Here is a 72089-nt window from a genome sequence, read left to right as displayed (position 1 = left end):
CTTTGTGAGTCTCAGGGTCACAGGGACGGCGATGGGAGAAACATCACTGTGACCCTGAGACACGTGGAGCCGAGCCTGTTTGGCTCCCCTTGTCTTGTACTCATGGCCTGTTCTTGCTCGGTGATGAAAAAAAGAAGATGAAGAATGAGGGGAAGGCGAAAAAGAAGACTCGCGAAGCCGTGCCTGTGCGGCTCCCCTTGTCGTGTACTCGAGCCTGTTCTTGCTTGGTGATGAGAAGAAGAAGAAGTAGAAGGAGGGGAAGGCGAAAAAGAAGACTATCGAGGCCGTGCCTGTGCGGCTCCCCTTGTCGTGTACTCGAGCCTGTTCTTGCTTGGTGATGAGAAGAAGAAGAAGTAGGAGGAGGAGAAGGAGAAAAAGAAGACTTGTGCAGTAATAATAATGAAAAAGAAACAAATGTGTATTATTTCTCTTACAGCTGAACGACACGTGCAAAGACGTAGGGTTGGTGTAATCTCAGAACCCCAGGCTCCAAGTTGCGTGCCGGTGTGACCCAGGACCCATGGGATGCCCGTGTTGGCGAGTCTCTACGGGTTCTGGGTCTCTGAAACCCAAGGGCCCGTGCCGAGAGGCTTGCTTGGTTGCTGGCGTTGAGGGCTGAGTACACGACGAGGGGAGCCGGACAGGCACGGCTTTGTGAGTCTCAGGGTCACAGGGACGGCGATGGGAGAAACATCACTGTGACCCTGAGACACGTGGAGCCGAGCCTGTTTGGCTCCCCTTGTCTTGTACTCATGGCCTGTTCTTGCTCGGTGATGAAAAAAAGAAGATGAAAAATGAGGAGAAGGCGAAAAAGAAGACTCGCGAAGCCGTGCCTGTGCGGCTCCCCTTGTCGTGTACTCGAGCCTGTTCTTGCTTGGTGATGAGAAGAAGAACAAGTAGAAGGAGGGGAAGGCGAAAAAGAAGACTTGCGAGGCCGTGCCTGTGCGGCTCCCCTTGTCGTGTACTCGAGCCTGTTCTTGCTTGGTGATGAGAAAAAGAAGAAGTAGAAGGAGGAGAAGGAGAAAAAGAAGACTTGTGCAGTAATAATAATGAAATAGAAACAAATGTGTATTATTTCTCATACAGCTGAACGACACGTGCAAAGACGAAGAGTCGGTGTAATCTCAGCACCCCAGGCTCCAAGTTGCGTGCCGGTGTGACCTAGGACCCATGGGATGCCCGCGTTGGCGAGTCTCTACGGGTCCTGGGTCTCTGAAACCCAAGGGCCCGGACCGAGAGGCTTGCTTGGTTGCTGGCGTTGAGGGCTGAGTACACACGAGGGGAGTCAGACAGGCATGGCTTTGCGAGTCTCAGGGTCACAGGGACGGCGATGGGAGAGACATCCCTGTGACCCCTGAGACACGCGGAGCCGAGCCTGTTTGGCTCCCCGCGTCGTGTCCTTCTGCCTGTTCTTGCTCGGTGATGAGAAAAAGAAGGTGAAGAATGAGGGGAAGGCGAAAAAGAAGACTCGCGAAGCCTTGCCTGTGCGGCTCCCCTTGTCGTGTACTCGAGCCTGTTCTTGCTCGGTGATGAAAAAAAGAAGATGAAAAATGAGGAGAAGGAGAAAAAGAAGACTCGCGAAGCCGTGCCTGTGCGGCTCCCCTTGTCGTGTACTCGAGCCTGTTCTTGCTCGGTGATGAGAAGAAGAAGAAGTAGAAGTAGGGGAAGGCGAAAAAGAAGACTCGCGAAGCCGTGCCTGTGCGGCTCCCCTTGACCTGTACTCGAGCCTGTTCTTGCTCGGTGATGAAAAAAAGAAGATGAAAAATGAGGAGAAGGCGAAAAAGAAGACTTGCGAAGCCGTGCCTGTGCGGCTCCCCTTGTCGTGTACTCGAGCCTGTTCTTGCTCGGTGATGAGAAGAAGAAGAAGTAGAAGGAGGGGAAGGCGAAAAAGAAGACTCGCGAGGCCGTGCCTGTGCGGCTCCCCTTGTCGTGTACCCGAGCCTGTTCTTGCTTGGTGATGAGAAGAAGAAGAAGTAGATGGAGGAGAAGGAGAAAAAGAAGACTCGTGCAGTAATAATAATGAAATAGAAACAAATGTGTATTATTTCTCTTACAGCTGAACGACACGTGCAAAGACGTAGGGTCGGTGTAATCTCAGCACCCAGTCTCCAAGTTGCGTGCCTGTGTGACCTAGGACCCATGGGATGCCCGCGTTGGCGAGTCTCTACGGGCTGGGTGTCTGAAACCCAGGGCCCGCGCCGAGAGGCTTGCTTGGTTGCTGGCGTTGAGGGCTGAGTACACGACGAGGGGGAGCCGGACAGGCACGGCTTCGCGAGTCTCAGGGTCACAGGGACGGCGATGGGAGAAACATCCCTGTGACCCTGAGACACGTGGAGCCGAGCCTGTTTGGCTCCCCGCGTCGTGTCCTCGAGCCTGTTCTTGCTCGGTGATGAGAAGAAGAAGAAGAAGAAGGAGAAGGAGGAGCAGGAGAAGAAAAGAAGACTCTCTGCGAGACTCTCTGGGAGCCTTCGGGTCCCAGAGAGTCTTCTTCATCGAGGCACGGACAAAGCACACGGATTACAGATTACAAAGCTCAAACCAGCAGTGCTGATGTAGTGTCTGCATGTCTCCCAGAGGACGACGTCCAGGCAGCGACTCTTTTTCCTCCGCAGGCTGCCGAGGCTCCACGTGGACTCCAGGATTCTCCAGGCAACTTACACTTACAGGTGCACCACAGAGAGCATCCAGACTGGCTGCATCACCGACCGGTGCGGCTGTTGCACCGCCCTGAGCCGTAAGGCTCTAGGGGGTGATGAAGTCCGCCCAGCACATCACCCCCTGTACGGTGCCACCATCCATAGAGGACTTCTAGATACAGACCCCTTTCACCCCAGCCGTAGACATTTTTGCTTGCTGCCATCTGGCCGACGGTACCGCAGCATCACGGCCCGCACCACCAGGCTCAGAGACAGTTTCATTCCCCAGGCCATGAAATTTTTTACTCCTCTGAACTGCAATGACTCCCGAAAAACCAGCACCGTGACATATTTGCATATTTGCATCATCGCACAAACTTACCACTATTGATGTTTTATTTTCTCTTCAGCTGTTAACAATATATATTATATATATAAATATATATATACTTTATTTTCTATTTTAAATTTTGATATTCTATTTCATTCTATTTCAAAATATTTCTATTTTATATTTTAGGTTGTAATTACGTGAGCATTGCTAGAAGAGAGCCTGTGACTCAAGCATTTCACTGCCAGCGACTGCGACAATGTGATTGTTGTACATTTGACAATACAAAATGTTGAACGTTGAATGTTGAATCTTGAAGAGACTCCCCGAGGCGGGCATCCCAAAGGCCCTAGGTCACACCGGCGCGCAACTTGGAGCGTGGTCTTTGCATGTGTCGTGCAGCTTAAGAGAAATAATGAAAATGAATTTCCTAAAAACATTACTTGAAAAAATGGACAATGACAAGTGTAGCATTGATAAAAACACACAAGCTATGTATCATCTTTTCAACCTAACCCATAAACTGCTGGAGGACCTGCCTTTCTTTTGGTGCAGGTACATCCTTATGAGTTCCTTATGAGTTATGGGGACCCCGACTTACAAGCGACCGGCATCATGTCACACCGGCCTACGTCTTTACATGTGTCGTGCAGCTGTTGGAGAAATAATTAAAATTTGCTTCTTTTTTTTTATTATTACTGCCCAAGAGTCGTCTTCGTCTTCTTCTTCTTCTTCTTCTTCTTCTTCTTCTTCTTCTTCTTCTTCTTCTTCTTCTTCTTCTTAGATAGATAGATGTGTACTTTATTAATCTCATGGGAAATTCATATCATCCAGTAGCTTGTACACTGAACACATCACTGACATACATACATATATCACATAAGGAGAACATATTTACAGATACAGGAATGGAATGCAATGATGTGATTGTGTCAGTGCCCAGTAGGAAAGTGTTCTTGTGCTGCTGGAGTGGATAGTACAATTAAAAATATAAACTGTATATATATAAAAACAGCAGAATAATATATATATATATATATAATTATCTAAATATATTTTGAATATGTAGTGGTAAAGGCTTTGCATGTGGCCTGTATAGCCAGTAAAGGGATGGACAGTGGGTTGGTATATAATAATGAGATGAGATGAGCAGAGAAGAGTAGAGAAGGGCAGGGCAGACTGAGGTAGACTCATGCAGGGAAGATCCCCAACACAAAGAGTGAGACATTTCTAGAAATTTTTCAGCACTCAATGTTGGGCTTTATAGTGGGTCACCGGGATTGTCTGGTGCTGGAGATTTTTTTCTCCCATGTATTTCATTTTTCCCTAACAAATATTTCGGACATTTCTAGGCATTCTTGCTATAATGCAAAGTGCCTACAAGTGTCCCATGTTATTTTTTGTTTTGTTTTTACCTAACACAAAGAGGGAGACATTTCTAGGCATTTCTCAGCACTCAAGGTGGGGCTTTAGAGTGGGTCCCTTGGCGTGTCTGGTGCTGGAAAAAAAATGACGTGGGACACTTGTAGGCACTTTACATTAGAGCAAGAATGCCTAGAAATGTCCCAAATGTTTTTTTTAGGGAAAAATACAAAACATGGTAGAAAAAAATCTCCAGCACCAGCCAAGCCCATGGACCCACTCTAAAGCCCCACCTTGAGTGCTGAAAAATGCCTAGAAATGTCTCACTTTATGTGTTAGATAAAAAAAATAAAAAATATATGGGACACTTGTAGGCACTTTACATTATAGCAAGAATGCATAGAAATGTCCGAAATGTTTTGTTAGGGAAAAATGAAATACAAGGGAGAAAAAAATTTCCAGCACCAGCCAAGCCTGAGGAGCCACTCTAAAGCCCAACCCTGAGTGCTGAAAAATGCCTTGAAATATCTCACTCTTTGTGTTAGTTAAAAAAATGACATGGGACACTTGTAGGCACTTTACATTATAGCAAGAATGCCTAGAAATGTCCCAAATGTTTTGTTACGGTAAAATGAAATACATGGGAGAAAAGATTCTCCAGCACCAGCCACTCCCAGGGACCCAATGTAAAGCCCCACCCTGAGTGCTGAGAAATGCCTAGAAATGTCTTGTTTTTTTAGGGAAAAACGCAAAACATGGTAGAAAAAAATCTCCAGCACCAGCCAAGCCCAGGGACCCACTCTAAAGCCCCACCTTGAGTGCTAAAAAATGCCTAGAAATGTCTCACTTCATGTGTTAGCTAAAAAAAATAAAAAAACATGGGACACTTGTAGGCACTTTACATTATAGCAAGAATTCCTAGAAATGTCTGAAATGTTTTGCTAGGGAAAAATGAAAAACATGGTAGAAAAAAATCTCCAGTACTAGCCAAGCCCAGGGACCCACCTTCCGTGCTGAAAAATTCCTAGAAATGTCTCACTTTATGTGTTAGGTAAAAAAAAAAAAAAATACATGGGACAGTTGTAGACACTTTACATTGTAGCAAGAATGCCTAGAAATGTCCCAAATGTTATGTTAGGGAAAATTACAATACATGGTAGAAAAAAGTCTCCAGCACCAGCCAAGCCCGGTGACCCACTCTAAAGCCCCAACCTTAGTGCTGAAAAATGCCTAGAAATGTGTCACTCTTTGTGTTAGGAAAAAAAAAAAAAAATACATGGGAAACTTGTAGGAGCTTTACATTATAGCAAGAATGTCTAGAAATGTCCCAAACGTTTTATTAGGGAAAAATGAAATACATGGTAGAAACAATTCTCCAGCACCAGTCAAGCCCGGGGACCCACTCTAACGCCCCACCTTGAATGCTGAAAAATGCCTAGAATTGTCTCACTCTTTTTGTTAGGTAAAAAAATGACATGGGACACTTGTAGGCACTTTACATTATAGCAAAAATGCCTACAAATGTGCCAAATGTTTAGTTAGGGAAAAATACAAAACATGGTAGAAAAAAATCTCCAGCACTAGCCAAGCCCAGGGACCCACTCTAAAGCCCAACCTTGAGTGATGAAAAATGCCCAGAAATGTCTCAATTTATGTGTTAGGTAAAAAAAAAAAAAAAACACATGGGACACTTGTAGGCACTTTACATGATAACAAGAATGCCTAGAAAAGTCCCAAATGTTTTGTTAGGGAAAAATTAAATAAATGGGAGAAAAAAATCTCCAGCACTAGCCACGCCCAGGGACCCACTCTTAAGCCCCATCTTGAGTGCTGAGAAATGCCTAAAAATCTCTCACTCTTTGTGTCAGGTAAAGAACTGACATGGGTTACTTTTAGACCTTTACATTAAAGCAAGAATGCCTAGAAATGTCCCAAATGTTTTGTTAGGGAAAAATACAAAACATGGTAGAAAAAAATCTCCAGCACCAGCCAAGCCCGGTGACCCACTCTAAAGCCCAACATTGAGTGCTGAAAAATTGTAGAAATGTGTCACTCTTTGTGTTAGGTAAAAAAATGACATAGGACACAAGTAGGCACTTTACATTATAGCAAGAATGCCTAGAAATGTCCCAAATGTTTTGTTAGGGAAAAATTTAATACATGGGAAAAAAAATTCTCCAGCACCAGCCACGCCCAGGGACCCACTCTAAAGCCCCACCTTGAGTGCTGAGAAATGCCTAGAAATGTCTCACTTTATGTGTTAGCTAAAAAAAATAAAAAGACATTGGACACTTGTAGGCACTTTACATTAAAGCAAGAATGCCTAGAAATGTCCCAAATGTTTTGATAGGGAAAAATTAAATACATGGGAGAAAAAATTCTCCAGCACCAGCCACGCCCAGGGACCCACTCTAAAGCCCCACCTTGAGTTCTGAAAAAGGCCTAGAAATGTCTCACTTTACATGTTAGCTAAAGAAAATAAAAATACATGGGACACTAGTAGGCACTTTACATTATAGCAAGAATGCCTAGAAATGTCCGAAATGTTTTGTTAGGGAAAAATTACAATACATGGTAGAAAAAATTCTCCAGCATCAGCCAAGCCCGGGGACCCACTCTAAAGTCCCACCCTGAGTGCTGAAAAATGCCTAGAAATGTCTCACTCTTTGTGTTAGGTAAAAACAAAACAAAAAATAACATGGGACACTTGTAGGCACTTTGCATTAAAGCAAGAATGCCTAGAAATGTCCCAAATGTTTTGTTAGGGAAAAATGAAATACATGGGAGAAAACAATCTCCAGCACCAGCCAAGCCCAGGGACCCACTCTAAAGCCCCACCTTGAATGCTGAAAAATGCCTAGTAATGTGTCACTCTTTGTGTTAGGTAAAAAAATGACTTGGGACACTAGTAGGCACTTTGCATTATAGCAAGAATGCCTAGAATGTCCCAAATGTTTTGTTAGGGAAAAATATAATACATGGGAGAAAACAATCTCCAGCACCAGCCAAGCCCAGGGACCCACTCTAAAGCCCCACCTTGAATGCTGAAAAATGATGCCTAGAAATGTGTCACTCTTTGTTTTATGTAAAAAAATAACATGGGACACTAGTAGGCACTTTACATTATGGCAAGAATGCCTAGAAATGTCCGAAATGTTTTGTTAAGAAAAAATGAAATACATTGGAGAAAAAAATCTCCAGCAACAGCCAAGCCTAGGGACCCACTCTAAAGCCCCACCTTGAGTGCTGAAATATGCCTAGAAATGTCTCACTCTTTGTGTTAGGTAAAAATAAAACAAAAATCTCATGGGACACTTGTAGGCACTGTACATTAAAGCTAGAATGCCTAGAAATGTCCCAAATGTTTTGTTAGGGAAAAATTACAATACATGGTAGAAAAAAATCTCCATTACCAGCTAAGCCCGGGGACCCACTCTAAAGCCCCACCCTGAGTGCTGAAAAATGTCTAGAAATGTCTCACTCTTTGTGTTAGGTAACAAATTTACATGGGACACTTGTAGGCACTTTACATTATAGCAAGAATGCCTAGAAATGTCCCAAATGTTTTGTTAGGGAAAAATGAAATACATGGGAGAAAAAATTCTCCAGCACTAGCCACGCCCAGGGACCCACTTTAAAGCCCCACCCTGAATGCTGAGAAATGCCTAGAAATGTCTCACTCTTTGTGTTAGGTAAAACAATGACATGGGACACTTGTAGGCACTTTACATTAAAGCAAGAATGCCTAGAAATATCCCAAATGTTTTGTTAGGGAAAAATGAAATACATGGGAGAAAAAAATCTCCAGCACCAGCAAAGGCCAGGGACCCTCTCTCAAGCCCCACCTTGAGTGCTGAAATATGCCCAGAAATGTCTCAATTTATGTGTTAGGTAAAAAAAAACAAATACATGGGACACTTGTAGGCACTTAACAGTATAGCAAAAATGCCTCAAAATGTCCCACAAGTTTTATCAGGGAAAAATACAATACATGGAAGAAATACATTTCCAGCACCAGCCAAGCCTGGGGAGCCACTCTAAAGCCCCACCCTGAGTGCTGAAAAATGTCTAGAAATGTCTCACTCTTTGTGTTAGGTAAAAAAATGACATGGGACACTTGTAGGCACTTTACATTATAGCAAGAATGCCTAGAGATGTCCCAAATGTTTTGTTAGGGAAAAATGAAATACATGGGAGAAAAAATTCTCCAGCACCAGCCACGCCCAGGGACCCACTCTAAAGCCCCACCCTGAGTGCTGAGAAATGCCTAGAAATGTCTCACTCTTTGTGTTAGGTAAAAAAATGACATGGGACACTTGTAGGCACTTTACATTATAGAAAGAATGCCTAGAAATGTCCCAAATGTTTTCTTGGGGAAAAATGAAATACATGGGAGAAAAAATGTTCCAGCACCAGTCAAGCCTGGGGAGCCACTCTAAAGCCCAACATTGAGTGCTGAAAAATGCCTAGAAATGTGTCACTCTTTGTGTTAGGTAAAAAAATGACATAGGACACAATTAGGCACTTTACATTATAGTAAGAATGCCTAGAAATGTCCCAAATGTTTTGTTAGAGAAAAATTAAATACTTGGGAGAAAAAATTCTCCAGCACCAGCAACGCTCAGGGACCCACTCAAAAAGCCCCACCTTGAGTGCTAAGAAATGCCTAGAAAAGTCTCACTCTTTGTGTTAGGTAAAAAAATGACATGCGACACTTGTAGGCACTTTACAAATAAAGCAAGAATGCCTAGAAATGTCCCAAATGTTTGTTAGGGAAAAATACAAAACATGGTAGAAAAAAATCTCCAGCACCAGCCAAGCCCAGGGACCCACTCTAAAGCCCCACCTTGAGTGCTGAAAAATGCCTAGAAATGTCTCACTCTTTGTGTTAGGTAAAAAAATGACATGGGACACTTGTAGGCACTTTACATTATAGCAAGAATGCCTAGAGATGTCCCAAATGTTTTGTTAGGGAAAAATGAAATACATGGGAGAAAAAATTCTCCAGCACTAGCCACGCCCAGGGACCCACTTTAAAGCCCCACCCTGAATGCTGAGAAATGCCTAGAAATGTCTCACTCTTTGTGTTAGGTAAAAAAAATTACATGGGACACTTGTAGCCACTTTACATCATAGCAAGAATGCCTAGAAATGTCCGAAATGTTTTGTTAGGGAAAAATGAAATACATGGGAGAAAAAAATCTCCAGCACCAGCCAAGCCTGAGGACCCACTCTAAAGCCCCACCCTGAGTGCTGAAAAATGCCTAGAAATGTCTCACTCTTTGTGTTAGGTAAACAAATGACATGGGACACTTGTAGGCACTTTACAACATAGCAAAAATGCCTAGAAATGTCCCAAATGTTTTGTTAGGGAAAAATGAAATAAATGGGAGAAAAAATTCTCCAGCACCAGCCACGCCCAGGGACCCACTGTAAAGCCCCACCCTGAGTGCTGAAAAATGACTAGAAATGTATGAATCTTGGTGTTAGGCAAAAAAATACATTGGACACTTGTAGGCACTTTACAGTATAGAAAAAATGCCTAGAAATGTCCCACAATTTTTGTTTGGAAAAATAAAATACATGGGGGAAAAAGATCTCCAACACCAGCTGAGCCCGGGGACCAACTCTAAAGCCCCACCCTGAGTCCTGACAAATTCCTAAAAATTTCTCACTCTTTGTGCTAGGTAAAAAAATATCTGGGACACTTGTAGGCACTTTACATTATAACGAAAATGCCTAGAAATGTCCCAAATGTCTGGTCAGGGAAAAAAACTATGCATGGAAGGAAAAAATCTCCAACACCAGCTGTGCCCGGAGACCCACTCTTAAGCCACACCCTGAGTGCTGTAAAAAGCCTAGAAATTTCTGACTCTTTGTGTTAGGGAAAAAAACAATACAATACATGGGGCACTTGTAGGCATTTTACAGTATAGCAAAAATGCCTAGAAATGTCCCACAATTTTTGTAAGGAAAAAATACAATACATGGGAGAAAAAATCTCCAACACCAGCCAAGCCTTTGGAGCCACTCTAAAGCCCCACCCTGAGTGCTGAAAAATGACTAGAAATGTCTAACTCTTGGTGTTAGGTAAAAAAATAAATGTGACACTTGTAGGCACTTTACAGTATAGCAAAAATGCCTAGAAATGTCCCACAATTTTTGTTCTGAAAAATATAATACATGGGGAAAACAAATCTCCAGCACCAGCTGAGCCCGGGGACCCACTCTAAAGCCCCAACCTGAGTGCTGAAAAATTCCAAGAAATGTCTCACTCTTTGTTTTATGTAAAAAAAATACATGGGACTTTTGTAGGCAATTTACAGTAAAGCAAAAATGCCTAGACATGTCCCACAGTAGTTGTTTGGGAAAAATATAATACTTGGGAGAAAAAAATCTCCAGCACCAGCTGTGCCCAGGGACCAACTCTACAGCCACACCCTGAGTGCTGAAAAATTCCTAGAAATGTCAAACTTTTTGTGTTAGGTAAAACAATTCATGGGACACTTTTAGGCACCTTACAGTATAGCAAAAATGCCGAGAAATGTCCCACAATTTTTGCAAGGAAAAAATACAATTCATGGGAGGAAAAATCTCCAGCACCAGCTGAGCCCGGGGTCCCACTCTAAAGCCCCACCCTGAGTGCTGAAAAATTACTAGAAATGTCTCACTCTTGGTGTTAGGTAAAAAAATACATGGGACACTTGTAGGCACTTTACAGTATAGCAAAAATGCCTAGAAATGTCCCACAATTTTTGTTCGGCAAAATATATTACATGGCAGAAAAAAATCTCCAGCACCAGCTGAGCCCGGTGACCCACTCTAAAGCCCCAACCTGAGTGCTGAAAAATTCAAAGAAATGTCTCACTCTTGGTGTTAGGTAAAAAAATACATGGGACACTTGTAGGCACTTTACAGTATAGCAAAAGTGCCTACAAGTGTCCCACAATTTTTGTTCGGGCAAAATATATTACATGGCAGAAAAAAATCTCCAGCACCAGCTGAGCCCGGTGACCCACTCTAAAGCCCCCACCTGAGTGCTGAAAAATTCAAAGAAATGTCTCACTCTGTGTGTTAGGTAAAAAAAATACATGGGACACTTGTAGGCACTTTACAGTATAGCAAAAATGCCTAGAAATGTCCCACAATTTTTGTTCTGAAAAATATTATACATTGGGGAAAAAAATCTCCAGCACCAGCTGAGCCCGGAGACCAACTCTAAAACCCCACCCTGAGTGCTGATAAATTCCTAAAAATGTCTCACTCTTTGTGCTAGGTAAAAAAATATCTGGGACACTTGTAGGCACTTTACAGTATAGCAAAAAAATCCTAGAAATGTCCCACAATTTTTGCAATGAAAAAATACAATACATGGGAGGAAAAAATCTCCAGCACCAGTTGAGCCCGCGGTCCCACTCTAAAGCCCCACCCTGAGTGCTGAAAAATAACTAGAAATGTCTCACTCTTGGTGTTAGGTAAAAAAATACATGGGACACTTGTAGGCACTTTACAGTATAGCAAAAATGCCTAGAAATCTCATCTCATCTCATTTTCATCCGCTTATCCGGGGTCAGGTCGCGGGGGGAGCAGCTCAAGCAGGGGGCCCCAGACTTCCCTTTCCCGGGCCACATTGACCAACTCTGACGGGGGGATCCCGAAGCGTTCCCAGGCCAGTGTTGAGATATAATCTCTCCACCTAGTCCTGGGTCTTCCCCGAGGTCTCCTCCCCACTGGACGTGCCTGAAACACCTCCCAAGGAAGGTGCCCAGTGGGCATCCTTACCAGATGCCCGAACCACCTCAGCTGACTCCTTTCTAAGTAAAGGAGCAGCGGCTCTAATCCGAGTTCCTCACGGATGGCTGAGCTTCTCACCCTATCCCTAAGGGAGACGCCAGCCACCCTTCTGAGAAAACTCATCTCGGCCACTTATACCCGTGATCTCGTCCTTTCGGTCATCACCCAGCCCTCATGACCATAGGTGAGGATAGGAACGAAGATCGACTGGTAGATCGAGAGCTTTGCCTTGCGGCTCAGCTCTCTTTTCGTTACAACGGTGAGGTAAAGCGAACGCAATACCGCCCCCGCTGCTCCGATTCTCCGGCCAATCTCACGCTCCATAGTACCCTCACTCGCGAACAAGACCCCAAGGTACTTGAACTCCTTCACTTGGGCTAAGGACTCATTTCCTACCCGGAGTAAGCAATCCATCGGTTTCCTGCTAAGAGTCATGGCCTCAGATTTAGCGGTGCTGATCCTCATCCCAGCCGCTTCACACTCGGCCGCCAGCCGATCCAGTGAGTGCTGAAGGTCACAGGCCGATGATCCAATGAGGACCACGTCATCTGAAAAAGCAGTGACGAGATCCTCAGACCACCGAACTGCAACCCCTCCCCACCACGACTACGCCTCGATATCCTGTCCATGTATATCACAAACAGGATTGGTGACAAGGCGCAGCCCTGGCGGAGACCAGCATCCACTGAGAACGAAACTGACTGGCTGCAGAGGACGCGAACACAGCTCTCGCTTTGGGAGTACAGGGATTGGATGGCCCTGAGGATAGACCCCCTTACCCCATACTCCCGCAGCACCTCCCACAGTTTCTCCCGGGGGACCCGGTCATACGCCTTCTTCAGATCCACAAATAACATGTAGACCGGATGGGCATACTCCCAGGCCCCCTCCAGGATCCTTGCGAGAGTGAAGAGCTGGTCCGTAGTTCCACGTCCGGGGCGAAAACCGCATTGTTCCTCTTCAATCTGACGTTCAACGATCGGCCGAACCCTCCTTTCCAGCACCTTGGAGTAGACTTTACCAGGGAGGCTGAGAAGTGTGATGCCCCGGTAATTGGCACACACTCTCTGGTCCCCCTTTTTGAACAGGGGAACCACCACCCCGGTTTGCCACTCCTTTGGCACTGTACCTGACTCCCACGCGATGTTGAATAGGCGTGTCAACCATGACAGCCCCTCAACACCCAGACCCTTTAGCCTTTCTGGCCGGATCTCATCAATCCCTGGGGCCTTGCCACTGCGGAGATGTTTGACAACCTCAGTGACCTCCACCAGGGAAATTGACGATGAGACACCATCAACCTCGCGCTCTGCCTCCAACATAGAGGGCGTGTTATTCGGATTCAGGAGTTCCTCAAAGTGTTCCTTCCAACGTCCGACAACCTCCTCAGTTGAGGTCAACAGAGTCCCATCCTTACTGTACACAGCTTGGATGGTTCCCCTTTTCCCCCTCCTGAGGTGCCGGATAGTCTTCCAGAAACACTTTGGTGCCGACCGAAAGTCCTTCTCCATGGCCTCTCCGAACTTCTCCCACACCCGCTGCTTAGCCTCCGACACGGCAGCAGCTGCAGCCCTTCGGGCCTGTCGGTACCCTGCAACCGAGTCAGGAGTCCTCCAGGATATCATATCCCGGAAGGCCTCCTTCTTCAATCGGACGGCTTCCCTGACCACCGGTGTCCACCACGGTGTCCGAGGGTTACCGCCCCTTGAGGAGCCTAAGACCCTGAGGCCACAGCTAGCCGCCGCAGCTTCAGCAATGGAGGCTTTGAACACCGCCCACTCCGGCTCAATGCCCCCAACCTCCACAGGAATGCCAGAAAAACTCCGCCGGAGTGTGAGTTGAAGATACCTAGGACGGGGGCCTCCTCCAGGCGTTCCCAGTTCACCCGCACTACTCGTTTGGGCTTACAAGGTCTATCCGGAAATTTCCCCCACTCCCTGATCCAACTCACAACCAGATGGTGGTCGGTTGACAGCTCCGCCCCTCTCTTTACCCGAGTGTCCAAAACATGCGGCCTAAGATCAGATGACACGATCACAAAATCGATCATTGATCTTCGGCCTAGGGTACTCTGGTACCAGGTACACTTATGAGCACCCTTATGTTCGAACATGGTGTTTGTTATGGATAATCCATGGCTAGCATAGAAGTCCAATAACAAGCGACCGCTCGGGTTCAGATCAGGGAGGCCATTCCTCCCCACCACGCCTCTCCAGGTGTCTCCATCGTTGCCCACGTGGGCGTTGAAGTCACCCAGCAGAAGTACGGAGTCCCCTACTGGAGCCCCATACAGGACTCCATTCAGGGTCTCCAAGAAGGCCGAGTACTCTGAACTGCTGTTTGGTGCATACGCACAAACAACAGTCAGAGTTTTCCCCCCTACAACCCGCCCGGCGCCTCACGCCCTTGGCAACTCCGGAGAAGAATAAAGTCCAACCCTAAAAATGTCTCACTCTTTGTGCTAGGTAAAAAAATATCTGGGACACTTGTAGGCACTATATATTATAACAAAAATGCCTAGAAATGTCCCAAACGTCTGGTCAGGGAAAAAAACAATACATGGGAGAAAAAAATCTCCAGCACCAATCAAGCCCGGAGACCCACTCTAAAGCCTCGACCTGAGTGCTGAAAAATTCCTAGAAATGTCTCACTCTTGTTGTTAGGTAAAAAAACTACAAGGGACACTTGTAGATACCTTACAGTATAGCAAAAATGCCTAGAAATGTCCCACAATTTTTGTTCGGGCAAAATATATTACATGGCAGAAAAAAATCTCCAGCACCAGCTGAGCCCGGGGACCCTCTCTAAAGCCCCAACCTGAGTGCTGAAAAATTCCAAGAAATGTCTCACTCTTTGTTTTAGGTAAAAAAAATACATGGGACTTTTGTAGGCAATTTACAGTAAAGCAAAAATGCCTAGAAATGTCCCACAATAGTTGTTTGGGAAAAATATAATACTTGGGAGAAAAAAATCTCCAGCACCAGCTGAGCCCGGGGACCAACTCTAAAGCCCCACCCTGAGTGCTGAAAAATTCCTAGAAATGTCAAACTTTTTGTGTTAGGTAAAAAAATACATGGGACACTTGTAGGCACTTTACAGTATAGCAAAAATGCCTAGAAATGTCCCACAATTTTTGTTCTGAAAAATATAATACATGGGGGAAAAAAATCTCCAGCACCAGATGAGCCCGGGGACCCACTCTAAAGCCCCAACCTGAGTGCTGAAAAATTCCAAGAAATGTCTCACTCTTTATGTTAGGGAAAAATACAATACATGGGACACTTGTAGGCACTCTACATAATAGCAAAAATGTCTAGAAATGTCCCAACCAATCAGAATGAGCCGGACATTTCTAAGCACGTATCTTTGAGGCAAAATGCCTAGAAATGTCCAACTCTTCTGGTTAGGGAAATACAATACATAGGACACTTATAGGCTCTTTACATGAAAGCAAAATGCCTAGAAAAGTCCCACACTAGTGGTTAAGGAAGTGCAATACTTGGGACATTTCTAGGCACTTAGCATAGTAGCAAATTTCCTAGAATTGTCCCGACCAATCAGAAGGAGCCGGACACTTCTAGGCATGTATCATTGAGGCAAATAGTAGAAATGTCCAACTCTTCTGGTTAGGGAAATACAATACATAGGACACTTTTAGGCTCTTTACATGAAAGCAAAATGCCTAGAAAAGTCCCACACCAGTGGTTAAGGAAGTGCAATACTTGGGACACTTCTAGGCACTTATCATAGTAGCAAATTTCCTAGAATTGTCCCGACCAATCAGAAGGAGCCAGACACTTCTAGGCACTTATCATTAAGGCAAAATGCCTAGAATTATCCAACTCTTTTGGTGAGGTATCTGCAATACTTGGGACACTTGTAGGAACTTATCATGACAGCAAAATGCCTTGAATTGTCCAACACTTGTGGTTAAGGATGTATAATACGTGAGACACTTGTAGGCCCTTATTATTACAGCAAAATGCCTTGAATTATCCCACACATATGGTAAGGGATTTACAATACGTGGGACACTTGTAGGCACTTAACATTATCGCACTAATGTCTAGAAATGTCCCGACCAATTCCAATGAGCCGGACCCTCTAGACATTTATCATTGAGGAAAAATGCCTAGAAATGTCCCATGCTTGTGGTTAGATTCAATAATTTCCATGACATTTTCCTTGCTTTTTGTCTTTTAAGAGAAATATAACACTAGCAACTATTAACTAAGCAAGCAGAACTTATTGAGCATTCAAGGTTTAAACTCGGAGCACGAAATCTGTGATATTAATTCATAAAGATTCAAAAGAACACTTCATTATCTTGTCATCATGGGAACCGTTCACATATTTGCAACATAAGGAACACTTGACATTTTGCTGATTTTACAAGCTTTTGCAGTTTATATGCAATCTTCAAGCTCATCATCCTCTTCATCATTATATGGAGCAATCCAAGGTGGTATAGGATACAGATCTGGAAAGTCTGTGCTCTTAACAGACACAAAAGTGTGTATTACCTTCCTAATGCAAACTTTGAAGACCGTTACAATCAGGATTATGAAAATCACTATCAGTATAATGCTTCCTATTATGCAAATTAGTCCCTTGAGAAAAGAAGCTCCCCAAAAACCTGGCATTGATTTCATTCCCCCAAAAGGATTCCAACCATGGTCTCCGTGCAGCTCCTTAACGCCTCGTTCGGTATCTGCTACAACATTGTGTACTGCAGAGAAAGCATCTGAGATATAAGTACAACTTTCTGAGACAATAACTTCGCAAACTCAACCTTGTGAGGCCAGAATCAGATCTTAAGCTATTCTATTTTGGACTAATACACATCTGATATTGTTCATTTCTCTCTGCATGGCAGATATGGCTGTGGTAGATATATTAAGGTGCCTTTCTAACACTTTTGAGAGTACCATTTGGTCCTCCTGAGTTCTATATATGCCGTACGAAGGTATTAAGACACTGAGGACTCTGGAGGATAGTGAAATGGCGCGTTTATGAAATACATGGTATGGCACGTGCTCATTGGAATCGGCTTGTCTAACTAACGGAACGAGCTAAATAACATCTACCTGTGACTGGCTTCCTGTGAATGTGTCCTATAGCTGGAAGACAGTTATAGGCAAGGTTGTCGCAAACTAAATAAGTTTGTTCTGGCAGCACAAAGGCTGTAGTATCGCTGTTAAAAGAAACATTTTGCAGGTACAGCTGCTTACGCCCATGGAGTATCCATCTTCCGCAAGAAATTCGATACAATGGCTAACATTCGTTAACGGATGTACAGGTATGGGGGCTATCGGTTTGAGACAGTTTCTATTCTTAGGGCTGACCGAAACTAGAGGTTTAGTACAATCATGTTTAGTCCAGGATGAATGTGTAACTTTAAAGGTTATGTCCAAGGAATGCTTTGTATACCTACTTCATATCGAATAGAAGCGGTGTTAGGTATGAGAGAACATGTCGATTTTAACCATTCATTCTCAGTTTTACAGTTAGTTTCTGCAAGAGTCATTTGCATTTGATGTCTTAATCCTTGTTGAACGTATTGTTTATAATAGGTTAATCCAGCTGGCATTTCTAGGTCTATTTTTATAATTGAACTTACTGCGAATGCACGACCTCTCCTTTGTCTCCTACGTAGTTGGGCGTAGTCTGCATGGATGATTCAGCATGCGATTGGGGAGTGTAACATCCCTCATTGCTGGCTGTAAACTAGATATGGCAGGCCATCTCATTTCGCTACAGTCTGCTTCTGTAAAGTGAACTAGTGCAAGCATAGGAGCTTTTGATGAAAGGGGCAGATGTTGACAAATCCAACAGTTTGAAAGATTTCTTTTTTGAGCAAATTCAGACATCATAGATAATGCAATATTTCTATCCTCATGAGGTGGTACATGGTTCGGGAGTTGTTCCAATATCTGGCTTATTCGACATGCATATGACCAGTCCAATTGAGTGGGGTAATCAGGATAAGCCTTGCAGTTGGTAGACTTACTACACCAGAAAGGATATTCCCAGCTATGGTCGTATTCCTCGCTTAGTCTCACTGAACAGGTGTCGTTTAAGTTGCATTCAGTCTGGATGACCTGTGGGGAAACTTTTGACCAGCGGCCAATAACGGGTTTGCTGAGACCTAATGTAAATATTTCACAGTTATTGGTAGGACACAATTCTATGGGACATTTAAACGCTATCACTCCTCGCCTCCAAACTGTCTGGTTAACAGGGATTGATGAAACTTGGCTTTTTGCTGTTGGTGGTGCTGCTAATACCAGTATGGTTGGCAACAGGAGCAGGCACATACCTTCTCTCAGGCCTGCACCATATCCCCTAGAGAGATGCCATGGGCGTGATTTTTCAATCTTTGGACAAAAGAGAAAGTCTCCTACGGCACCACAAACGCAGCCCCTTTCTTGGCAGTTTGTGAAGGTCCGGGTGCGGGCAGAGCCCGATCAGCACCCCCCCTCTTCCCCCGAGGAGTTGGCTTGGGGTGATGTGTTTGACTTACCCCTGCCGGTGTATAGGGTTAGGGTTAGGGTTAGGGTTAGGGTTAGGGTTAGGGTTAGGGTTACCCTAACCCTAACCCTATTTCACCCTTAGCCCTCAGTTAGCTCCCTCCTCTTGACCCGGAATCTGTTTGCAGTGGCTGGCGTGGATCCAAGGTACTCTCTCAGCCACCTTCACTGCTGTCTCTGTTGTCAGGAGGATCTGGAAAGGGCCTATGTAGCATCTTTGCTTTCAGTGCTTCCGTCTGTGATCTTTTATGAGCACCCAGTCCCCTGGTCTCAACCGATTCTGAAATGCAGTAGCTGGTGTCGGAAATGCTACTTTTACCTGTGCATGAAGAGTGGAGAGTGAAGCTGAGAGGTTAGCACAATATTCCAGCATACTATCCTCAAAGTTGCCGGTTATCAAAGCTGACCCCAAACACCTTAGAGATGCATTATCTAATGATATAGCTGCGCTAGACGACATTGCCCTTGCTTCCAATGAAACAGTCAGGAACTTGGGACTGATCTTCGATCCTGATTTATCCTTTAATAGTCACTTAAAACAAATTTCTAGGACCGCTTTTTTCCACTTGCGTAATATTTCAAAAATTAGACATGTCCTTTCACAAAAAGATGCAGAAAAACTAGTCCACGCCTTTGTTACATCGAGACTGGACTATTGTAATTCATTATTATCAGGCTCCAGCAGGAAGTCGTTAAAGACTCTACAGCTTGTCCAAAATGCTGCAGCACGTGTCCTGACGAGAACAAAGAGAAGAGAGCACATTTCTCCAATATTAGCATCGCTACACTGGCTTCCAGTTAAATCTAGAATAGAATTTAAAATTCTCCTCCTCACCTTCAAGGCCCTTAATAATATAGCGCCTTTATACCTTAAAGAGCTGTTAATACCTTATAAACCCACTAGAGCACTCCGCTCCCAGAATTCAAGCCTACTTGTCGTCCCTAAATTCTCTAAAAGTAGAGTAGGAGCCAGAGCTTTTAGCCATCAAGCCCCTCGGCTGTGGAATAATCTACCACTTTCAGTTCGGGAGGCAGTCACCATCTGTACGTTTAAAAGTAGCCTCAAAACCTTTCTTTTTGATAAAGCTTATAGTTAGAGCTAATTAGTGCGCCAGAACGTTACTTGTTCTATTTTATGACACATGACACACGGAGCTTCTCTTTCCAGCTTCTCCTTCCTCTTCTCCATCCCTATCCCCCTTCCCCGGAATCCCTTTGCTTTATCACCCGCAGATCCAGGGCCTCTGTGGCCGCACCATGGATTACGGTTTGTGGATCGCGCACCGGGGGTCGCGGTGTTGGATCCAGTGTGGCGGATTCTGAGTCATGTGGGCTGATCGTGGTGCTGGTGGCGGACCCTGTGTCGCGTTGGCATTGGGCACGGGCGGTGGACCAGGACCGCAGTGGTGGCTTGTGATGGGTCCTCCTGGTGGGCGGCGGTGGACGGTGACTGAGGACTGAAGTGGCGTCTGGTCTGGATGGTGGATCGTGGTCTAGATGGTTGCTGAGCATGGACTGTGCTTCATCAATGCTGCTAGAGACTTTGATTATTGATGATGTTCTCCTGCACGTGGCATCTATTGCACTTCTGTCCGTCCTGGGAGAGGGATCCCTCACATGTGGCTCTCTCTGAGGTTTCTACATATTTTTACCCTGTTAAAAGGGTTTTTTGTAGTTTTTCCTTACTCTTGCTGAGGGTTAAGGACAGAGGATGTCACACCCTGTTAAAGCCCTATGAGATGAATTGTAATTTGTGAATATGGGCTATACAAATAAAATTTGATTGATTGATTGATTGATTGATTTCACTGGACCCATACCAGTGCATGGAGGTCTTCCAAAAACTGTCCCAAAAGGACAGAGGCCATGTTTATTTCTAATTCGCATGCGCATGTGGAAAAGCACTAGCAGAAGTGCCTTCACCCAGGATAACCCTGTGTCTTCACAGCATTTCCTTAGCTTGGCTTTTATGGTACCATTCTCTCGTTTGACTGCACCCGCTGACTGGGGATGATGAGAACAATGATGTTAATTTCAAAGCCTAAGTATTGTGATATTTCTTCAAGGGATTGGTTTGTGAAACCAGGGCCATTGTCACTACTGATAAGTCTGGGTATTCCCCAGCGTGGAATGATTTCCCTCAGGATAATCTTTGCCACTGTTCCTGCATCCTGCTTAGAAGTAGGAAACACTTCAAACCATTTTCTGAACATGCACACTATTATCAGGCAGTATTTCTTTCCTTCTGACAGACTTAATTCTATAAAATCCATCATTAAATGCTCGAAAGGTCTGTCAGAAGGGGGGCGCCCTTGTTTTGGCACTTTTAATGCCGCCGAAGCATTAATTGCAGCACAAATAAAACATCTTTTACAGAAATAAGCCGCAAATGTTGAAAATCTTTTAGTATACCAATTTGCACTGATAGCGGCCCAGATCCCTCCTTTGCCCACGTGGTCTCTTCCATGACATAGCTTAGCATAGATCTGGAGGAGAGCATGTGGCAAGCAAGGCTTACTGTCAGGGCCTATCCAGACACCGCCTTGGAAAGTGGCATCGGAGCGTGCCCAAAGGGAACGCTTTTGGGCATCGGTGAGAGACTGGAGTGTGGATAGATCAGCACATGGGTCGAGGTCAACCGGTGTCAAGAGCAGGTGGGTGAACTGAGAGGGTGACTTGATTTAGATAAAAATTACAGAAACAGCACATCTATGTTCATTCCAGAACATGCAACTTAGCGTTAACTTCTCTCTCACACAACTTTCTATAAACCATCTTTTCTCAAATCCTGAATCTTTCCCTTCGTGTATGTGTACAATGCAGTGTAAGTCTTCTGGATGTATATAAGCGGTGTGTGTTCCTAGTGTGACTGAATGTGCCTTATCCACTAGATCAGTGTTGATTGAGGTGACAAAAGATGAGCAGAGCTTCCATTTATACGCATATAGCAGTAAGTCACCATTATACTTAATGCATGTGTAAATCTGTGGAGGATCCAGATAAGCTGTTAGGACAACTACGACACCTGATGGAGTGGAAATTAGAGAAATGCCCATAAGACACATTACATCGCTTCCCATCAAATTAATTGGACAACATGAGAATAGCAAAAATGAACACTTACATTTTCCTGTGTATTACTACATATTAAGGGAGTCGTGAATTTTTCAACCATGGTGCTTCCTGAAGCGCCCACAGATCTAACAAATTGTCCAGTCATTTTAGGAGGTGTTTCAAACAAATTGCTCTTGATGACTGAATTTGTTGCTCTGGAATCTACAAGGAATGTAATTTCTTTCCCTAGCACTGTGAGTGTGTGCCTTGGCATATGAGCATAAGCATCTGATTGATACGAATATTTAGTGTAAGTAATTTGTCTTTCTTTTATAAAAAATATTTTACTTCTGTGATAAGTGTTTGTGTTTGTGTGGTCCATTCACCCTATTGATGTGTGATGTGTTCCTCACGGTCTTGTTCTGTGTCCAAAGATGCTGGTTCCTCCGCCTCCTCCGTCCCTGCTCGGTTCAATCAGCATTGTACGGTTGCTGTCTCCCCTGACAATCTTTTGCCCAATGTCCCTTCTCTCCACAGAAAAACAGATGTCCGGATCATAATTCCGGATGCGGTCTCCCCTTTTTCCTTGAAATCCTCCTCTATTCCGTCCGCACCCCCTGCCTCTAGAATACCCGCGAGGTGTACCCGCGAACATGGTCAATGTGGCGTGATGCAGATCAGTCTGTCTTTTGTCCTTCTTCCTCTTGTCTCCATCTCTAATTTCTCAGCATGCACTTCATGTGCTTCTATCAAGCAGAGTTTTCCAGAGTCCCAGTGGATGCATGTGCGTTTGAACACGGCTGGCAACATCAAGTCTTAGCCGTTGATGAAACTTTTTCTCAGGTGGGCTTCCCATGGTGTTATTTCTGCTGCGTTTACATCAGGAGGTGGAGTCAACCCACTGTGAGTTTTGTGAGCTTCAGTTGTGAGCTGCTCAGTCAAGTAGTTGTGAACTGACTCATCTTCTTATTTACACACTGAAATCTTTGTCATGTCCATCCGCACTGGGAATGTGGCTTCAATTTGTCCACCTAGATTATTAATGGCATACATATACATATTATTTTTAATAATTATAACAATATAAGTGAAAGAGAAACTTACATTTCTCAATTGCACAAATCCTTCAATTGAACATTTGAATAACTCACTTAAGAGAATCAATGCACACAATTCTGCACAACACAGTATAAGTTACAACATAAAAGTGGTAATATATAATATAATTACATGTAAAAACACACTATAGAAAATCTAATTACTACACTATTGCATTAAGAACAAGAAACCTTGTTACGTCATGATCAACTTCAATTTTGAAAAGCTCCTCTCTGCTTGAGCCACAGTGACTGGCACAGTAAGTACAATCCTGAGAGCAGTGCAAAAGTTGGGGTTGATCTCCGATAGATCCTTGTCATGCATAAAAGTGATAAGCTCAAGGAGGCTCATGGTTTTTAATGGCAGGTCAGGGAAGTTCTTAATTTGTTGGGTCTCTTGGAGTTTTCAAACATTAAATGACACACTGGTCGATCATGTCCTACCACATTGACTGTGAACCAGAGAGCAAGACAGGCTTCATCGTACTTTCTTTTCAACTTGGTTTTTGAACACGTCTCTTGTTTGTCCCTGAACGGCTGATTCACGTGAACGAGCTCTGATCTCACTATGTGTGTCTCTGAGAGAGTGAGCGGGGCAGGGGGCGGAGCCCCGGGGCCTGTGTGTGCTATCTACAGTGAAGATACATTGACATTTACATCACGCTCTGTAAAGGCCGGTGCATGCTTCTGCAACTGTGTCTGCGGCTTTTCACACCGCTTTGGCGCAAGACTCATTGTCAATCATGCTTCCCCAACCGTTGCACGTGTACACCGCCAGAACACTAGGCGGAGTAACGTGTTTTGACAAAACCGCCAGTCAGTGACGGGTTACACAAGTGGTCATACTTTCAAATCTCTTCTACCAACCGCTCTTCTATTTGGTCCATATTTGTTCTTCTAAATCTTCAGTTGTTTCTGCCAGTATTATGGGGCATCAAACCGGAAATGCGACTCCGAAAAGGATGTAGTTAGCAGACCAATCAGTGCCTTGCGGTCTTGCGGAAGCTTGCAGAGCTTTGTCTATAGTTAGAAAAATTGGGCGACACACGTAAGCACGTAAGAAGGGATACATAAGCACATACGGGGCCCGGAAGGGCTCTTGCGCTTATGGGCCCGTGAAAACGCAGAAGCATACACCGGCCTTAAGACAGGCCAGGATCAGCGGTGGCTTTGCGCATGCGCGATTCATTTGCAGTCTGGAGGACGCCGAGCGTGGGTCTCCTCTCTGCTCTGACTGCAGCTGGACTGCAGTAAAGTGAGCCTGTAGTGCTGGACTGCAGTAAAGTGAGCCGTCATGTGGGAAGCCAGCCGCCACTCAGGTTTTTGTTGCGCGTCTACTAATGCATCATACGGTAAAGCGGTATAGATAGTCTGAGCGCCTAAAAAGAACGAAAACACAACTATATTTTAGTTATAGTCTCTCATTTGATTATTTTTATTTTTATCTTCATGGCGTATCTGTTAATGTAAATTATGTATTTTTAATTCAATAACTGAGAAAATTAAAGTGCAAATCTGTGAAAGTGGATACATTCATCCTTTTTAACAGATTTGCTCTTTAATTTCCTCAGTTATTCTACAGTAAAAATACACAAAAATGTGTATGAGCATAGTCAGAGACACCATGAACAGGAATCCACTCTAAGTCACTTATAACCTCTCAAGGAATATTTTTAATCAGCATCCAAATATGGCTACATTAGGAATACATTAGTCCTTTTTTACAGACTTGCCCTTCAATTTTCTCAGTAATTCTACAATAGAAGTACACAAAAATTTGTATGAGCATAGTCAGAGACACCATGAACAGGAATCCACTCAAAGTCACTTATAACCTCTCAAGGAATATTTTTAATCAGCATCCAAATATGGTCACATTATGTACACATCGTTGTTTTTTTACAGACTTGCCCTTTAATTTGCAGTAAAAATACATGAAGATTTACATGAGCAGATACGCCATGAAGATTTAAAAAATAAAAACAATAAAAATAAAGTTGGGTTTGTCGTAATTTTAGGCCGTTTCATCCAACAATGCTGTTTTACCGTAAAGCCACAAGTAGACGCGCAAAACAAAAACCAAAAAAAAAAAACGGTGGCGGCTTTTTTTCCACATGACGGTTCACTTTACTGCAGTAAAGTGACGTGCTTTCACGTGAGAGTCTCCAAAACACCAGAAAGTCTCCAATATCACCAGAAGAAGTCGCTAGATTTGCGGCTAGTGGCTTTTGCCAAAATAAGTTGCCATGAGGATTTGGAAAGTCGCCAAGTTGGCAACAGTGAGCCTTGGTGACAATTAGAAATGCAAGGTGCGAAACCTACGAGCTTTCAGAAGGGGTACCAGTGCTGTAATATTTAAGCGTAGTGATATGAAATGAACTGTAGTCTCCAACATAGCTTTCCTGTTGATTCGATGGTGACATGTAACCTTTATGGTGGTTTTGGTTATCTCACGTATCTCTTAAATACTGCAGTATTAACACTCACAAATCACATACTACCCTGTTTTACAAGTAGTGGTTTAGTCCACATTGGCGGGAAATGGACAAGCCCAGCCCGGGATAAAACTCACTTCCTCTTAAACGGACATGATTTTGATTTCAAAATAAGCGATTATAACGCCCTTTCCGGGCTATTCTAGACGGATGCCTTGGGCTAAGCAATCTTACTTTGAAGGCCGTTGTTCGACATACAATTGTTTGCTTAGGAAGATTGGTACCTACCTACCGTGGTTTTCTTATGCTTAGTTCTCTATATGTCTGCACAGATTGGGACATGGTGATATATTATAAGTCGATACATATCGTGTTACCTGCAGTCTTGCATTTTATTAACATCGTATCTTAGCTCGCTGGTTTGCTCACATTGTTGTCGTTTACCGAGTACCGACAATATCTTTGTTAGTAACTTATAAAGTTAACGTCATACGCTTTGTCTGCTTCGCTGCTGGAAACAATGAGCTGGTAAGTAAAATATATTTCGCACCACCAAGTTTTACGTTAGATATCATGACATGTTTGTAAGTGTAACAATAATCCCTGAGACACAAAAATCTCTTAAAGGGACCAGAATGTGTTGGAAGGATTGGTGTCATTATTTATGATTTAAAGTTTTTCCTTTCAGTAATTGTTCATCTTAGTTTCCTAACACGAGTGTATTTATTCTGTAAGCGTCTTCGAGATTGTTGGAAAGTAAATGTCTAGAGAATGAACTCTTGATCGTATTATTCATACTATAGCCATTATGCACGACATAGTAAAATATAGTGTCTGTAGATATCAAATATCCACCGAATGCATAAATGTAAATCTCTCCCGCAACAGCACAATGCGATTCGTCATGTGCTGGAAAGTACGGTGGCCCCCACGGTCAAAGTAAGACATTTGCTGAAAACATTTTTCTTCTGAAATACAACATTCAAGGGGTCTGGAGTTTGTACTACTCGTCGAGGTTACAGTTTTATCGTGTTTGAGAACTTTCAAACATACGCGAATGTTTCAGTAGCGAACCGTCGCCTTTCTGCCAATCGCCGTTTGTATCTCCGTAGTCATAAATATCGCCCCTTTCAGACCGTTACGGTACAAATTGAAGCATCTGACGAGAAATATTGTATTGGTCATTTCTCACTTTCTAAAAGAAGTGTTACACCAACAGGGATCTACCTGAAAAGAGGATATAAAATCTATATGGTCGCCGAACATGTACATGCAATATTTGTGCATTATTAGTCGGATTTCGCGCGAGAATAAGATCGCGAGAATTTCCGGTCTTCTAAATAACAAACGTCAACGGGGTAGAGACAAAATTCACGTTATAAGGAATATTTGATTACATTTACATGAAATGCTAAATATTTACTAGTATCATATGCAAACAAAATAAATACTAAGCTTGAATAGTTTATTAATTTAGAGAAATTTAACTTAAATTTGCTGTGTGTAGAGTTTAGTGACAAGTTGAATTCCCCTCACCTCATCCTTCCCCTGCAAACATGAGAGAGAACCTGTGGTAGCCTTCAGTTTTCGTAAAATCTCAAAGGGTGTTTAGTTTGTCCAGTCTGGGCAACTACAAGAAACAAAGAGGCCTCCATAGAGATGTATAAAGTATTTCAATATAAAGGTCCCATTCTAGGGTAAATAAAACAACAATTTGTATAATTTAGATGAAACCCACTCGTGATAACATCAGTAAAAGTACAGATCTTACCTTAAAGTGACTCTGGTAAAAGTTAACTGTCAGAAAACGACATGGGTAAAAATCTTAAAGTAGCTCATATTAAATGTACTTAAGTATCAAAAGTATCTTATGTTGAAATGTAATTTCTAGGCTAGATGTAGGCACACAAAATAAGAGTTTCGCTTTTGTTAACAGCCTGCACAGTCTTTATTGTTCAGACTGACCTGAACCGAGCTCCTGCATGAGCACCTGGATAATTCTAACGGAAATAAATGGATAGGGAATGTGCTCACGTTGATTAAGTCCCTTCCCTTTGTACACACATTGCTAGCACCCATTGGATGGTTTGGACGATCAAACTGGACCCTCTACAGGAATTAAAACTCTAAACAAAGTTTCAGCGGCAGCGGGCATATGAGAGAGAGCGAGCGCGCGCGCTGCGCCAACGTCCGCTGCTCAAGTAACGAGCCAGTTTTGAAAACCTATGAAGTAGAAAGTACAGAAATTTGTGTTTGAATTTAGCGAGTAAAAGTAAAAAGTCGTCAGGAAAATAAATACTCAAGTAAAGTACAGATGTGAAAAATCTACTTAAGTACAGGAACAAAGTATTTCTACTTCGTTACTTCCCACCAGTATTTATTTTGTATAAAACAAATCTTTAGCTGTCGAACTGCCTGATGCACTGCTCTCCTTTTGTGTTTCACGCCTGGTGAAACCTGGTAATCCACTGCTGTAGTGCCCGTGTCCTGTGGCACCATGCTGGTCACTGGAGCAAGTACCCCATACTCCTCCTCCTGTTCTGAATCTGGAATTGTAACTGTCAGTTCTTGCTCTTTTCTGCTGAACAGTTGATCCATGTGTCGTGTGACCACTTTACCATCTCCCGCCAATACTGTGTAGGTAAACAGGCCCTGTGATATCCTGTATCATTCCTGGTATCCATTTAGGTCCATATCCATAGTTTTTGGTATATACAGTGTCTCCTACAACAACATTACATGCTTTAGCATGATTGTGGGTTTATGCTTTATAGCTTGCTTGTTTTGCTTTCACCCTGTTTTATTTCTGGGTGTATCAGATCCAATGTACACCTCAACTTCCTTACCATCATCATCTCAGCAGCTCTTTTTCCTGAGTTCCTAGAAGTCTATACAGCTCTTTCAGCAATGTCGTTAGATGAGGTGTGGTAGGGCGCTGATGTCACATGTATGATACCATTTCGTGTCAAAGTCTTTGGTTTGTTCGCTGACAAAGTATTGTGCATTATCAGACACAATCATCTATGGGATACCATGGATGCGCAAACTTATTCTCAGGCAGGTTATTGTGGTTGTTGATGTAGCTGAGGTCACTGGGTATGGCTGCGCGATTAATCGAAATTTAACCATGATTTCAATTATGGGGTCAAACGATCTCCAAACTACTATAATCAAGTTGAAAGGATTTTTTTTTCTCCGAAAGAGATGCGGCTGCGCCATTCAGTCCTCCCCCCAAATCATTCAGTGGCTCAGCTGACTGGCACTCACTCTCAAGCAGCCGTAAGGAGGAGGCGGGTTGTGTGTGTGGTGACTGCCGGTGAAAAAAACAGGGCGTGCCCTGCTTTTCCACTCACGCAGCAGTCCTATCACTGGGTATACTGAACATCCAACCTCGACTGCACGATATATCCATAATGAATCGTCATTGCGATATCAACATGCTTGAACTGCGATAAATTGTGTTCCAAGTGCCATGCATTCACGCTCTGCATGTGAATATATTTGGCAGATGAAGCCATTCTGCCCTAGAAAATAGCTAACTCGCTGCAGTCTCAATGTTGTTTTGTTTGAAATGACATCACAATATCAATCCTGATCATCAGATAATGATCGATACTTTCCATAAGGAGTTAAATCTTTCTTCAGAGCAGCGTGCGCATACATCAACCATCTGGCTCGCTCTTTTCCTCTCTCTCCATCAATCACACACACACATACATTAAACAGTCTTGCAGGCAAAGTGACCCATTCTTCAGATGTAATAAATCTCAGAAAACCACACAAAATGCCTTAATTTGGCTGCAACTCTCTTTACCCCTGAGAATCAAAGTGTTTGTTGGACTCAATTTTCATTTTTTGGCGAACTATCCCTTTTTAAGCTGATTTTACATTGAATAGCAGCACAACATCCCTGTGGTGTAAGTCTTCTTCTCTCGGTTTACTAATAAATGTTAACAACTTTGGGTTCATACTGTAGTGATGTTGTGCTGCTGTGTCATGTGAAATAAGCTATACCCAAGGTTTCTTTGAGGTTTGAACCTAACATTTTCACACCTTTTAGCTTCCCCAACTCAACAAGGAGAGAGCAAGAAGCAGTTGTCGAGAGACATGTATAGATTGAATGAAAAGAGTGAGTGCTGATAGTGAACACAAAGCAGTGAAACAAAAACTCAAAGCATAATTTTCTGATCGTGTCACAGCTTGTTTTCTAAAAAACAAAAACAACCTGCTGGAAGATGTTGTATTGCTAAGTTTTATGTTATTACAGTAATGAATTGAGCCCAGTGCAGCTTGTCTGCTGTGACTACCTTTACAATATAATGTAATTTTAACTTCTACTGTGACTAGTAAGAATTAACACAAAATACATCAAAGATACATCATTAATTCTGTTTTGAACTGCTCAATCTTTCCCAGGACGTTGCAGTTACTTTTGTCTTTCATGTGTGTGTGCTTTCTCATTGTAGATTTCTACAGTTCAGTTTAAATATTATATTATAATCTTTAACAGTTCAAGATGTCTTTAATTGACTTTAATTTAGGATACCTTAAATTATGTTTGAACTTGTCATAATGGTGTTGTAGATATCATAAACTTGAATAATGAATAGTTAGAAGTAAGTGAGAACTGGTGGGGCCGGCCCGGAGCCTGTGTGTGTTGAACTCTGCCTCGTAATCAGATGAAAGAGGTTACATGACTCGCTCAAATACACTCGTGCCGTTTTCAGACATGACCTGTGGGTAAAATCCGGAGAATTGGCTACGGTGTTCACCCTCAGTAAGCCTTGCAAAACAGGAAGTGGCATATTAATTCAGCTGCATAGATTAAGTGATTTTCTTGACAACACACAGACACCGGTGCCAGTTCTTATTACCACAATCTCTCTTGACATTTTCATCTCTTGTCTTTTTCATGTATGACGCCGCCTTTTCACAGGTAGATATTTGCTCTCTCTTTTTGTTTGTTTCATATTTGAGTCTGTTCACACACCGAATTCTCCTGAATTTTTATGGGGTTTTTACTAGGTGGCCATGAGGAGAAAGTCTGCATGTTATCTGGAGCTTCTCATTCAGACTTATCATTCACACATACACCTGTTCCAGAGAAAAAACATAATGTGTGTTGAGTTCAGTGCATTTCGGAAAGCAGCTAAAGACACACCAGCTAAGCGCACCGGAGCAACCAAGTTTTGTCTGAACATCATACAAAAAGAAACGCTGATGAGTGCAAGTTAATTTAGTTATAATGAAGACATTATGAAAGTGTTTTTCAACCAGGTGAAATATAAAGAACATGATCACATAACTAGGAAAATAGTTCAACCCCTGGATCTGATTGTATTCACTTTCATTCTGACAGTGTGAATGAAGGAAGCCGCAGTGCGTCCCCTCACTGCCCCAAACCAGATGAATCAAAGGAGCCACTGGGGACAACCATGGAGACTGGAATTTCCAACGGTCAGTCACAAACATTAATCTGTGTTCTTCAGAGACCCCGGTGGAGTCTTCTGAGGTATTTAATCCAAAGTCACATTTTATAAAATATTGTGTCATTTAAGGCTTAAATAATGATGTTGTAATTTTACCCATGATTCTCCCCATTATTGTTTACCAAGTTCATTAACAGCAGTCCAACAGGGTTGAATCATACCAGCATTGGGCCTCTCACCAATATCTTTTTTTCTCAATTTTCCTGTGAAACCTCAAGGTCACACACTGTAAAATTGTTCACACCCTTGTCCTTGTATTGATGAATCTTATTGTCTTTGTAAATTGCGACATATGCCAGTTATGAAATTTTATTTGTGAAGTGCCAGATCATAACAAACATTATTTGAAGGCTCTTAACATGATCTGGTCAAGACCTTAAAAATTCAGAAACCCAACAGTTTCCACAATAAGCAGGCATTTTTGCGACTGTGAAGAGAAATTACTCCATCATTAACTGAAATAAACCCTTATTGTGCAAGGAATTGCAGAACTGGTTAGCAACAGCCTTTTCAAGGATTTTAGAAAAATACGGTAATCAGGGCCCGAGCACAGAAATCGATGGGAGGCCCTATTGTTATGGTAATGATTATTATTTTTCTGCCGACGAAAGAATGGGCTTTTTGAGGACTTCAACGTGCTCAAAAGTTTCAAAACTTTGCAGCCATTTTCACCATATTCACCATTTTTACTTCGACGTACTTGTCCCAGGGCTTTCTTCAGATCAACTTCAAATTGAGATGCGTGTCATCACAACACCATGGAGATAAAAACTGATTTAGAGATCGATTTTTCGTCACACCGTGTGGCGGGCGTTAAAGTTTGATTAAATGCCATAAAAACATGAGCTTCTGTATCTCGGACATACACGGTTCAATCGTGTCCAAACTAGACATGTAAGACAAGAGTTGATGACATCTACACAGAAATCATGACTTGAAATCACAGCGTCACCTGATGGAAACAGGAAATGTCAGTTTTTTTTTCATGTCTTACACTTGGATGTATTCCTCCTCATCCACTGACCTCAACCATGTCAAACTGTATCAAATGGGTCTCAAGACATTGACGAAAAAGTCACAGTAATCGTATTCCTACATTATCAAACGCCATATTAATGGCGTGGCATTAAAGTTCATCAACTCGCCGTGAAACACGAAATTGCTGTAACTTCTGAGCTCATGGTTGAAATGACTTTTCAGATCACTATTTTATGTACCATGTCTACTGAAAACCACATCTTAACACATATGTTGATTTTGATGAGCTTATAGAATGTTGAATTGATGAAGGTTAAACTATGCAAAAGAATATTGTAAATTGCCATAAATAGAATAGCCAGATACAATATCTCAATTGTTTTCTTAAAGATGTTGGTGCGAAATCTGTGAACATGATGCCTGAAGTGGTTATTACCAAGGAAATGGAGGAAGAGGAGAAGCAGCTGATGAAGGACGGCGAGAGGAAAGAGGAGGAAATGTTGGAAAAGGTTTGTTAATTTTTTCTTTTTTTTAAATGGCTGCATCACATCAAGTCCTGGGTGTTGAGTCATTTGTATCGCTTTTTTGGTTTTGGTATGTCTGCGTGTGATTAGACAGCATTTAAAATGCTTTACATCTTGTTTTCATTAAGTTCCCATGATATCTTGTTAAAGCAGCCACATAATGTGTGAGCCGCGCTGCTTCTGTAGAGAGTCGGGGTCTCACCTATTTGCTGCATGGGGTTCATAGCAAGATAGACCGAGAATAACAATTTTGTGAAAGATAATTGTCCCTATCTGTCAAAGAGATCACAAATATCAGCGACACCCCCTGTACTTTTTCATCGTACAAGTACTCAAGTGTTTTTGCGGACTGAATCTGAATTTATTTCAACAAGCTTTTTATGATGAAATAATTGATATATGACTGTAAAATGTACAGATGAATACCCTAGAGTCCTAGCATTTATTTGAATACATAGGCCTACTTTACAGTAGTCGTACTAGAAACAGTAATTGTACATAAAGTTAATATAGCAGCTCAGCTGCAGACATGATCCCTGTGTCAACGTTCACAGCAGATCATTGTCATAGCAATCATACACCCAGTAAGTGGCCCAGCCGTGTGGTTGATTTATTTTAGCTTTCCTTTGCGCGCAATGTTATGTGCCAGAATTTAAGTAATTTCTGCTGGTGCATCCTTTTGGCTGGATGTACACCTCCCAACACTATCCCATTCACAAACACATATGAGCTGCTTGAAAGAGACTGTGTACAGGACGTTTCTGCAAACCTCTCTTTGAACAGTTGTTAATGAGGTAGCATAGATATTCCCATTCTGCAGGAAACCATTGGAAAATTATGTCAAAACTGTTGTTTCTTCTTAGCTTTTTTCCGGTGGTACAAGACTGTACCAAGAACAGAGGCAACAGTGTCACATTGCTTCAAACATTACAGTTTGCCCAGATTTACGCTCCGCCCTTCACTTACATCAGGTTCATATTCACCTTCTAGGCCAATGCAGGCATCGGAGGCAGATGACAACTTCCCTAAGCTAATATTAGTTCAAAGCTTCTCTGATTGATTAGAAGGATGAAGCTTGCTAAGAAACTAGAAGAGGGAGGGTGTCTGTTTAACGATTCTGGGTTACAAAAACTTTCAACAACATCTCTCCACATTATCATATGTTGCGGAACATTATTCAGATCAAAGATCAAAGAAGTGTTAATTTTTGTTTAGAGACTAAAGAAGAGATTATATCCAGCCCCAATACTTATTAATGTTTGACCATGTTTGACCAGGCAAGGAAATCTTCGGAGAGGGATTCTCATGACATACGGTTTAAGAGACTGCAGCATCTGCTTCAGAAGAGCAACATCTACTCTAAATTCCTCCTGACTAAAATGGAGCAACAACATAATGAGGTAATGTGTGAACACCACATGCCAAACTCTCATAGAAACTACCTGCTTCAATCTGTCCGTTTTTCTGTCAACCATTTCAGGAGAAACTTAGGAAGGAGAAACTTGAAAAGAATACCAAGAAGGTGAGGGGCATATTACTGAAACAAATATTGGGGCTTGGCATTGAATGCTTTTAAAGTAATTTATTGAAGCTATTTGTCCTTTTTATATGCAGAGCACAAACAGTGCAGGACCTGAGAAAGGTGAGGGATCCTGACATTGAGTCTAAAATAAAATACAGAATACCTGTATAAATACTTCTATTAATATGATGTGATCTACTTGACTATCCCCTGTTGAACTAGATAAACAGAAGAAGAGGAGAAGGGATGAAGATTACAAAATATCAGATATCATGACAAAAGAAGTAAGCTCTCATTTTAATTTGTCTTTGATTTCCACATTTACCAGTTACTGACATTGCTTCTGCTTGATTTTTCTTCTATAGGAAATCATGTTGGAGGCTAAGAGAGCAAAAATGGACAGAAGTGTAAGGGTTAATTTGAATGTTCTGGCCAAATGAGGGGGAGGGGGGATTGAGTGGTTTGAACACTGTTAAATAGATTTATATCAAAGTATTAATTGAACTTGTCCAACTGTACAGTGTACATCTGACTATAAGGATGAAGCACCAGCCCAGAAAAAAATTGAAGCTGAGGATATAGAGAAGATAAGCGATTCAAACCAGGACATCAAGAACCGTCTATCCGATGTGGTGCGAGACAAGGCCAGGCATATCCTGCATCCTCAAAAAATGGTAAACGACCAGCTGGTCCCCACCCAGCAGCCAACGCTCTTCACTGGAGGAGTCATGAGGTCGTACCAGATTGAAGGTATCGAGTGGTTGAGGGTAAGTGGGACTAGAACAACATTGGATTGTGTTACTTGATTGCTACTATGTGATTTCCTTTAGGAATGCACGATATGGATTTTTTTCATGCTTCATATGGCTAATAACGCTAATAGTAATTTCACATTTCTTAAAAAAAATGTCATAGCCTTTAGTTAATGTTCACCTGAGGGGAAAATTGCTAAATATAGTAAGCAAATAACAGTTCTCACTCGGGGTGCTTTCATTTAGCTTTTTAGTGAGGTGCATCAGAAAAATTCAAACAACTTTAGCTGAAGGAGGAACATTAGTCCTTCAATAGAATTTACATTAAATATTTTGACATCTCAAATAAGACATTTCAATGTATTTAAAAAAAGTATATCAGATTTTAAAAAAAAATTCCTCCATGGCGGTGCGCCGCAACCGGCTCTGGGTCGGCTTGGAAAGGATGGGGGTGGTAGGAACGAAGACCACGCCGAGAAAGGTTTCACAAAAGCGTCTGCATTTTGGGGGGACAAAGGCGGGCCGAAAGCCTTGCTGCGACAGTCCCAGCCGCGGAGACATGGGGGTCTCTGAGTGATGGAAAAGCGACCCTTGTGTTCAATTTGCTCAGGCACCGAAGTCAGAGTCACGAGACAGTGTGTGTTTTTGTATTTATTTAAATTTATTTTAGTATAGTGTAAACTTTCGTTAACATTTCCTATATTATTCATAGTTTTAAGTTAAAACGTATTTTGTATTTATATTTATAATCTTTAAATAAACAGTTATTTGGCAATAAAAAAAGCCTTTCTTAAATGTCGTCAAGCGTCGTTTTGTGCACTTTTTTTTTTTTTTTAATATCGGTTCAGGCACCGTTTAGGCATCGGTATTGGATAAAAACCAAACGATACCCATCCCTAGTCGTCAGCAGCTTCAAGTTTAAGTTTTACCTGCTTAATTTAATAAAATGCTGAAAATCACCAATCCGTTGTGTGTGGGAGACCTTGGTAGCATAGTACGGTTGGCGGAGTACTTCGCAGCCACTTACCGAGAGCAGGCAGCCTAGAGCAGACATTGGCTGCAGGTTTTCTAGAGTCAGGCGGAAATCAAGACGGCACGGCCAGACTGGGCCCACTCCTGCATGCCAAGCGTGGCTCCTATTCCGCATCCCCTCGTGGCACTGCTGCTCTGAAACTTGCTTTGGCATTTTTGTTTTCTTCACCAACGCTGGCTGCAAGTGTTTTGTATTCTCTCCATACACCGTTGTCACAATTCCGGACTTTAAGGTGACTTATGAGATTGGTAGTGTTAAATCCTATCCCCCTCTCAGAACCTTTGCAGATTTGCTGCAAATTGCAATCCTACATTCACTCTCAGAAAGTGTGAAACTGCACAACGGCAACACAGTTTTCAGTTCCAGAGTAAACGCATCAGCTGGTATTAACAAACACGGATGGTGCGCTGTGTTTATCGGATGTTTTATCTGTAATAATTTCTGATCCTATAAATAAATAATATAATATTCCCATTATCCAGCCAATAATATATCAGACACATATATATATATATATATATATACAATATTGTCTAAATGTCTAAGTTAAGTTTCAAGATTTTTTTCTTGACCTTGGAAATGGTACTTATAACAATAGTTATAACAATCTCACATTTAAGTTCATATAGTATATACCTCTTACCGTTGCTAATGGTCAATATAAAACATTGGAACCCTCTGAATGTCTGGTGTTAAACAATGCTAACTAGAGGCCGTTGTTGATATCTTTCTGTGCTACCAGATGTTGTGGGAGAATGGTATTAATGGGATCCTGGCTGATGAGATGGGACTGGGAAAGACCATCCAGTGCATTGCTCATATCGCCATGATGATAGAAAAAAAAGTGAATGGTCCCTTCTTGGTAGTTGCCCCCCTCTCCACTCTGCCCAACTGGGTCAATGAATTCAAGCGTTTCACACCAGAGGTAAGAGGAAATGTTATTTGAGGTTTAATTGGTCCTAGAAAATCCTAATATTTACCAGAGAATCCTGATTATGTAATCGCTACATTTCTGTTCATTTTATAGTTTAATAAACTACAGTTATTTGTCTGATTTTAAAATACATTTGCAAATTTAGACCAAGCAGTTACAAGTCTGCCACATCAGTGGTGACTGAGTCTGTTTTATATAACCTGTAATTCAACAGTCTGAGCAGGATTGTGTTTTTCCCAGGTGTCTGTACTGCTTTACCATGGCCCTCAGTCAGAAAGGGCCAAACTGCTAAAGCAGATCCACAGGCCTCAGGGGCTTGTCAACATGTGTCCTGTTGTCATCACCTCCTTTGAGATCGCCATGATTGACAGAAAATTCCTGCAGGTAGGATGCCTGTCCTTTGCAGATGTTTGGTCATGAGGATGTTTGTTGGGGGCACTTGTAAAATGTTCATATTGTTTTGCACAGATTAACATTATTATTGCAATTATCAAAAGACAACACAGGTTGTTTTCCCCATCACACAATGGCACAAACCTCTTCTACTCCCTCCAAAAAACTTCTTCTAAAATTGCATACTAAAATTAAAAGTTAGTTTCTGAACCTACACACATAAATGAGGTCTTGCAAGAAAGAAATCTCCCCAACGGTTTCTTGTGAAAGTGTTAGAAACATTCTAGGTAATACAGGTACAGAGCACTGGGCCTTTGAACTCAGTAAAAATGTAAGTTATTTGCCTGCCTGTAAAATATTATAGTTTTATATATATATATATTAAAAATAATTTCTTTAGTTTTATCTGGGCTGATAAAGGAGAATATTTGGCCTTATCCACACTATCAGTGAACTTCTGTCACATACTTTGATAGCGTATATATTTTTTCATGACAAGAGTCAGTTGGAGCTCCAATAGGGATATTTGGGAGACTACAAATGAATGCATGATAATCTTACACACTACAGGTGTAACTTTGTTTACATTTTGATATTTCATCAGATGGTGCTATTATACTCCCACGTTTGCAAATTCCCACATTCAACTAGTTTTTGGTATTTCATAAACAAAAAACTATTTGCATAACTAAAATCATTATTACCAAAATATATCTAAGTGGAGCATTTATCATGCTAGAAAACTGTCATAAATAAATGAATAAATATTCATTAATAAATACAGATGACTTACAAAACATAATTTTCTTCTCTGCTTTGTGGCATTATATTGTGGAGTCTCCCAGTCATCATCACCATCTTCCTCATTGAGACTGAGAAAAGATCAGTTAGCTCGGTGAAATGCAATAAAACAAGCACAGACAATAACTTTTAGCACACTGTTAAGATAAGTCAGGCTCCTGGCTTTTCTGATGACCACAAAATGCTTGGCCAGATGCTAACACATCTGAGTATAATTGAGTGTAATTGTGATAGCAAAACTGGAAATCTCATAAAACAAAATTGCTTTAAAATAAAATTGTGTTACAGCAGCTGTCTCCTTCCATCTGACTTTTTGTCATAGGTTATGTTGCTTGTAAAGCCCATTTTCAGTGTGTCGCTGCTGGACGTGGGTAGTCCTTCTCTTCAGAAGCCCCTATTTCTATGTCACATTCACCCCCAATGGTTTGTGAGGCTTTCATGCTATATCACTACTTCAGAGGCTTCGAAAAATATTTTATCAAATCAAGTTTATGAAAAAATCATTAGGTTTTGGGAGGTTGTTTTCAAACGTGCTTATGTTTTAGAATGCCTTTTTTAGAGGGCTCCTCTGGTCTCATGGAATAATGTTTAGGTCTTGTTTGACTTTTGTCAAGAGAATTTTTTTTTCCTGCCACAGCGCTTCCAATGGAAGTACCTGATAGTGGACGAAGGTCACCGGATCAAAAACCTCAACTGTAGGCTGGTGCGGGAGCTGAAGATGCTGCCCACAGACAATAAGCTGCTACTGACTGGCACGCCGCTGCAGAACAACCTGGCAGAGCTTTGGTCCCTCCTAAATTTCCTCCTGCCAGAGGTCTTTGATGACCTTAAGAGGTGATTTCTGTAGATACTAAATTTATTTACACTGGTAAGCAGCTGCAATCAGCAGAGTGTTCTGTGTTCCAGACTCATATTGGGTCACCTTTACCTTTGGCCACTGCAATCAGGTCAATTTATCTTTCATTCCAACTGACAACAGGTCCAAATTTGAAGAGATTACACACATAAAGGACGTTTGATGAATTTTTTTCGCACTCTACAAACAAATTTTGAACTTCCAACATTGCGTGCGGACAAATGATGAAGGGCTGTCCTAGAAGATGTAAACACACCTTTTAACTAAATGCATAGTATATTAAAACTTATTTTAAAAGAAATAGTAGATGGACAGCAATAATTTAATTTACTTTTGTGAAAACAAATGTTATGACAAAAGATGGATATATACATTTAACATGTTTTCTTTTTATATTCATAAATAGACAAAACGATGGTGCTGCAACTCAGCAGTTCATTAGCAGTTGTCTTTGCTATTCCATATGGAACATTAATAAAATCTTCATCCTAAACAGAATTCGGGCTTCTTAGCCATTGTATGGTTGATTAAAACAAATTAATCCTGTAATTTAATCACAAAAAAACAAAACAACGCGTTAACGCGTTGTTTTTCACAGCTCTAATAAAAAGAACTATGAAATTTCATTCTCATCTCTATAAATACCTACTGAATTCATATAGTTTCTGTATTACCGGGGCTTAGCTTCTTCTGCAGGAGGAACTCTGCTGTCTGCAGGAGTGTGAATGTGGGCGTGTGTTCGTCTTTGTCCCTCTTCAAACACAAACTTATAATCACATGTATTTAGTTATTAATTGTTGATGTCGGATCATGACGCTGGATCGTTCCGGTCACTTTAACCTTGAAGTCCTGCCTGTGCACTTCATGTTACGTCTCGTGTTGTGTAGCAGGTTTAAACATGTCTCTTAAAATCTAAAGCGATCGAGAAAACTGAAAAGTAAACATCACTACTGCACGTGTCCTTATAACTAATGATCAGTGATGGTGTTTATTGTTAAAGTGAGGGCAGTTCAGAGGAGTGAGGAGGAAACAGACCCCGACAGAGACACAGGAAATCCGGACCTTCTGAAGCAGTGGTGTTATTATTCAGCAGAGTCAGTGTCGCGATGCATCTAAGAGACATGTCCACAGCTCTAGTGCTCAGCTCTGTGCAGGACACAGGTTTCAGCACCTAAGTTATTACACAGCCCAGGTATTTTTCTTTTTAATCATAGTCACTCCAGAGGACATGCTAAAGAAAAGTGTGTAATTTGTGTCTTCCACCTTCTACACCTTCCATTTCTGCTGTTGTCAGATTCACCTTTTGGGGCCGTCTCTCATTTGTTCAACAAACAGCTCTCTTCATGACAAACCGATGTCCTTAAATGGTGAAATAGAGGTGTGGCAGTATGTTAATTGCAGAGAGCAGACATTACTAATCTAAGTAATTGTAAATTAATTTAATATAACACTATTTTCCACCAAGGTGAAAAATGACATGTTGGCCAGTTCATTAAAGTATATAGCCACATGGAGTGATCACTGAAAAATTAAATACAATACCTATAATATAGTGAAACTTTCAAAATAGATTTCATATTAGGGTTTAAAAATATAGCCTGCTGAATCAATGACCCCTTGTCGTAAGAGGCATACTGTTGTTCACTGGTTTTACGGACGACGTCAGGTTACCACTCAAGTGACTTCATACTTTTGGTGAGATTTATAGAATTCTGGTCTAAGATGCTGACTTTCTCAGCTAGTTGTTAAACACACAGTTGACACGTTGAAGGAACATTTTTTGAAGAAATGAAATGACATCCAAAGATCACGTTTGATTTGATTTAATATTAAAATTATACATCATACGCTATGGCCTTTAGGAAACCCACTTGAAAAATGTATTTTAGATAGCTGTCTTAGACACTCAGGTTTATCGTTCTTCTGTAAATCTCCTTTATATCCTATTAATATCTTCTATACATCTTTTAAATTCTCCGAAACATGACACCAATGCAAAACTAGTAAGATTTATGCCTCATTTATGTTGCTAGTTGTTTGTTTAACTCATTAGTCTCATGTTTTATATGCAGCTTTGAATCATGGTTTGACATCAACACTCTTGGGGAGGCTGAGAGTGTAGTGAAGGCTGAACGAGAGCAGAACATTCTGAGCATGTTGCATCAGGTCAGTACTCTAAATGGTATAATGTATTTCCAATGTGTGTTTAATTTGATGACTCGCTGTCATTAGCTGCTATTTCTTTGGTGAGACTTTTTTTCCCTGCACATTACATAATTTGAGATGCAGCAGAAGATGTGTGTTTGCTGTCCTGATGTCATTGGGGCGCTTGTTCCACCTTTTTAGGGGTTGACAGATCACAGTTGACAGAAGTGTTGATAAGATGGCTGAGAAAAGAAAGAAGTTCAGGAGCAATAGACTGAAGAATGTGAGATGGGATGGGGTCATGGGGGATGGTAGTTGGGTGGTTAAGATAAGAACTTGGTTGGGAGACGGGGGTGAAAGAGGAAAGTGAAGGGGATGAAGTAGATGGAAATGTATTTACAGAAGGTGGATTTGAGGAGCATATGTCATGTATCTTTTTTGTAATGTAGTTGACGAAGTGGCTTGGTAGAACGGTTGAAGGAGGAGGGAGACTTGAGTGGCCAAGGAGGTTGGAAAAGATGGAGAAAAGATATTTCGGGGTTTGAAAATGAGAATTGAATTCTAGTTTAGTTTTCATTACAGCCAAAGGCTCTTTTTTACCAATCAAAAATATACTTTTTATTGAAAAGTCCCTAAAATGGCATATACTCAATTAGGAGTTCATCGGATTAAATCTGTAGCAGTAGGATTTTTATCACATGTGAAGACACAAAAATAATAAAGCCAAATTTTCACATTCAATCTAAAATGTAGGTCTTCCTGTTGGGTGTGGTGAAGAGTGGCAAGAGGAATTTTGTTTGTGTCTTGGCCTGACACGCGTGTGCCAAATTGAATTTGTCCAGGCGAAAGCAAAACAATCACATTTTATTTGTATAGCCCATATTCACAAATCACATTTTGTCAAGGTTAATAGGAATACCTTTGTTGAAAATTTGTGGTGGAGCGCTATTGAGCCATTTTTAATGCATGTTCCTGAGCACTTGTAAATATAGCCAATTCCTTTATAAGAAGAAGAATCGAAGCAAAAACTATATGGTCCAATAATAATCACAGCAATCCCAATAGTGTCCTCACTGTTGTTGCTGCTCGGGCTCTAATAAGGAGAAAAGGGTAGAGAGTTTTCCAAATAAAATTGGACCAGCGGTATTTATTATCTCAATATTAGTAGCTTGACAACCATGGAGTATTGTGGACATCGTGCATCAATGTAACTATGGTGTGTCTTAAAACTAAAGTGTTTTTGTGTGTGTGTTACCCATGGGTCATTTTGTTTTGCAGAAAAGAGATTCAGCACTATTTAGTATAAAACAAGACATCACAACACAACAGAATCAGAAGACGGCAAAACAATGCATCACAATAAGTAGGAGAAGGTCATGTTTATTAAATAATGCTCATGTCAGTTTTGTGTTGTTTCAGATTCTAACTCCATTTTTGCTAAGGAGGCTGAAATCAGACGTGACTCTGGATGTTCCTCCTAAGAAGGAGATAATTGTTTATGCTCCTCTGACAGCCAAACAGGAGACTTTTTACACTGCTGTGGTCAACAAGTCCATCGCCAAGATTCTGGGCCAGGAAAAGGTGAACAATGTTTTATTCACTACTGTATTATTGTATGAACTGTAAATTGGTCTGTGATCATTTTCCATCAGTCATGCAGTGGAGTATTCACAGCTACATATACTGTACAATGAAGCTGCTTTAAGCTTGGTACAGATAAATGGTTATCAGTGTTTGTCAGCTGATAAGTAAAATGGTAAGTGGTTTGTATTAACTGTATATAGCGCTTTTCTTGTCTTGATAATCACTCAAAGTTCTTTACAGTCCAGTTTGCCATTCACACAAACATTCATACAGTGCTATTAGTCACACTTTTTTGTTGTATGAGGGGCAATTCTGGGTTCAGCATCTTGCCCAAGGACAGACTTGCACAGTACCATTTTTGGTCAAAATCCCTTTCAAAGTGTATATTTATCATTGCCCTTTATAAGAGAATTTGCAATTGTTTCAATGGTGTGGGTAGTTTTTTGATTTTCAGTTTATTCACTATCCAAAACAGTAAAAGCAAATTGATGTTATGGACATTTTTAAGGTGTAGGGCTATTTTGTTGATTCAGTTGAATGCTTTTTTACTTAATTTGCGTGGTCTTATTTTGTGGCCTCTAAGGATTTTTTTTTTTCCATAATCAAGCAGCCCTATTTTAAATCCACAACATTTTTGGTATAATACCGTATTATAATAGAGAATACCTTTTCTCTATCGAAGTATGACCTTGGATCAACAGTTTAATCTTATCTTAACTTAAATCGGCACCACTGCACTGAGGTACATTAATCCGCAGGTCAACACGTGACTCTGGTCCTCTGTTTACTTATCACTCACTTAGGACTGATCTTTATAAAAACCTGCTGAATTCATATTTATGCTCCTGGATAACATAAGTATGGCGTCGGTTCTATTGCAACAATGAAGTTAAAACATGTTGTAATCATCACGTAATATTCACCATCTAGTCCTATATTCTAAAAAAGCTATTATTCGATGATATCGAATCATGACTGCAGATCTTTCTGGTCACTTTAACCCTGCTGTCCTGACTGTAAGCATCACGTTATGTCTTGTGTTGTGTAGCAGGATTAAACATGTCTCATAAACTTTAGAGAATCAAACAAACACAAAGTAAATGTCAGTCCTGTAAGTGTCCTTATAACTTGTGATCAGTGATGGTGTTTATTGTTAAAGTGTAAAGTGAGCGCAGGTCTGAGGAGGAAGCTCAGACAGAGAATCTGACAAAAGACGACTGGAACTGGGTCTGTCCTGGTCCTGAAGCAGTGGCGTTATAATTATTCAGCGGTGGAAACCCGCTAATACAATGAGCGTAGTGGAAAACATGTTTATATTCAGTCAGTGCATCGATGCAGAGTGGTGTAGAGTTCCTCCTACACTCTGTAGGAGTAACTAGTCAGATGATTGGTGTGATCATGGGGCGCTATACTCATTTGATTCGCTGTTCGTGATAAAAACATGGGTTTGGAAATGTTATATCACTATAATTGTCAATAACGTGGACACAAGGATTAACAGATGAATATTTGGTGGTCAAAGGTCAAGTTCACGGTAACTTCACAAGGCACATTATTCCAAGTGCAAAGTTTGACCAGCTAACTGAGCAAGAGAGGGAAAAGTCTCAGTTGATGTTTTCTCCAAAAACACCTGCAGGGATTGTAGGTGGCAAAAAAGGATGGATAAATACTTTACCTTTTACTGTGCTAAATGGCTCTTTGATGGGGATAAACTGAGACTAGCACAACAAATAGTATATGTGAATCGAGGAAGTCCAGAATTGAGTTCAAGATACATCAGAGATTTTATTGAAGTATGGAGTGAATTTGTTTCCCTGGGTCTAAAACTAATTTGTGAGTGAGAATTGTGATGGGACATTCTGTATTTAGATATGTTTAACGAAAGAATGACAAGTGTGTAAATATAGAGAATATAATTACAAGATGTGTTTCTGTGTGGTTTAGACTTGTAAAAACTAAAGGCCGATATATGCTTCTCCGAGTCCTTTACGGACGGATCGGACAGACACTTTGATTTATAGTTCTACAAGCCTTTTTGTTCTGAAAACAATTCACCACCAGAACAGTAGTTGGCGCAACGGAAGTCGAGCTTAGAGAAGCCTACCTCATGAGGTATATAGAAGAAGTCCACGCTGGTTTATTTACGTCCCCCTGGCTCCTCACACACCGTGAACGATGGCAACTAACAGAAAAAGGCTGTTGATGACGCGACAGTTTTTGCTGCAATAAAGTGACACCCAGCGGGTCACAATGCTTATGTGATCGTTTCTTAGCGCAGCGGTACCCCGGTCTTGTTTCCGAACTGCGTTGCTAATTCAATAGCTGCAACAGCTTGAAGCTACACGGAGGCAGCTGTCTTCCCCCCAGCTTCCACACACAGTCAGCATGGACACCCGATACTAACTACTACCAAGTGTTTGCTTCTAACCTGACGGTGTTTGAGAAACAGTGTCATGACAGCCATGGGATTAAAGTCAGCGGGTTTTTGCGCTGTTCCCACCGCAGTTAATGCTAACTGCGGCTACTACCGCAGTTAGCATAAATGCTAACTAGCCACCATGCGGTGGCTAGCCCGATAGCCCCGTTATGAAAGTTCATTATAACCGTATGTGACCATACACACATGCCGTAAGTGCTCTAACCAGCCACCGTCAGCCGGACAACGCTACTGGCTTAACACACTTGTCACATTAATCATAGAGTCGTAGTTGTGATTTAGGTTTATTGTGATTTAGGGAATGAAACAGGAAGTTTGAGGTCCGGAAATGATGTCGTCCCGAAATGCTGGCGTTAGAGGACCAATCACAGCGAAGGACTATCCGTGGGCTCTCCGCCATGCCGAGGTGTAGTTAGAAAAATCAGAGCTGCACGGAAAGCTCTCCGAGGAGCCCCGGGGAGGGCGTTCCACGGCAAAGAAGGCGTACATATCTGTCCGTGTCCGTCAAAACGGAGAAGCATAAATTGCTTAAAACTGACCTCTGCTCAGATGTGTATTTGCTTGGAGACTCCTGTGCCTGCTGCTGAAACAAAAGGTTTAACAGCAGGGGCTATTCTACTGTCTGCAACAGAGTGATGGGGGTTTCACTGGGAAAACGGGTTTCAACACTTGGAGGCTGAGCAGAGGCCTGATGTCATTGTGTTGTAAGACTTCAGACAAGTCCTCATGCAGATTGAATGGGGACAAAATGTCTGACCATCCTGGTCATAGCACTCAGAGAGCTGATTGGACAAAACTCTGCCTCTGTGAAAGGAGGGGCTTCTTTTGTATAAATGAAGTGTATTTTGGGTGGCTCAGGGCCAAATGAGTTGTATCGTTGTATAGTTGTATTGACATCTAAAACGCTGAGAGAAAGTGTTAATAAATGTGCCAACTGCTTTTCTACATTTAATTTAGTATACTACAAACTAGAGCTTGAGAGATCCTTAAAATCAAAGAATTTTCCACATTATGGAACAGATGGAAGAAAGAAATTCATTCTTCTAAAAAAGAGAAGTATAACACCGGCTCCTAAAATCATGGTCAGACATGGCTGTTTGTAGACCATGAACTCCATTTAAAAAATGGTCATGGCCCTAATCCAATTAGGTGCTCAAAGACCATTTTACATGGCTTACACAACTATATACTGTTAACAACTACCTTGTGCCTGAGTACAACTAACTTGTACCTTGTGAACAGCATTTACATATATCAGTGTCCTTTGAGTAAAGATGCATTTGATTTGGTGATGGAGAATGGCCTATTAACAAATCCTTTTCAAAAGTTTAAAGCTTGCGGCAAGCCTGTAAATGAACTTTTCTTCTGTCTCAGGTGTTCCTAGTGCAGATCCAGTTTCCCTAAAATTTCATGTAACTGGAAGTTTCAGAAATCCAACATTTATTCTTAATTTCATTTTACTGCCCATTTAATCTGATAGGTGTGAGCTCAATTAGGTCACTCAGTGCCTTCAAATGGTTTGTTTTTCAAATATATGTATATAAATAAACTAAGGGAACACTTTTGCACATCAGATCTTGATGAACAAATTATTCAAGTTGAAAATCTTTACTGAAGTACATTGTATAATTTGTTTGAGAACAAAATTACTTAACAGTCAATGGAAACCGATATCAACCCATTGTGGGCTGGAAATCAAAAGTTAGAAATTGAAGTCACAGGCTGATCAAATTTGCATGAATTTCATCTCTCCAACTCATAACGTGTCTTAGGAGTGTGTATGGTATCAGTGTCTTTACGCACTCCCGGTATTGTCAGGGTATGCTCCTGATAAGTCAGTGGATGGTGTCCTGGGGATCTCCTCCCAGACCTAGATCAAGGCATCAGTGAGCTCCTGGACAGTTTGTGGCGGTACTTGGCGACATTGGCTATTTAGGTCAGGGGAACCTGATCCCGGGACTGCCTTCACACTCTGGCCACATGAGGCTGGGCATTGTCCTGCACCAAGAGGAACTCAGGGCCCACTGCATCAGCGTAAGGTCTGACGATCACTCTGTGGATTTTTTCCGGTAACTTTCCTTGGCTATGACATGGTGGTCTGTGCAACCCTCCAAGGAAATGCCTTCCCACACCTTCACTGACCCCCAACAAACCTTTCATTATGGGCGTTCACCATGGGGTCTCCAGACTTTGTCTTGCCTGTCACATGCTCAGTGGGAACCTTCTCTCAACTGTGAATGGAACAGTGGCGACCTGTCAATTCTGGTGTTCTCTCGCAAATGCTAGTCGAGTGCCATAGTGTTGGACTGTGAGCACTGATCCCACTAGAAACATGCACACCAGTAGCCTGCTGGAGTTAATTTTGTAGGGCACTGGCAGTGCTCAAACTAATCTTTCAAGTAAAGCAATTACAGAACAGCAGAGATCAGATAGGTTATAGCGAAGTCGGCACAGTCATGTTGGTAGGCAGGAAAAAGGCTAAGGCAAACAAGCATCGGCAGGGGAGCTCTTTAATGAAAGCTCGATCAGTCTCAAGTCATATCACCAGCCGGGACCTAAAACTCAATGACAAAACAGAGCGAACAGCACCATCCTTAGGCAGGGAGGGAGAACAACATTATAAAGCACACATTCACACAGTATGGCTGAGTCACAATCAATCATTTTATTTGTATAGCCCATATTCACAAATCACAATTTGTTTCATAGGGCCTTAACAAAATGTGACATCCATGCCCTTAACCCTCAACAAGAGGAAGGAAAAACTACAAAAAAAAACCCCATAAAAAACTAATTTAAAGAAACTTAACATACCTAAATAGGAAGCATAATTAGGATCTGAGGCAAAGCTGTGTTTGGTTGGCATGAGTTTACCGAGAAAGGTGGAGCGGTAGTAGCCATTGACATGTGTGGGGGGACAGGATGTAAGGGGTACCTGCATGGTGGTTGGGCTGACAGAGTAGATTCTCTGGATCAGGGGTCAGCAACTTAAGGTAAGCGTTCCATCATTGGCACGCTGAGCGAAAATCATTTACACAGAGGCCATTTCTTATAAAAGATGTGTTAAAAGGTTTTGCCATCACGCAGATTGTACTATTTAGCTTGATCGATGATAACACCTCCCAGCCACTAGGTGCCAGTAATGTACCATAGGCTGGAGGCCAATCTCCATTAAAAAATATAAAAAGAAGCCTCCCATCCGGCACTGCTTGCATTTTCCCACATGAATCTCAGTGAAGTGCAGCCGCTCAGGTGTATTTGTTGTCGCATGCCCGCTAGCTAAAAAAATGAAGACACGGCCATCTCAGCCCTCACGGGCAGAAGACTATGGCTTTGTTTTTCATAAGGACCGTGCTGTGTGCACGTTATGTTTAGAAAATGTTGTTTGCAAAACGTCCAGTGTTAAGCGCCACTTCAAGACAAGGCACAAAAGAGGTTTCAATGATAAAGGCAGACAAGGGAGAATCCATCAAACATACAGTGTCAAGGTATGGGAAGTAAGCAAACTCTCTCAAAGTCTTGGTCACTGCTAAAAACTATGCGACTGAAGTAAGCTTTCGCAATTCAGAATAAGAGACTGGTTGGTGGGGTTAATGACAAACTTATTATTGCAATCATAATGAGATAAACATGTTTATTTAAAGTGTTCTATATATAGCCAAAATGGATGGAATAAAGTGACATGTCTATTGGAAATACTAATACAACTTTAGTATTTTACAGTGGCACTCACTGTCAAAAAGGTTGCCAACCGCTGCACTAAAGAGACAGGCAAGAACTGCTACTCTAGAGATTCTGAGTTGCACTGCTTTACATGGTACATATTTATATTCGATAAAATGTTATCAAAGATATGAATATAATCTGAATATTTAAAATGATAAATTAAATTTGAATGGTATTATAGAGAACAACACAAAACATATTGATCCGATTGTGACCTGGTGTAGTGCAGATGATACTCTAACACACTTGCAGCTGATACACTTTGGGAATGAGCTTTATATGTTGCCTCTCAATGAAATTCCTTCAGTATTTTTGTATTGTTGGAACCCCCTTTTCTTGTTCAGTATGGACCCTATTTGATGTCTCTGAAGTATCAGCCATTTTATGTGCTAGACATAAATTATCTCATTATAGGAAATGGTCTGCTGTTGTTGTTTTAGACAGAGGCTCCTGTAATGCTGATGCCAAGTGGCAGGCCAAAGCGTCATTGTACAAAGGTGGTGGACTACAAAGAAACGGATGGAGAAACACCGTACGTCCTGGAGAAATATCTGGATAAGGTCAGCAAGGAACTCAAGCAGAGGTCAGCACTGTCTACACACATCTCAAATGCAGATTAAAATTGTATACAACTGTGATGTTTGGTTCAAGAAGCTATTACTCCACATTTCTTTACCTTTTTATTAATTGCACTTGCTTATTTATTTCAATTGATGTCAAACTGTTCTGATTTCATCTGTTAATATATTTTCCACAGTTATGTGATTGTTTTGGTTGTTACCCAAAACTTGTCATGTTCTGGAGACATGTACTCTACAGAATCACTCTGTAAGACTGCATAAGAAGCTCCACCTGTATCTTTATATCGGTCTAATTATAATCTCCACATACATTTCATTTGGCACTCTACAGCTCCCCTCCAGTGCTGGATGTCCATAGCCCACTGGATGCTCAGATAAACTTGAAGCTGCAAAATATTCTCATGCTACTTAAGAGATGTTGTAACCACCCATACCTAATAGAGTACCCCCTCGACTCCGCCACACAGGAGTACAAGGTAATGCTCAGACATCTGTAACTCTAACTTTTATTCCCCATGTTTGTGATTGGGAGCAGCAATGGACAAATATTTAGATGCAAACGTAGATCAACAGGAAACAGTTTTTCTGTGGTTTATTTCAGTTTAGTTAATTTCTTTTCCCTGTCTTTCTCACCTCACTGTTGCCGTCATACAGATTGATGAGCAGCTGGTGCAAAGTTCCGGGAAGTTTCTCATCCTGGATAGACTGCTTCCTGCACTGAAGAAAAGGGGACACAAGGTGAGCCAGGACGCTAAGAGCCAAATATATAACTACATGTGACTTAATCAGATTTAAAACTAATATAATAAGCTGCTGGTCATGGCGGTACATTTCACATCTCGTAGGTTAGGTGTTTTTATCACTTCAATCATGTGTCTTTAATATCCAGTTATTTGTGGGGTTTTAATATGCTGTGACCCATCAGAAAGTAAATCTGAAAGTGATCTTGCTGTCATTGCTAATGCAAATAATGTAAGTCTATCTAGTCTGATGGTGGAAACTAATAATTTACATTTGTCTGCAAAGGTTTGGACCCCTGAAAAAACCTTATTTTCCTTTTGGTGATTTTTCTATTTAAAAGCATTAAACCCCTGCAGTAAACAAACTTAACAATGAGCCTTTCTTCAAATATTAAAGACTGTAAAGCAAAGCCTGTCATTTGATTCATAACATTTTATCCATGCAAGTAAGTGGTTATTGAAAGTTGCACTCATTCGAATAGCTTGTCGCTAAAACTATAAAAGAATTAGGGATCCGTCACTAGTCTCCTTTAATTGGCGGAGATTGGTTTTAGTTCCCCAAAAGTGCAGACATCAAAACAAGACACAGATTACAACCAGGCTTAAGTCTACCAGTACACACAGTTTGCCCATTAACCTGTATTATTTAGAATCATTTTCAGGGTTGTGCAGGGCTGTAACGATTCTTCAAAAATGGAAACCGCTGTCCAGACGTCTAGGGTTTTGGTTCATCAAAGACAAAGTTGGAGCCGCAATACTGCATCCTTTTGTGCTTGTGCGACTGTGTCCAATCGCACTTCAATCCAATCGCAACCCTGGGAAATCTATACCAATACAGAAGTGACTAGTATCTTCCTAACAATGAGTGTGGAGGTCGGAGAGGATCGTCAGTTTACCTTTACAAAAGTGTGCAGTGAAGTCTCTGTGTAGTCAGGAGGAAATCAAATCAAGTCATGGAGTCAAGTGGAGTGTTTATTTTATCACGATGTTGGCTCTCAGTCATCATCGATGGACAAGCCAAACCTCAATAAGAACTAGAGACCTTGACAGATGCAGGAATTTCCCCCCAACAGTGTGTGGCTTCTGCGGCTGCTGTGTCACACCCAGTTAAGGAGTGCTATGTGAGGGCAGCAGAATAGACAGTTTCCTTATTAAGATTTTTTTTTAACCAATCAAATTTGCTCCGTAGTGTGGCAAACTTAGAAAATGTATTTTGAATTGCTTCACATAGTCTTTAATGCAATATTATGTTTTAACACATTAACTTAAAAAATGGGAAGAACAATAATTGTGCGATGTGCAATGATTAGGCAAATGCAGCTAACTATATCTAACTTCTCACTGCTCCTTGCCTATGTGACACAGGGCACATTAGTATGCCCTCTGCTCACTCAGATGACAGGTTGCTGCTGATTGTGTTAGGTTAGGGGCCGTAGTGTCTCAGGTCCCAGGACTGATCCGGGTTCTGATCTGTTTATAGCACATCTATGCCAGTGTTGGCTCTTATCACCATGAGGTCTCTCGACATTTTCCTTGTTGTCGTCTATGTGTGTGGTACCACTTTTTCATCTGTAGATACAAATGTCATCAACACACCCACTTACTCACGGTAAATCCTGAAGAGGATCTCCTGATGTGTTCACACATCAGCTCCTCCAGAGTTTTTGCGGACTGAATACTAGAGGGTCAGGTGGAGTAAGTAGAAACTCTGGCAGCTATCACTCAGACATTTGTGGTCACACATACAGCCACCGTTGAGGATATCTGCGGTCCAGTGAATGTTTAAATTAGGGCTGTCAAAACTAACGCATTTGCAGAATGACCCGCTCCATTCACCCATACCACTACCCCACTACCTCGCTAAGAACGAAACACGCAGTGAGATCAGAGCTTGTTTATGTTAAGCAGCCGGTAAGTGACTTTGTAGAAGTGAAAGTGAAATGCAGAATTTTTCTGGTCACAGCTGCTTAGTGATGAGCACCGCTGCGTCATGATCAGAGCAGAAGCTGCAGTTGGTTTGTACCGAGCCGGAGTTTCTGTGTCGTCCTCCACTCTGCTCTCACGTAAACTAATAAACACTAATCACCAGTTATTAGGATCAGATCAGAACATGAACTAACTTTGTATTTGCTTGATTCTCTCCTAACTTTATGAGGCTGCATTTAAAAACATCATGAAAATGACTTGTCTACATTTTGTAAAAATCTTTTCACTTTGACATGCAACAAAAGGGTGAAACATCAAAGGCGCTGACTACTTTTTATAGGCATAGCAACTTAGTTTTGACCCTGGGTTTCTGGTACTATGGAACTGTTACACTTCTCACTTCGGTAAATCACCATGGTAACTTGTGCTGAGTGACCAATATTTTCCAAAGCAGGTTAAGTTTGTTATAGATCAAAACCGGTCAACTGCCCTACTACTTATCAATCATTTCACCGATTATAGTCATTCTACAGGATCCTGAAAAGGGGAAAAAAAGCGTCCACTGTGGTTTACAGCAGAGCCTCGTGGTTTTACTTTTTTCACTTAGGTTTTCACATATGTGCCATTAGTTAAACTTGCATTCAACTTGTATGTGTGATTGATTTGTCATCTAGGTTCTGATCTTCAGTCAGATGACCTCCATCTTGGATATACTAATGGATTACTGCTATTTGCGGGGCTTCCAGTATAGCCGACTGGATGGCAGCATGTCTTACTCCGACAGAGATGAAAATGTGAGTTTTAAACATTGAACTTTATGTATAGTGGAGAGCATTTTGATCAGAATTCTATAAATGACTCTGTAAGGATAAATAGTATAACACTCTGAACAACCAGGCTACATCTGTTCTTGACTGCTGTCAAAAAATGAGCTCCCCCTTTTCCAGAGCAGGTCTTCTGAGCATCTGAACTGCAAGTACTGCATACGATTTAAAAGACCATTCAAAGTACTGAACTCTGCATGTCCATTCAACCATTCACACACATTCTTACAGTTCTTCTACATAATATACTACTCTTTTCACACATTCCATTCACATTAATGTTGCACGGTGTATCGCTACTAGAAAGGTACCGCCGTACCCTTACGTTAAAACGATTTTGCATATTTTTTGTATCAGTACTTCGTTAAAACAGCATGCAATCAGAGCGCACTCACTGTTCCGCTCCCTGTCACGCTGCCTGCACTAATTGACTGCAAGGACGGGGCTGCCCAGCTCTCACACATGCAACAGGCAGCCCTGACTCACAGTGAGTGATCTCAGGGGAGACATGGCCTCATGTGCAGGAGCTCTTGCCGACCATCCTCGGCTTGTTGAAAAAAAAAAAAGATGCCAGAAGTGAGATCTATGTGAGGCGGAACTAATGTTATGGCAGAACTAATGTTTTGACGTGTGCTTCTCTTTAACGGCGGAACACTAAAACAAGTCGTTCTTTCGCCGTAGCCAGGGGTCGGCAACCCGTGGTTGTGAAGCTGCATGCGGCTCTTCAGCCCCTCTGCAGTGGTTCCCTGTACAGTGTTCATATGTTGAACGGTAACGTGAGGGAACGTCACGTTATTTGTCAAATCAGCATCGTATCAGACCAGCATGAAAAAAAACAGGAGTTGGTGCGCATTTGTTTGTCTTTGCACGCACGCCCACACCCAAACAGTGCGCAAACAGTCACTCGCGCACATATTAGTAGTCAGATACGGACAAAAGCCTGTATAACCAATGCTATGATGTCACCATGTAGTTTTCATTAATATCTTGCTGTAGGCTAATACTAATATGAATGCCATTTGTTAAGTGTTCAAAAAGCTGGGCAGGAACAAGCTGGTAAAAAAGGGAACCTTACAGATGTTTTATTTATTACTATCATAGATAAATATCCCAGTATCGTATCGTATTTGTTGTATCTTCTTGTATTTGTGTCATCGTATCGGGTATCATGATATTTTGGCAGGTATTGTCGAAGTCATAATTTTGGTATCGTGACAACCCTAATTCACACACCGCACAGCCATTACGGGCAATTAAGGGTTAAGTGTCTTGCCCAATGACACTTCAACCTTCTCTGGCACCAGGTCGACCTACGTTTCATCCAGTGGTGAAATTATGTAATTCGTAAAATACATCCTTTTAGCATGTAACCACACTTCTGCAAAGCTTACAATGTACTACCTAAAACACATAGAAACAAGGTAGTTATTAGTTACATTTAGGATCCACAGCATCTTTGAAAGAACGGGCGGGGCTTACATTGAGTGGGTGTGATGTTTCACTCATTTGTTAGTACTACATGTCCATTTTACTGCTTAGCACACTATTTTTCTTCCCCAGATTAACAAGTTTTCCAAAGATCCAGAGGTATTCCTGTTCCTGCTGAGCACCAGAGCAGGAGGACTTGGGATCAACCTCACAGCTGCCGATACAGTCATCATCTTTGACAGCGACTGGGTGTGTAATAAACTCTTGCCATTTCATTGAGATTAGCTGGCATATAATGATCATTTTCCCTACTTCAGAACCCCCAGGCAGACCTGCAGGCGCAGGACCGCTGTCACCGCATTGGTCAAACAAAACCAGTGTTGGTGTACCGCCTCGTCACAGCCAACACCATTGACCAGAAGATCCTGGAGAGAGCCTCGGCAAAGAGGAAGCTGGAACAGATGGTCATTCACAAGAGTGAGAAGCTTTGTCTTATATTAGACAAATATAACCCGAGTAAATATAAAATGCAGCTTTTAAATGATGATTTCATTTATTAAGGGGAAAAAAGCTATCCAAACCTACCTGGCTCTGTGAAAAAGTAATTGCCCCCTACACCTAATAACTGGTTGTGCCACCCTTGGCGGCAACAACTGCAATCAAGCATTTGCGATAACTGGCAATGAGTCTTTCACATCGCTGTGGAGGAACTTTTGCCCACTCTTCTTTGCAGAATAGTTTTAATAAGATACATTTATTGGTCCCACACACATGCGCACACGCAAGACATGCAAATGGGGGAAATTGGTTCTCTGCTTTTGTCCCATCTGGTGAATACAGAAGGACACACAGAGCAGCCACATTGTAGTTTTTTTCTTGTTTAGGGTCATGCCACAGCATCTGAATGGGATTTAAGTCCGGAATTTGACTAGGCCACTCCAAAACCTTCATTTTGGTTTTATTTTGCCATTCAAAGCTGGACATGCTGGTGTGTTTCGGTTCATTGTCCTAATGCATAACCCAAGTGCGCTTGAGCTTGAGGTCACAAACTGATGGTCAGACATTGTCCTTCAGGATTTTCTGGTAGAGAGCAGAATTCATGGTTCCATCAATTATGGCAAGTCGTCAAGGTCCTTAAGCTGCAAAGCAACCCCAGACCATAATTCTACCACCACCATGTTTGACTGTTGGTATGATGTTGTTTTTATGAAATGCTGTGTTGGTCAGCAGTGGCTTTCGCCTTGGAACTCTCTCATGGATAATATTTTTGCCCAGTGTCTTTCTTATTGTTGAATCACAAACACTGACCGTAACTGAGGCAAGTGAGGCCTGGAGTTCCTTGGATGTTGTTCGATGTGCTCTTCGCGTTATTTTGGTAGGCCGGCCACTCCTGGGAAGGTTCACCACTGTTCCAAGTCTTCTCCATATGTGGATAATGGCTCTCACCTTGGTTCACTGAAGTCCCAAAGCCTTAGAAATGGCCAGAGTGATACATTTCAATTACTTTGTGTATCATCTGTTTTAGAATTTCTTTAGATCACTGCATTATGTTTTGCTTTTTGAGATCTTTTAGCCTACTTCACTTTGTCAGACAGGTTCTATTTAAGTGATTACCGGACCGGTGCGCTATCTTGGAGCACAGACACACTTTTTACTTTTGAACTCTAAGTAAAGTGTCTGAGTTCCTTGAAAAGCGCTATAGAAAAACCACGTTTTATTATTTTCTATAACTACTATTGATCTAATCTTGTATTTACATTTTGAATGGAAACTAATGAACTGAAGGTAATGAGAAATATTTTAGAAAATATTGTTTATAAATTGTTTTCTTATGTTGCTTTCCTCAATAGATAAGTTTAAAGGCGGGAAGGCAGAGCTGAACCAAAGTAAGAGCTGCATTGATCTGGATGATCTCATGCAACTGATCAAAAACAGAGACACTGAGAAGTAAGACATGATCCTCTGTTCCAAGATGTGAAGTGCTATGGACTGTAAAGACCTAAAATGTCTGTTTTAAATTACATACAGCAAGAAAGTAATATTTGGCTGTAAATTGTGCTCAAATCAGGCAGATGAAAGCATCAAGGGGGAAGGTGATCAGTGACAAGGACCTGGAGATTTTGCTGGATCGCAGTGACATGCTGGGTGAGGAGACTCATGAATCTGCAGTTTTTGGTAGTAGTATACATTTATTAACAAATAGTCATCTTTTGTGTTTTGCTGTACAATCATCTCAAATTTAATTTCTAAAACTCTGCAAGGCCTTTTAGTGAACAGAATTAAATCAGGATTTAAATCACTCAAAGATATAATGTAAAAACAGGCAGTTCGACCAAATACACTGGTGAGACATTCCGTTAAGACATCATTCAAAGCAAATTGTCAAATATCTCTGTGAAGCATCTGTGTTTTAAAATCATGAAACAAAGTTGATAATAGAAAAATAAATTTGTATCTAGTATTACTTCAACCAAGTGGTTTGATATACTGAGTGAACACTGTGGAACCAATACAACTACCAAGATCTTGTTTAGTCCCAAACTCACTTTGGACCAGTTCATTTATGCTTAAAATAAAACTTCAATTGGAAGTCCGAGGTAAATGGCTCCTCTAGCCAGGTGTCCTTTACTTTCTGGAATGCAAACCCAAGTGGCAGGAGTTTGCAGTTTGCATTTGAACCATCAATGATGACTGACATGCCTTCTTCCTGTTATAATTGTCTTGCATCTGACTAGTAAGTAAATGGTCTGTATTTATTGAAGGCTTTTATTTGTCTTGATGACCACTCAAAGCATTAAACGTAGTGTTTTGCTATCCAACCATTCATACAATCCATCCATGTGCGGAACTTCTCCATCATACATCAGTCATGCACTTCCAGCACAACCATCGGGGTTCAGTATTTTGCCTAACCATCCGGTTGGTGGACGACCAGCTCTACCAACTGAGCCAACTGAGAAATGTTGTGCATAGCCCCTATTCACAGATCACAATTTGTCTCATAGGGCTTTTACAAGGTGTGACATCCTCAACCCTTAACCCTCAATAAGAGGAAGGAAAAACTACTAAAAAAACATTTTTAACAAGGTAAAAGAACATGGAATCCTCAGAGCGCCACATGTGAGGAATCCCTCTCCCAGGACAGTGAGAATTGCAATAGATGTCAAGTGTAAAGGAGAACATCAGCGCGATAAGGGTATTTGCAGCATTGATTAGAATAAAGACTTTGTAGCATAAATGAAGTTCAATGAATTGATGGATTATTATCAGTAATGGTCGAGTATCTGAGGAAAAATATTATATATCAAGCAGTCTTGATGTAATCATAGTCCATGGTCAGCAGCCACCACCATCATGATCCACATTCAAGATCAGATGCCACTATAGTCCACAGTCATTGTCCACTGCCGCCATCAGGAACTAGCATTAGCTGCCACCACAATTGGGTCCACCTCCATTATCCGATGCCAGCACGATACAGGATCTGCAATTACGATCATGATCTCTGAAACGCGATCCACAGATCATGTGGTCACGGGCCCTGGATTTGCGGACGATGAGGCAAAGGGACTCTGGGGAAGAAGACAAGTCAGTAACATGAATTGATGAGATTAATTTCTTTGTGATTAGGATGGAGAAGAGGAAATAGATGCGCTGTGTGCCATGTGTCCCCCGGCATTCTAGACCTATAGCAGCATAACTAAGAGTAGGTCTATGAAAGCCTGGACTGGTTCTTACTATAAGCTTTATCATAAAAGAAGGTTTTAAGCCTACTCTTAAACGTACAGATGGGGAGTCTGAAGTGGGAGATGATTCCACAGGAGACAAGCTTTATAGCTGAAAGCTCTGGCTCCTACTCTACTTTCAGAGACTTTAGGGACGACAAGTTAGCCTGAATTCTGTTTAATATAAATTTTGAATAAAATATAGTGTAAGTTCATGAACTGAATTGTATATTCAGTAGGCTATTCAATTTCATTATCGTAAAAACCTTATCTATTCAATGAACAACATTCACATTTATATCAATTAAGATTTTGTCGAGGGAATTTAACCCAGACATGTATCAATGTAAGAATCCACGAATCAAACGCCACACATACACTCGTACGTTTTTACTTGCAAGGGAAGTCTGCACCTTTGAGTAGGTCGCAGCCAACTTCGACGGTACTTCCCTTTCACAGCGTATTTATTCAAAAGCTCAGATACGAGGTCAAGGTGGGGTGACATTTACATAGAGAGAAGTGAAATCCGTCTTGACCTTCACGTCTCTCCAGGCAAGTTCCTTGCTTTGGGTACATTTCCTTATATGGCAAGAAACATACTTCAGTTAGACAATGAGACTATTTATTTTTATTGCAAAGCAGGATGTGGCACTCAGAGGTGCTAGACTGCACACAAATGTCAGACTGTCACAATCTGCATCAGCAATACATTCAGCACATGATAACTTGTATACAATTCTTCTAACAGATTTACATCATATGTTCACTGCTCAATATTTAGCTTCAGTTCAACACTGCAGCACAATGTTTTTTACATAGCCATGAATATGACTATTTCCTTGGGTGAAAGGAGTACCTTGCACTCATATAACAACAAATACTATTATCACAGCCCGACTCAAGATTGTGGCAAGGAGGGAGACGACACGGGTGAACTGTGGCTCTTTTAGAATATTTATTAACTGAACAATTGATGATTGTCACTGACGCCCATTCCACCTGTAGCTCTGAGGAAGGAAGAACTGGGACACCTAGTGTGAAGGTGGAAGGGGTCGTCACACTATACAGTTTGAGGCCATTCATATTCTGCTCCTGCAAATATTACACAATAAAATCTCCCTTTTTAAACAAAAGAACAGTTTCCGTCAACAGAAACGCTGGGGTGGTTTTATTTTGAAACGCATACAGAGTGTTGCAGGAGTGTTGCAACCACTTATGTTTGTAACATAATGTCAACAGAAAAACATTAAAACTCAACTGAAAAATTGTTTTCTATGACAAAAACGTATTTTATATTTACAACACTTCCCGAAGCCGTTTCAAAGTAAAAGCACACCAGCGTTTGACTTTCCCAGTCATTAATTTGTTCCAACGGTGCTTTGATTGTTATCAACAGACCGAAAGATGCACATTTTCATACCTAAGAGTCCTGATTTTTAGTTTAGTACATAAACCAACCTGTTATTGAAGGAAATGCAGGAGAAAAACCTGCAACGCCATCCCCAGTAGCAGGTGTGAAAAACGGACCGCACGCAGCTGATCTTCGACGCAATGAGAGCCAGAGAGTCCAGAGAGTTGGGGGATTGACCGGTAGATCACAATCGAAGGGTTGGCTACCACTGATTTAGGCTGACATATTCATCGGGATGCAGCCAGGTCTCAGTGAGGCACAATAAATCTATTTTCTAATCTGAGACTATTTCATTTACTAAATAGCCGTTGATGATAATGATCTCATTTTTAAAAGTCCACATTTAAAAGTCTTTATTTCTTGAGTTGTTGCAGAGATTGTGTTAATTTGTATTAGTTTTTTTGTGTAGAATTCTCCGTTATTTTTTCCTTTAATAATTTAATGGGACAGTGGACTGACACAATCTCTATGGGTTTGTGGTTGTGTGACTGATCCAGACAGAACGCAGAGAAGTGTTTAGCACTGCAGCTCTGCGTCCTGGTTCCAACTCAAGGTTGTCATTTTATAATCTGAGTAATATTTCTAGATAAGAGAGCTGCTCCATCCTGAGTGGGATTAATGCCGTCTCTCTTACAATACCAGGTTTCCTCCAAAAAGTTTGCCCACTATCCACAAAGCCCACACCACTTACAGGTGCGGCCATGATGAAATGAAGCAACCGTTGCAATGAACTCAACTACATGTGCCTGAATCTGTAGACCAGTCCAATCCATCTTATCTATGTTTTTCCAGGAGTATGCAACACTTCTTAACGCTGAGATCCATTGTTGTATGTGGAAGAGGGTTACGTGAAATTCTAGGCGGACAAATTCACTTAAATTTAATACTACTTCTATTAATAATTGAAATTTACTGAGGGTATATATTTTTTTACTTTCTATCAATGTTGTAATAAAACCATTATTGTTACGTTTTATGGCATCACTCATTAAGTAAATCTGAAAAGTTTATCATAAGATTAACATTACATATTGAGAAATTTCCGATCCAAATCAACCTCTACATGTAATGCAGAGGGGCTATTGTTAAAGAGCTTCCAAAATATCATGTGATATTTAGCTTCCTGACTAAATATCACATGACAACTTTTCATGTTGCCACAAATGAAACTGCACTCTCTACAATCTGAGACATTGAAATACGACTTGAAAGTGATTTAACCACCATCAAAAAAAAAGCAGGTATATTTTTTGTGTGGAATATATAATTACGCTTTTATTAAACCTGATTTGCAATCTAGACTGCATTTTGCTAACAAATTCCTGTCTCCAAAGAGTAAGAGTTAGCTACTGCCACAGTTAAACTAAAGGGATAGTTAACCCAGTGTTGTGCAATAGTAGGAGTAGAATTGACGTTGGCTAATTATTAATAATCATGAAATATGATTATTAAAATAACAATTATTTCTTAAAAATAATCAAAAAATGATGAAGCTTTTAATTAAGATTAGTAACACATTTAATTAGAAATGATACGGTTATCCATTAATAATAGTTAAAATAATTAATGAAAACAATAAAATTATCAATTAAGAATAATACAAATCTGTAATCATTGCTTATTGTCGCGGGGCACCACCCTGGTTACAGGGACCAACAATTCAATCTTTAAATATCAGTCTCAATGATATAGGTTATATTAATAATCTCAATATTTAGTATTAATGATTATATAATAAACAATGAAGGGTTTTAAGTTCGAACACAGGCTATAGTAATCCAGCTGTATACATATACATATGCACAAATAATCACAGAAATACAAATACTTTAATTACAAAAGTATTTATTAACAAGGGGAAATAAAGTTAATGTTATTTCAATGATTCTTCATTTAACAAACTCCAATATTTCAAAGATGGTAACAACAGCAGCAGCACTTATCACAATTGTCACACATGTAATACGGAGTATCTATGTATGTGTGTGTGGTCGTGTGTGTCTGCCTGTCTGTGTGTGTGTGTGTAAGAAAGAGAAAGGGGAGTGGCTATGGCGTAATGACGTGGTGACGTCCTCTGGCCGAATTCAAGGTGATGTTACATTCACGTACTTCCAAGATGGAGGTTACCTTAGTGAAGCCACGTTGCGAAAAGCAAAATGGCTGCTGGTCACTGACCTTAACAAAGGGAATCTTTAAGACAAAGAGATTTCTTATCTCGTGGTTTTGGCGCCGAATGGCGTCGAGATGTATAAATGCTCGTTAAATCTAGATTTCTCCATGTAACATGAAATGTATAAATGTAGGTCGGGACGTGTGTAAAAACAGGTTTAGGAGGAGAGAGAGAGAGAGAGAGAGAGATATCAGGAAACATCGTCAGAGACAGCTACTAGCAAAGCAGGCAGTCCAGTTACGTGAGATTTATCTTTTAACAGATGTAAATCTCCGCACAATATCTCTGACGGTAACACGCAAAAAGGAAGCGCCGACTCTGTACCGCGCTCTTCTCAAAAACACAGTAAACAAAGGAACCGGATGTGTCGTCTCGGCCCGCCGTGTAGCACGGCTAAAAACAGATCAGCGATCTACAAACAAACATACAATCAAACAAATGACACGCTAAGTATTTAAACTTGTCTCTGCCCAGACAATAAAGCCTCTTACTGTGACCTCCGCGGTGTTGCTTGCGCGTGGGGCGCGGATTTCCCGGAAGTCCAGTGAATCAGTCGTTAAACCTCAGAATGCGTGCGAACGGGCGGATTCCTGGAAAACAAATCAGTGTCCTGGTCTCTTAAGCGGTGCTCCGGTGGGTCTCGTGGTTGCAACGGAGGTCAGCGCTGGACCGAAAAGAGCGAAGTCTCTTGCTCTTGGAACGGAATTCGGCTTCGTCTCTTCTGCAGGGATGAGCAGCGGTAACGGCGCTGTGGATTTGGAAAGAAAGTCTCCGAGCTCGGCCAGCGAGCGAGTGAGTTCCTGTGCACGGCCTTTTCAAGTTAAAAACAAAAATAGTCTCTATCAAAGTAAGATCAGACTTAAGATAAAAGAAAATGAAAGAAATGAAAGAAAATAACTCTGGTTGCCCCCTTTAGCAACTAAATCATCTGGAAAGACCCGGAGGGGTCTGTTGACGTCTTCAGAGCAGGGAAAATGGCAGCGATTATTGATGTCTCAGTGGTTTTATTCTACCTGAGAGGTTCTGCCTCCTTGAGGTGCTGGTCATAGGATGATGCTGGCTTTAAGCCAATTGAGTGTCAGAGTTGGACCTCAGTGGGCGGGGCTTGGAACTCAGCGGGGGTCCTGAAGGCGCTTCAGGACATTTTCCAACCACCAGGGGGAGATTCTCAGGCCTGCTGGAGAATGTTTTCCCTCCAAAAGTTTTACAACCCTTTGTCCTCACCGTCGGCTCCAGTGTCTGGTGTTCAGCCTCTGGACTGTGGCCCAACACCAGAAATGAAAATTCACTATCTACATCCAGATATAACATGGGATTCTTATTTGTTTTGTCTTTACTTTTAGACAAAGAAAAGGGGATCTTGAACAAAGAGAAGGTTGGAGTCTTCAGAGTAACTGATGCCAAAGAGTCTTCAGAAATCTCGCTGACCTGAGAACATATTCAGATGTGACCATCTGACCACATTCCTTGAGGAGAGAAATCAAGCTAAACTCTGAGGGCTAACCGCTTCTGATACTAGTAGTAGAGACTGAAACTGCTTTTGATGTTAATATGTGTATTTTCTCTGTTTGTTAATTGGCTTGATAATACTCCGTTTAATGAGCTTTGTTGAACATTGTCAATGCCAGTGAGATTTAGATTTTAATGCATAAGATAATCTTAAACTGTTCTATGATTGTTACCATGTATCTGTTTGACAAGGCAAAGCTGCAGTCACGTGATCCAGTTGGTTAGGCCTCTTTATTAAAATTCAAAACCCTATAACTATGGTTAACAATGTTTGGTTTTATAACTTTATTGTCATATGCGGTGATGTGTGTATGCAGTCACATATACAATACTTTTTTTATACTATGTATTTTTTTTCAAATGGGATCTCTATCCACCTGGCCTTGGTGAGCATTAAGATCTACACCAGCTTTGAAATCAACTGAGCCATGCCTTCCTCTGTACAACATACTATTGTCTGGGAGATATTATCTTCCCAACCATCATACTGTTTCTTTTCTTGTGGTCCTGTTCAATAGACATGTAGGCATAATGATGGACGAGTGGATGAGACCCATTTAGAAAAGGATCTAAGAATCTTGCCTTGGTGAAGTGAGTTAAAAATGTACTGTACTTAATAAAATAATTGTTGCCAATTAATTTAAATTGAGTTAATTGCAGCAATATTGTTGCTACCAACGAATGCTGTAGCCTATTCTCAGTGAGTTGCAATTTAAGAACCCACTGGTGCTTTGGCCATACTACACCTTTTTACTATATAAAAAGGTGAATACAGTTCTGCAAAGCACAAATAAGTCAATATTACGACCTAGCACAGCCTAGGCTAAACTAAATAAGTATGCAGCTACTTTAAAGAGTCATTCAGCTGACTTTACTGGTCTCTAAGACATCTTGTTTCTGTACCATTTTGGCTAAAAACATTCCTAAACAAACATTCAATTATCAGAGGTTTTTGTTTTTCAAATTATTAAACGTTATGTTTGAAGGAAAGTGGAAATTAAGTACATCTCATATCAAGCTAAAGTTTCTGGAAATGAGAATATACTGTACATTTACTTTAAGATAAGATTCCTGCTTTCCTTTCATTTCTTCCAAACGTAGATTACCCTTAAAATGTTGATACATCTAATAATATTAGGGACTGTAATTTCTCATGTTTTTATTTAGAATATTAGTGTTCTATTGCACATCTGTACTTCTTTTTACCCCTTGGTTGTTTTTTCCTCTCTTTAACAGGGTACGTACGGTCATGGAAAACATGGAAAAGTCAGGGAATTTTAAGTGTTTTTCCAGGCCTGGAAAAGTCATGGAAAAAAATTCTCCCAAAAGTCATGGAAATTTGTTATATTAATATTTCATGTTGTTCATTTTAGGGATGGGCATAATTTATAGAAGATGAGTTTTGTCTGACATTATTTTTTTCATGGATTAAAACTTGCATGTTCTCTACATGGCAGGACGTCGGAATATCCGAGTTGCCTTGAACGCAGCACAGCGAGGACGTTAGCAGTTGGAGAAATACTTGAGTTTGTGTAAATAAGGTATACTGTATCCCTTGGAATTCTCATTGTTATTTTGAATACTACATTGTCACTTTTTTGCGAATACACCGAAATTTCACAATGTTCGGTCATGGAAATTTGGTTAAAAGTCATGGAAATCCATTGGTCAAAATGTGTATGAACCCTGCTTTAAGTTATCACTCCACCAGCATAAAGTAGGAAATCACCTAAGATGCAGTAGTGCAGGGTTTATTCAGTCCCAACAGATGCACTGAACTCTGTGATTCTCTGGAGGATGTGCATGTGTGAACCCAATTTTCCGAGTGAGAGGCTCTGGATTATCTATGGACTTTCTCTGCCTAGCCCCCAGGTATAAAGTCTGCAGATCGCTGGAGAATCGCCTGCTGGAATTACAGTGACAAGAGTGGTTGATGAAACTTCTAACATTAGAAAGGCACAACAAAGAAGAAACCCTATATCTACCAGTGAAAAAGCAATAGCATACATGTACAAGACACAGATGAAGATGTTAAGAGTTTGTGGTGATTAGAGCTGACAGTGTCTGTGTTGTCAAGAAAATCTTGTGATCTCCGCATCATTACATCCTGCCTCTATGCACCACTTCATGTGTGAATAATGCGAAATGTGTGCTGTTATGAATGTATCTATGCATATCTGAACTGCTTCACACGCTCTGTTGATGCTAATTGGTTGATTGGCTACGTTTTTGTTTCCTGAAGTCTAGTACCAGTTCTGTTCTTTTTAGGTTAACCCAGAGTTTGAGCTTTAAAAATTTGGTGGTTGCAAATTTTTTTCAGAATGTTGCTGTTTTGTTTTAGACTTTATTCACAGAGTGTTTAACTGCAGTTTGTATAGATAACCATCTTGACCAAACAATCGTTGTGCCTTTTAACTTTTGTGTTTTACTGCAGTTTTTGTAAATGAGTAGTAATATACTATCCATCTTAAACAAAAATAAAGTTTTGGCCTTTATTCAATATTTAATAGTGTGATGCTGTTTGTGTTAATGCGAGAATGAGAAACTCACCATATTAAGTTAATTAATAAACCTTAATTTGCTGTTTTGAGCATGCTACTGCAGTTTTTGTAAATTAATGATTTATATGCTTATAAGCATCTTGACCCAAAGCAAAGTCTAACCCCGTTTATTCCCCACATTGTTAGGTGTAGTTTATCTGAATGAGTGTGTGAGAAAGTCACACACAAAAATTCTAGATTACGTATTTGCCGTTTAAATGTTTTTAAGGATTTTGTGTGACTCAAATGTGAAACTCACCATTTTCACAAATTGTTGTTTTTGCCTGTATTTACTGCAGTTTGAGTTAATGATGATCAAGTTGTTTACCATTTTTTTACAAAAAGTTAAGAGTATTGCCTTTATTCACCGGTTTAGGCATTTTATTGCAATTTATATAAATGTGTTGGCCTTAATTCCCAGTATTAATAGTTTTACTGCAATTTACTTCAATTTACTTCAATTACACATACACTGCTCCAAAAAATTAAGAGAATACTTAAATATCACATTAGATCTTGATGAACGAATCATTCAAGATGAAAATCTATACTGATTGACATTCTTTAAATTGTTGAGAACAAAATGATAAAAAAAAAAAATTCCCATTGAGAGCTGAATTAAAAATCATACTGAAAATCAAAGAAAGAAACCGAAATCACTGGCATATCCAATTGCTTGAATTTCATCTGAGCAAATCATAATGTTACTCAGTACTTTGTATTTCCCCCAACATGCCTGTATGCACACCCAACAACGTCAGGGCATGCTCCTGATTAGTTGGCCAATGGTCTCCTGGGGGATCTCCTCCCATACCTGGATTAGGGCATCAGTGAGCTCCTGCACTGTCTGTGGCGGTATTGTTGTAGCTGATTTCTCATGAAGAACACACAGAGGCAGGCTTGCAGTTCGAAAAGGATCTGTTTATTTTAAGCATCTGCACCAGAATTCATGTCCCTCAATATGTTGCCTGTTGCCAGTGCTGACGTGGGCATGTGCATGTTTTTCTTCTCAGAGTGTACAGCTGTGGCCAAAAGTTTTGAGAATGACACAAGTATTGAAGTTCACAAAGTGTGCTGCTTCCGTGTTTTTAGATCTTTTTATCAGATGTTACTATGTTATATATACAAGTATAATTACAAGCATCAAAGGATTTTATTGACAATTACATTAAGTTTATGCAAAGAGCTAATATTTGCAGTGTTGACCCTTCTTTTTCAAGACCTCTTCAATTCACCCTGGCATGCTGTCAATTGAGGCCACGCTGGGCCACATCCTGACTGATAGAACCCCATTCTTGCATAATCTATGCTTTGACTTTGTCAGAATTTGTGGGTTTTTGTTTGTCCACTCGCCTCTTGAGGATTAACCACAAATTCTAAATGGGATTAAGGTCTGTGGAGTTTCCTTGCCATGGACCCAAAATATCGATGTTTTGTTCTCCAAGACACTTAGTTATCACTTTTGCCTTATGGCAAGGTGCTCCATCATGCTGGAAAAGGCACTGTTCGTCACCAAACTGTTCTTGGATGGTTTGGAGAAGTTGCTCTTGGAGGATGTTTTGGTACTATTCTTTATTCATGGCTGTGTTCTATGGCAAAATTGTTAGTGAGCCCATTCCCTTGGCTGAAAAGCACCCCCACACATGAATGGTCTCAGGATGCTTTACTGTTGGCATGACACAAGTCTGATGGTAGCGCTCACCTTTTCTTCTCCAGACAAGCTTTTTTCCAGATGCTCCAAACAATTGGTAAGGGGATTCTTCAGAAAAAAATGACATTACCCCATTCCTCAGCAGTTCAATCCCTCTACCTTTTGAAGAATATCAGTCTGTCCCTGATGCTTTTCCTGGAGAGAAGTGGCTTCTTTGCTGCCCTTCTTGACACCAGGCCATCATCCAAAAGTCTTTGCCTCCCTGTGCATGCAGATGCACTCACACCTGCCTGCTGTCATTCCTGAGCAACCACTGCACTAGTGGTGCCCCGATCCCGCAGCTAAATCAACTTTAGGAGACGTCCTGGCGCTTGCCGGACTTTCTTGGGCGCCCTGACGCCTTTTTCACAACAATTGAACCTCTCGCCTTGAAGTTCTTGATACGATAAATGTTAGATTTAGGTGCAATCTTACTGGCAGCAATATCCTTGCCTGTGAAGCCCTTTTTTTCAAAGCAATGATGACTGCACGTTTTTCCTTGCAGGTAACCATGGTTAACAGAGGAAGAATAATGATTTCAAGCACCACCCTCCTTTTTAAGCTTCCAGTCTGCTCTTCTTTCTCAATCAGCATCACAGAGTGATCTCCAGACATGTCCCTGTGAACACTCTCCCATGTGTTAACAAAAGAATCACTGACATGATGTCAGTTGGTCCTTCTGTGGCAGGGCTGAAATGCAGTGGGGAGATTAAGTTAATTCTCAATTTGCAATTTACAATTAGTTGCAATTCATCTGATCACTCTTCATACCATTCTGGAGTATATGCTAACTGCCATTATAAAAACTGAGGCAGCAGACTTTGTGAAAATGTATATTTTTGTCATTCTCAAAACTTTTGGCCACGGCTGTATGTGAAGTGCATCTCATCCTCACATTCTGTGTCTGTTTTCGCTTCCTGAAGCTATCATCTTTCCAGCATGCTCTCTTATGGAATGTGTTTTTAGGTTAAGTTGTTTTGGTGGTAAGTCAATCCTCCCCACATTACTGCCAAGTTTGGTCAAAACAAGTTTCCCAACACTGTTCCTTCAGAGGTCGAGTTTTCCCAAATAGTATTTGGCATTATGCAAAATACTATGCACCGATACTTGAAGTGCCACAGGTGCTCAATTGGATTTAGTTCAGGGGAACGTGAGGGCCAGTCAATAAAATCAATATCTCATCATCAAGGAACTGCCCACACACTCTGGCCACTAGAGGCTGGGCATTGGCCTTCAGCAGGAGAAACCTTGACCCCACTGCACCAGCATAATAAGGTCTGGCATCTCCAACAGCAAGTCAAGGTACTGTTGGAAATGACATGGAGGTCTTTGCGACCCTCCAAGGATATGCCTCCCTAGACCATCACTGACCCACCGGCAAACCGGTCATGCTGGCTGATATTACAGGCAGCATAACGTTCACCACAGCTTCTCCAGACTCTTTCAAGCCACATGTGCTCTATGTGAACAGGCTCTCATCTGTGAAGAGAACGGTGCGCAAATGACAGACCTGACAATGCCAATCAAGCTGCACGGTGGTGGGCTTTGATCACAGGTCCCACTAGAGCAGGGGTGGGCAAACTTTTTGACTCGCGGGCCACAATGGGTTCTTAAATTTGACAGAGGGTCCGGGCCAGGACCAGATGGATTGAGTGTTTTTGTGAACTAATGATATGGAAAAATCCTTAGCATTTATTTGCAAGGCAATTTAACAAAATCTTGCCTTCAAAGAAAGGCTTGCTAGCCTTTGCTGTTTCGTATGCCACCAAAAAACTTGCCTTGGTAAATGACACTTGAATCGCAGTTAGTCAGTGAAAAAAATGTTGCTGAGTCTGGTAAATAGCCGCCAACCTCTGAGCCGTAGCAGCCCGTTCTTGCGTTGACTGCTTGCTAACGCTAGCATGCTGAGTAGCAAAGTGAAGGCTAATGTTTTACCTCTTGAAAACTGTGTCAGTTTCTCGGCATATCAGGCATACAGCCTTCGATTGGACTTCAGTGAAAAAATATTTTGTTGTCCACTCCGAGTTAAACACTCTGCACTCATCATTGTCCACTTTTCGTCTCCTTCATCCGCTCATTTTAAAGAAGGGCTCACAGGGCAAAGCGAAAAAGTGAAGGGACATCATGTGCCCTTTCGAGCCCTATACACCACACTCGCGGTCAAATTTTATTTAGCTGACGCTTTTATCCAAAGTGACTTACAATAAGTTAATTTGAGGGTATAAACCCAGAACAACAACAAGAAGCAAGAAAGTAAAAGTTCAGCGGGCTGCCATGGTCGACCAGGCTGTACCGGAATGATCCCTCCGCAGGTTCAGCTTAAGAAACTTCGTTATGAGTTTCACTTCCTCTAGATCAGGGCTCTTCAATAGGCGGCCTACGGGCCAAATCCGCCCCTCGAGCTGCTTTGGACTGGCCCCCGGAGTTTGATCGAAAAGTGCTTGAATAGAAAAGAAGAAAAAAAAAGGAGAAAAAGGTAAAAAAAATTAAGTTAGCCCACTAACCGACTTTAGCTTGTGAGAGAGATACCCTTAAAGCGGCCCGATCATGTTCCCTCCCCGGGCGGTTCTGTCACTTAGCTGCGGGGCTAACTGGGCTCAGTCTGAGGAGCTCACAGCAGGAGCTGCTCCAGCTGCGCGCTCCCTAAAATTCAACTGCAAGCTACTGCACATATCCAAAAGTTGACTGGCATTTGAAGAAGGAGCAGGCTAACTTTGATGTCACTTTCCCACTGGGCTCTGCTGCTCGGATGCAGAAGATATCGAGCCTCAAATCTTGTTATGAGCAAAGATGTCAAACTTTATTTCGGCTAAAAAGAAAAAGCAGTTTACAGACTCCGAGATGGTCAAGGAGTGTATGCTAGCATCCATCGAGGAGGTGGTAGCAGATGAGAAAACACTAAAAAGGGTTATTGATTCCATCAAGCAAGTTCCCATATCTGACTCGTCAAATATGAGGAGAGTGGAGTCCCTTGCACCGGACGTTTTCAAGACGCTTTTGGACAATCTCTTGGAGGGCCGAAGTGATGTCTCTACCCGTGGATTAGTCCACCGATAACAGAGATGTTGCACAGCTGTGCCTCTTTGTGCGATTTTTTGATGGGGAATGTTTTCGTGAGGATGTTTTCGGGAGGGCTTAGCAAAGGAAATGCATTGAAACGTTTTTGTTTCAACGTTTTTGGGGAGAGCGTGGCCTAGGGGATAGAGCGGGTGCTCTGCAAGTCGGCTCTGCAGAAGGTTGCCGGTTCGAATCCCACTCTATCCCATCTGCATGCCTAAGTGTCCTTGGCAAGATACTGAACCCCTAGATGGCCCCTCATAAAATGATGTGTTCTAAAAAAAATGTAAGTCGCTTTGGATAAAAGCGTCAGCTAAATGACATGTAATGTAATGTGAGCTAAGAGAGGAAATTCTGGTGTTTCTCCGGTCTTCAAAGTTGAAAAAACTGGCAAGTTTCTATCTCTGATGGAAAATGATGAGTTTAATGCCACTGTTTGCTTTTTGAGCTACGCTTTCCACCATTTGAACCATCTCAACGTGGAGTTACAGGGCTGGGATAAAACAGCCGCGGAGCTTGTGGAGAAGCTTCATGTTTTCAAGGGAAGCTCTCACTTTTCTCTGTTGATCTTTGTCCTGGGAAGATGCCCCACTTCCCTACATTGAGGAATTCTGGCCTACAAATTACAGAAATGATGTCAGGCTACAGATGGGTCAAACTGGGGATCGAACTGCCGACCTTCAGGTTGAAGGACGACCACTCTAACCCCTCAGCCACATCCGCCCACTGATGAAAGGTCTATGTTTAGTGATATTTACAGTATTCTTTAGGGGTTATACTGTTGTCTATTGGTGTTCTCAGATAGATACAAGAGGCACTTGTTTATTCTGTTGTGTTGATTGTTTGTTGTCTCTAGAAGTTCAGGTGCACTAGTCCAATACTATTTGAACCTCACCATCTGGGGTCTCAAATTTGTAAATTATACATTATATGTATATTGTTGTTATCATTTTTCAGTCAGTTGAAATAAATCCTGAAGAGAACAATTTTGGTTGTTTTTTGTCTCTATAGGCCTTCTATAAAAAGCACTTAGCATTTTAAATGTTGGTACTTGTACTATTACTTTTGATACTTATTTACATTTTTACATCAGATACTTTTGATACTTAAGTACATTTAATATGAGCTACTTTAAGACTTTTACTCAAGTCATTTTCAGCCAGGTGACTTTTACTTTTACCGGAGTCACTTTCAGGTAAGATATCTGTACTTTTACTCAAATATGGCTTTCAAGTACTTTATACACCACTGCCTGTTCCTCCTGGAACAAATGAGCAGATACCGGTCCTGCTGCTGGGTTGATGCCCTTTTACAGCCCTGCCCAGTTCTCCTTATGTAACTGGCGTTTCCTTGTATCTCCTCCATCTTGAGACTAGGCTGGGAGACCCAACAAACCTTCTTGCAACCACATGTATGGATGTGCCTTCCTGGAGGAGCTGGACAACCTGTGCAACCTGATCGGGCTGCAGATAACACCTCATACTATCAGAAGTGACAAGGAATCTAGCCTAACACAAGACTAGAGAAGGATAAGTCAGGAACAATAAGGAGAGAGCAGCTGTCTGTGGTCACAACATGCAAAACCATACCCTTTTTTGTGAGTTGTGTTGATTTTGCCTCTCCATTGCACCTGTTGTCACTTTCATTTGCACCAAAGCAAGTGAAACTGATTCACAATTACTTGTACTTCCGGACTGGATAGATTGATATCACTGAAATTTAATTGACTTGCTGTTATACTGTGATGACTAAGTGTCCCCTTAGTTTTTTATGTGCATTTTTATATAGTGAAATAAAAGACTGTCTTCAACTAATCTTACCTGAGATTACTTTGCTCAAATATTCTGCTTCAATAAATAATTTACCCCAAGAACAGAGCTTGAACAAATAAATGTCATCTTTCTATAGGTGTTACATGACTTAAAACATTTGAAAGAAATTAAATCAAGTTGAGCTCTGATTATTTACTTACATTATGAACTACTATGACGCAACTAATAGGACAAGCCCATATAGTAACTAAAGTAATGTACACTTAAAGTGTGAACTTAATTTTAACATTAACAATCACACTG

The 72089-nt window shown here is 41.3% G+C and overlaps 1 protein-coding gene across 2 annotated transcripts; it reads left to right on the top strand.

The window, feature by feature from the left end:
- Positions 1-25445: 25445 nt before the first annotated feature.
- hells (helicase, lymphoid specific) lies at positions 25446-65227 on the top strand. Of its 2 annotated transcripts, none has more exons than XM_062400699.1 (23): positions 25446-25767; positions 30599-30696; positions 32097-32215; positions 33508-33630; positions 33711-33752; positions 33845-33872; positions 33975-34036; positions 34118-34159; positions 34274-34519; positions 36280-36462; positions 36712-36855; positions 38303-38499; positions 40594-40687; positions 42086-42247; positions 48854-48996; positions 49326-49470; positions 49649-49732; positions 52335-52454; positions 54045-54161; positions 54230-54389; positions 55763-55859; positions 55981-56087; positions 62562-65227. In XM_062400699.1, the coding sequence occupies exons 1-23, from the start codon at positions 25760-25762 to the stop codon at positions 62648-62650; spliced, it is 2610 nt and encodes an 869-aa protein (XP_062256683.1). In that variant the 5' UTR covers positions 25446-25759; the 3' UTR covers positions 62651-65227. The 2 variants fall into 2 exon arrangements, with proteins under 2 accessions (XP_062256683.1, XP_062256684.1); XM_062400700.1 differs by having other exon boundaries at positions 25448-25767; positions 55981-56057.
- Positions 65228-72089: the final 6862 nt, after the last annotated feature.

This window comes from Platichthys flesus, chromosome 12 (genome assembly GCF_949316205.1).
Source record: "Platichthys flesus chromosome 12, fPlaFle2.1, whole genome shotgun sequence".
NCBI classification, from domain to species: Eukaryota; Metazoa; Chordata; class Actinopteri; order Pleuronectiformes; family Pleuronectidae; genus Platichthys; species Platichthys flesus.
Note: the sequence above shows the minus strand (reverse complement) of the source record. Positions and strands in the feature narration are given on the sequence as shown.

Bases quoted from the DNA above. Each gene is read 5' to 3' on its own strand.
- hells (XM_062400699.1), top strand. The intron at 30,697-32,096 runs GTCAGTCACAAA...GTTTTCTTAAAG, and splicing joins GGAGACTGGAATTTCCAACG to ATGTTGGTGCGAAATCTGTG. The intron at 49,471-49,648 runs GTAATGCTCAGA...GCCGTCATACAG, and splicing joins CCGCCACACAGGAGTACAAG to ATTGATGAGCAGCTGGTGCA.